General features: G+C 36.2%; 3 protein-coding genes and 1 long non-coding RNA gene across 6 annotated transcripts; 3 read left to right on the top strand and 1 right to left on the bottom strand.

Moving 5' to 3' along the window:
- Positions 1 to 5360: 5360 nt before the first annotated feature.
- LOC139125057 (ras-related protein Rab-13-like) lies at positions 5361 to 55937 on the top strand. Its single transcript, XM_070691169.1, has 7 exons — positions 5361 to 5601; positions 13184 to 13244; positions 13507 to 13567; positions 14922 to 14999; positions 46890 to 46979; positions 47676 to 47789; positions 52749 to 55937. The coding sequence occupies exons 1-7, from the start codon at positions 5439 to 5441 to the stop codon at positions 52842 to 52844; spliced, it is 663 nt and encodes a 220-aa protein (XP_070547270.1). The 5' UTR covers positions 5361 to 5438; the 3' UTR covers positions 52845 to 55937.
- On the top strand, positions 18474 to 22019 carry LOC139125056 (uncharacterized). Of its 2 annotated transcripts, none has more exons than XM_070691168.1 (2): positions 18474 to 19208; positions 21883 to 22019. In XM_070691168.1, the coding sequence occupies exons 1-2, from the start codon at positions 18481 to 18483 to the stop codon at positions 21887 to 21889; spliced, it is 735 nt and encodes a 244-aa protein (XP_070547269.1). In that variant the 5' UTR covers positions 18474 to 18480; the 3' UTR covers positions 21890 to 22019. The 2 variants fall into 2 exon arrangements, 1 of the variants encoding a protein (XP_070547269.1); XR_011550137.1 differs by lacking the exon at positions 18474 to 19208 and adding an exon at positions 21189 to 21754 and having other exon boundaries at positions 21883 to 22018.
- Positions 27317 to 34703, top strand: LOC139124940 (uncharacterized). The gene is made up of 4 exons (XR_011550100.1): positions 27317 to 27745; positions 29143 to 29383; positions 29817 to 29979; positions 33157 to 34703. It is a non-coding gene; the product is annotated as an uncharacterized lncRNA (long non-coding RNA).
- LOC139124939 (uncharacterized) lies at positions 36277 to 41161 on the bottom strand. 2 transcript variants are annotated; one of them, XR_011550099.1, is made up of 3 exons: positions 40286 to 41161; positions 38361 to 38915; positions 36277 to 36792 (listed from the first exon to the last, which is right to left on the bottom strand). XR_011550099.1 is itself a non-coding variant. In XM_070691056.1 (3 exons), the coding sequence occupies exons 2-3, from the start codon at positions 38418 to 38420 to the stop codon at positions 36571 to 36573; spliced, it is 282 nt and encodes a 93-aa protein (XP_070547157.1). In that variant the 5' UTR covers positions 38421 to 38915; positions 40286 to 41144; the 3' UTR covers positions 36277 to 36570. The 2 variants fall into 2 exon arrangements, 1 of the variants encoding a protein (XP_070547157.1); XM_070691056.1 differs by having other exon boundaries at positions 40286 to 41144.
- Positions 55938 to 61769: the final 5832 nt, after the last annotated feature.

The following is a 61769-nucleotide window of genomic DNA, read 5'->3' as shown; positions in this document are numbered from 1 at the left end:
TATTTCTTGAATATTTTGCTTTGTAATCACATTTTTTATCGAGAGTAAAGTGATTTATTAATCATCATTTCAACCATGTGTCTGTCATATAATGTGACACTATATTTCAAGTTTGCTAACACATCCGTGGTCCATTTTTTATAGGCAACACTGTATGGTCAGTCATTTACAATCAGTAGCATCAATGTCAAAGTACTGGATTCAGCTGATACCAACGCTGCAGAAAAAGCTAGGTAATGACAGATAACTTTATGTCATAAAAACAAACTTCCAGTCTTATAACCTTTCTTTGTCAATGAATTTCTGGAAGTTTCTTTGCGTCTGCCATATGCCAATACATGTACACAATTTGAAAATTTCCTTGAGAGAAGAGAAAAACATTTGATTCAGTGGTTCCAGCATTGCAACTTTCTAATGTAACAATCATGAAAAGCTAAATTTTGTGTTGTTTGAACATGTATTCATAAATGGAGACTGCAATTAACCATACAATTTTTTGCTATCATTTTGACAGGCTTGAAATGCTGCGAAGACAAGACGAGAAGAAAGTGGCGAGTGCTGAACACAAGGCACTGATTGAGTCTGCATATCAAACATCGCAACAAAGACATGAATATGCAAAAGCTCATCCAGCATATGCTGATGGAAGAGTTTGGTAAAACCATGGCTTATCCAGAATATACTGCTGGAGGAAAGGTCAATGCAAGGAACTGATTGAAGGCATTCAATTGACAAATGGAGATAGTGCCATAGAAGCCGTAGATTATCGTCCTGTTTGCAGTTACAGTGGTGTTTGAATGATTGAATTGGAATGCAAGCTCCTTCAGAAAAATTGTTGGTAATCTTGATAGGAATGCGTTGCCATTCCACTGTAGTTTGTTGACTTCCAAGTTCCATAGCCACCCTTAATATTGCCATTGGTGGGTACAGATTTCTGCCAAGTAAACACTGAGGGCGCTGTTACCCTACCAAACCAAAATTTGCATGGATGCCATACACACTAAGCAAGGATCTTTCTAACACTTTGGGACCAAAACACCAGGAAGACCCTAGAGTAAACACAGCAGATAAAAACAACAAAGCCTGAAGTAAATTCTGAAATTGTAAGTCTATTTTACTCAATGCTTACCTACCATTGAACACCCAAAATTAATTGATTCTCTTGGTCATGGTTCCCCTAACATTGGTGCTAGCCACAGTCCTAGACTGTAAAATCTTTCTTTTGAAGGCACTCTCAACACTCCCCACCTGGTAAGGGGGGAGTGGGTATAGTTTAGAGAGTGCCCTAGAACGACGGATTTTTAAGTGTACCACAGTCCCTGCCCTTTGTGAGAAGACCATGACCTTACACAGACACTCTACCTGTGTGTCTGTTAATGCATAAAATGAATTACTTGTCATGTGACTGTAATTGAAAATTTACCAACATAACATCACTATTGTTAAAGATAATCAGATGTCTGCATTTTTGCATAGCATTCGGCTCATTAGTAAAAGGCTTGCAAACTGTGATGACATCACCACTGTCCCAAAGTTGATTGTTTTGTTGTACTTAAAGACCATGATGGACTGAAACACAATCATGGCAAACAAAATTCAATATGTTTGACTTCAAACCCCCCTATCTCCTAAAAGTTGTATGCGTGAAATCTATTTATGTCATTTTTCTGTCATTAATATGCAAAAATGAATGGTTGTCCTGCGTTTTTAGATGACGCTTTTGAAAATTATGCATGCAAGAATGACAGAAATTGAACACATATTAGTAAGCAACTGCTAGTGTTACAATATACTACCATTATAAACATATTCATGACTCAGAGTACAAGCTGCAAAAACCACCATTCATGCAACATTGATAAATTTGTCTCTATTTCAAGCAGCAGTGTCCTAGCTACCGGTATATTTATTAACCAAACCTGTAACTGTGAACAGTGCTATTTGGTAGTGAACTTTGCGGTTAGACTTAGGAAGGCAAAATGCAAACCTTTTACTTACAGTTATAACTTGATGTCTTTTGTCAAGATGTTGAATGTTGAATTGTGTCATTTGTTCATGTACCGGTATATGTTTTAATTGTCTGCAACCCCTCAGAATAACAAGTGGGACAAATAAAGAACCCTGGTAATGTAGTGCAGATTTTCTGCAAAATAACAGGTAGATCAAATATCTGGTAGAACGTCAATTTTCCAAACGAAATACCTCCCATGAATGATGATAAAAAAGTAGTCTTTGCCATTTACATGTACAATACTGTACCATTGGAAGTGAAGTTATTGAGACAGTGCCAGCATACCTGTCAATAGGTTAAACCTGGAATTGGAATGGACCCGCACAATACAAACAAAAGCTCCTGCACAAACATGCAAAAAAAAAATGTTTATTTCCACATGCGTTTGTACACATGGTTTGTTTGTACTGCTATCACACGATCTCTTTGGCATAGTGAGTCTGTAGAAGGCATGGCATCGTCTTTGTTCTAGAGTAGAACCGTCACTTTGAATTTCAGCATTAACATTATTTACAATATTAATACTTCGTAGAGAATGTTGCTATTTTAATTACATGAAATTGTAAAGCTTTTATTTTGTACAGATAGATGGAAGAGATAAAATGCATTTTTTGTAAATAAAGCTCTTCTTTTTTAAGTTTGGACCAAAGATACTAGATCATAGCTGAGCATTTATTCGACATTTACACTGGTAGACAAAGAAATGATCTGTACATTAACAATTAGAAATTTCCATTACATTAGAGATTTTCAGAGCAAAACGAGAATAGTGTTCATTTCTGTATTCTGTTTATAAATGTAACTAATGAACACCGTCCATGTGTGTGCTCTTATAGCAACAGTAAAACATTACTAAGATATTTTAATGTTTACTCTATGTGATAAAAAGACTTCTTTGCAACATTTATATATTTATGTTACCAGAGACATTTCTTTATATTTTTTTAGTAAAAAAGCAATGTTAGTCTTGCAAGTAAACACAAGTGCCTATATTTTCAGTTTACCTCAGTGATAGAATTGCTTTATTATGTGCTTTGATAATAAGCTTTTTTCCAAATATTCTTCAACAAGATGAGAAAAATTACTGATCACTTGTGAATTAGTGGTGAAAGTGTTGAATATATTTATCCTCAAAATCTAGATTGATGCGTGTTTGAAATGTTGAATGCAGTTCACAGTACTGTACCATACATTAGATGTGTAAGTTTGTGTCAGTTAAAGTTCCACTAGCATTTGATGAATTCTGCTGTTATTGTTCTGTCTATAATAAAATAAAACAGTAGAAATTTCCTTGTGACTTTGGCAGTACATGTCAGTCAAGAAAGTCCCCAAATCACAATGAAATGTCTACTGTACAGCTTGTAAACACAGCCTGTATTTGTGATGTCCAGTGTTGTTGATAACTGAATGTTGGCCTGGACTACTGAGAATTTATTATATGCTGTGTTTTCAGGCTTTTAAAATACTTTGTTTCGCAAAATGAAAATTTACTTATTTACAGAACTAAAATAAAAAATATAAAATTCTATCGAAAGTACCAGCTTTATTACCCTTTAAAGTACATATTAAGTCCCAGACTTTGAAAAAACATTCCACCCTTTCACTCCTCCCACCCCCATATCCATGTACACAACCATTGAATACAATAGGTTTGGACCAAACCATGAAGAGTAAAGGGTGAAACTATAGTACTGTACATTTTTTTCAGTATATTTTGTCTGTAAGCTACTTTTTTCTAGTCTAAACCTTGCTGAAATAACCTGTATTTTGCTTGTCAACAGCCATATTGATGGTAATGTATATTCTTTATTAATTTGTCGACAATGATAACAATTATACATGCTTGTTCATGCTGACCAAGAAGTATGGAAACAGAAAATTAATGTGATCAAAACTTTACATTACTTTGAGCTTTAGTCTCTACCTAAAACATGCAGACATTCTATTGGTCAAGTTGCCATTAAAACACTTTCATTACTCCCCGAAACCATGTCCACTGACCATTGTATCAGAAACATCTTAATATTCAGCCTAACTTGGTTTCACTTTGTCCCAGTACGTTAAACTTTTAAATGAAAAAAACAGAAACATGCGTATATTAAAGTTTGAATCTGTAAAGCTATCAATAATTGTGACCACTCAGTGTGGATATATTAATGGTATTTAAAATTTGAATGTGTTTTTCAATCCAAATGTGCTTTATGTAAAAACATTGACATTAATTTTTGTGTTTTGTGGTAAGTTTACGTGTAAATACAAGAAAATAACCCAGACCCTTGAAGTATACACATCAGCTTTATTCATACAAGTTATAACAATGTTGTCAAACAAGATATGAACACAGACCTAGTGACTGAGTGAGATTTGTATTTCTTGATACAAATGTTGAATATTCTATAAGATATTGTTTTGAGTCGATGCAAAAGTCAAAACATCTTTATTTCACTAGATTTTAACATAATATTTTTTATTGTAAAAACAACCACTTTTCCATTATGACACTATAAGTGTATGTTCAAAACATGACCACTCGGCCATTATTGTCATTCTTGGCAATGATATTATTGCTGTATATCTATTTTAATTTCAGTTCTGACATATCTCACATTCCTAGGCTAGAATTTTACGTGTCCAAGTTGTACTGCGTGTATTTACAATAAAGAACCAATTGACTTTCTGAGTTGTCGAAGTGTGTTTTTGTTTTGAATGGGAAACGAAGTCCCTTAAAAACGTTAAAAATATAGAGTCACCTTGGCACAGTTCTAAATTGCTGAGTACATAAAAGGCAGTGATCTTAAAAATACATCATTTTATCTTGGCTACCGAAACATGGTTCCCACTGTGTTTATCAAATGTAATCATAACAGGAAATGTTGTCACAGTTTCAACAATCACCTCTGATAACCTTTGTGAAATTACTGTTATCTTGCACAGCAGTCATGACCTTTGACCCTTATATCTTAGATTATTTGCTTCCATAGCCCCAAATTTTGCATGTAGATAGGGACCCCAGATTTTCGGTTCTACATAAAAGGGATCAATTTTATATAAAGTTTAATTGAATGTATGTGAAAAAAAAAATGAATCTTATTTCAAGGTGACTCCAATATTAACAAAGTGATAGTTCATGGAGTCAACTTGATAGCAAAAATGAGTTTCTTGAACCAATTATTCTTAATTTTTACTTTTTACTTTATATAAAAATATATTTTTTTACAACTATAAACAGTAGAAATTCCACTGTATACGGTTAAAAACAGCTTGCTGGCTTGTGCGATAAGACTCGTGCTGAAAGGATGGAGGGTCTTTTTCATGAATAATTAACACTAAGCTGGGGGATCCGGTCAGCATAACCTCACGCAATGTCTGACGTCATCGTAAACAGTGACGGTGTGGGTTTCAAATTTTAATCGGTCGCCTCACCGTCATGACCGAAATTTCAGAGGCTGGTCCGCTCGGTGCAGATTCGCGTAGTTTTCGCGATTTAACATTTAAAGTGCTTGTTTTGGGAGATAGCGATGTTGGAAAGACCTGTTTGGTGAATCAGTTCTGTGAGAGTAAATTTTATGAAAGTTATGTCGCTACCATAGGTAAGTACTGTATTTTCATCTGACTTGTCTTTTGCGTCTGCACCAGGCGATCGGCTGGCTGTGATTGTACAGAATGTAAACAACAATCGCAGAAGTGCAGTTCTGGGGCGAAGTTCATACATTTGTTTGGTAGTTTTAGTGAGCAGTTATTTGAACTTCCGGGTTTGACTACGTCCAACACAGTACATGTATCTGGCGCGACGATTCACCGTCTCTCGGTGGGGGACGGTGATTGATTCACTGGGACCGGCGACCCAGCTTAGGGCTTGAACTGTTGAACCCAATCCCACTTGTGGTGTATCGCTGTTTTCGCCTAACTAACTTTTCTGTACAGCAAGCTGTTTATATTTCGATGGAGTAGCCTATAATAACGGTATATCATCAGTACAGTACTCGCTGGTTCTGGTGTTTGAAGTACAGGGAAAGACACTTATTTTTTTATCCACTTGCCCTTCGGGCAAGTGGGGGGTTCAGTTCACTTGCCCGAATTGGAAAACCACTTGCCCAGTATAATTTACGTGTTTGAAAAAAGCTAAAACATTGGTTTTTCATTTCACACACTTTATTTTGAAAATTATCATGTTATCATGAGAAAATGTCAGACATTCTCATAGGGTTCTCCTCACACTTCTAAGAGTGCTGGATGGCTCATTTATATTAAATTAATCATCAAAGCCCCACTAGCTGTATCATTTAGCATTCTTTATGTGATTTTACTTCTGAACTAAAACAAGTTTTTGGGAATGTGCTCTTTGATGGGTTGGAATACTTAGTATTGTTAACTGCCCAGTGAGACTGCATGTGCAATTTTGAACAAGAAAAATAATGTGTGCCCAAACGTAAAATGGTACCCAATGCAAATATAGCAAAAACAGTGTACAACGTGCATATATGCATTTGAATATTCACGGAAACAACAGAGTAGTCCAATGTAATGCATAGTGTTGAATGTTTTCAACTGGGACAAAAATTTTTTGTTTTCTTTGTAGTATGGTGGGAAATCAAAATAGTGTTAACATGTACATTTACTTGTCCAATTTTTCACTAAAGAATGTTTTGTAAAGCTGCAAAAGACTATATCCTGTTAATGGGTAGAATTTAAAGAAAACCAGAAAAAATAGGAAGCCTTTTCATGTCAACAAATTTCAAGATTTACAGCCAGTGGGGCTTTCATATTCATAGAAAAATTCTAACAGTTCATATGTTTGTATGTTACTTTCTTGGGTCTAATGTACAAATAATAACAGCCATTTTAATTGTACCTTCAAAGTATTTTTGCAGTTAAAAGTTTTAACTTATATATACAGAAAGAAAAAAATCTGAAGCTATAAAGGAATGTTTTGAAGCTTCTGAAAAATAATGTACTTCTTTGTCATATTTTTACTGCGCTGACATCATACACAAGCCCTATGAAGTTTGGATTACCATTGCACTATACCAGTATCCTATGTTTTTCTAATAACCTAGGTGGTCTTTTTAATGCTCATGCGCAGACTAAATAGAATTTAAACCAACAACCTAAGGCGTCGGTTTTGTCTATGTGTTTGAAAACTGAATTTCCCGATGTCAAACTCGCTCCAATTGCTTCTTGACAGTCATTTTAGAATGGGAAAATTCACAAACAGAGAGGTTGGTCGCCACGGACAAGTAACTTTTAGCTTATTCACCTGAAAATTAAGTCAGTGTTCATTGAAAATTCAAAGACTGGACCCGTTGACACCAAAGCTTGCTCTTGACTTCGATGCTGTCTTGCCACGATGCCACTCACTACTGTCACTCAACAAGTTTAACATTGAAGAGTACGTTTTAGTAAAACTCCCTTTTTTGTGGTGATTTTTCGCCACTGGACTTTATTTTTACATCATTATAAACGTTCATACAAAGCACAAAAACCACTGTGTGTTTCTTTTTTTACCGTATCGACATATTGTGAGACACACAGTAACCTCACAGTCAATGCAATGAAGCTCAACCAGCTGAACAGCTTTTTCATATGCAAAATCAGCGTACGGTATTTAACCGGTGGTATTGTTTGAACTGCATTTTATTGAAAGCGATTACATGATTCTTTTCATCAACTCTTCATGCAATTTTATGAAAAATCTTATGGAAATGTTCACAATGACATAATATGAAATTTTTTTGTTGTTTAAGTCCGTGTCCCCTCACCAGAAAATCGCTCTCGTGTATTCGATTTCTAGGTATTATTTTTTTTCACTTGTCCCGTCGGGCAAGTGGCATCGGAGGTTCACTTGCCCGAACGCGACTTTCACTTGCCCCGGGCAATCGGACAACCCTTAGTGTCTTTCCCTGAAGTAACTGGACACATGACGAGAGTGTGATTTAGATTTCACTTACTCAGTTGTAAGGACTGCGTAGTAACTACTAGGCTGTAAAACTTTCCGGAAAAATGTTTAGGTACTTCACACCATCGAGGAGGTAAACACACCTCTCTGTAACACAACATTGGCTTCCATATAAAGAATGGAGCAGAGTACACGAATGACCGGTCTCCCGTATGACTTGAGCTTTGTCCTTGAGATTTTCAGTGTTTGGCTAGGGATTGTTTGAAGAGATGAGTTGGTTGGCTTGTATTGTTCAATCAGTTGTGTAAAATATATGGCAGAGCTAAAAGATGGATATAGTTGTTGACAGTTGAGTCCTTTATTTTTTCCATGAATAGAATAAGGTTCATATTTGCAGTTTGACTTTTTAACATATTTATCTTCTCACAATAAACTATATGTTCTCCCACTTTTTTGGGGGGTCAGCGGGACAATATTATATATGTCCCACAATATTTTTTTCCTGGTGAGAACACTGACTATTTACGGTATAACCCAGTAATGGCTTTATGATACAAAAGCAATATTTTGAACTGTATGCAGCAGGGAAAGTTGTTTTAGGATATATGTCAGTGGTGTGAATTAAATTTACTAGAGTGGATGACCAGAATTTTTGTTTGTAAAAGTCTGACTTTGGCATTTGGTGAGTGAAACGGAAGACTATTACATTAGTCCAACTTTCCTTTGTGATTTGGCAAAAAAAATTGCGCCATGGTTGTCAAAAATCGGGTTGGTAGGTCGGCAGGGATTTTTTTTCCAAAGTATTTTTATTTTTAAGTAGATGCATTTTTCAGGGGTTCAGTGCGATCAAACACTGGCCACATTTCCAGAAATGCGTATCATACATATAGATTCAGGAATAAAAACATAAAAGACATTCTCGTTCAAGCAAAAATCAAATGCCAGGTAATGAATGCCTGATTTTATGGTTTTTTTTCTTTCCTTTTTTTTTTACTTCTGTGTTTTTGCTTCTGCCTGCATGGAGACACAGCATGGAGTTTGCACACATTGTGCAATCTCAATGGATTGTTTAAAAGAACATCTCCGCAGTTGTGGAATGATAACTCACAACTATTCTTACATGTAAAAAACCATCAACACAATAACACTGTAGTGTACATACACAGCAAATCAGTATTGTAATTTGCCTCTGCATTGCTATTTTGACAAAATGGGTGCCAATACGTGTAAGTGTGATATTTGACAAGTGGTCAGGTAGTTCACAGAAAAATTTGGACAGTAAACAGAGACATACAATTTAACATACTATAAAATTTTGGCTCCCCCAACATATCGTGTCAGTAAATAAGAGTTGGGTTATTTCACAAAAAGCAGAAATTTATTGTGGAAAGGAACTTTTTAAATTTAATCGCTGTGGTATTTTTCCATTGGGTTAAACCTTGAATTCAAACGCAGGGCAGTACAAACAAAAACCACAGGCACAATGAGCTTAGAAATACATATTCCCAAAGGCGTTTATGGTCCATGCAGGTCTGCTTACTGTACTTTCATCACGTGACCTATATGCAAGCTTTGTTTGTACTTCATGGTGTGACCTCCTGCCATCAGGGCATACCAACCACATGCACTCAAAGAACACTACGCATATTCTTTATATTCTGGAGTATGCCCATGGTACATCATATATGTGTTAGTGCACTTTCAACACTGTGAATGAATACTTTCTGTGGATTTTCCAGACAAGCAGAAGAATGACCTATGACCTTACAACTTGAATGTTGTGTGCACATACCGGTAGAGTGGTAAATTCGCTGGGTTCCAAAATCTTGTAGCAAAATTGGCTAGAAGCCCTAAAAAATTATTCGCCAAACCAGATATTCAATTAGCCAAGCCGATACCACTGATCACAAATGACGTCATTTCTTTCTCATTAATATGCAAAAATAAATATTTTGTCTGCATGTTCCGTAAGAATGACGGAAATAAACCCTGTTAGTGCTACTATGGAAACTAAAAGTAACACCAATTAATGGTTTATTACAAGGTGCCAACATCATCCACCGCATACAACATAAAATTTGTCCGAATTTCGAGCGACACTTGCCCAAAGTTAGGCATATGCAACTACATTCAGTAACAAACCTGAAATCGCTATCGTGCGATACAGTACATATCGCTACAGATAACGGCACGAACCTGGTTCAGCATACTAGTTTTTTCAAACAATGAGATATCCATTCTCGTAGCAGTTCGAAGTAAAATACTCTCAGACATGAGAAATATGTGCATTTTTTAGACTTCCAATACATTTGCTTTACGCTTGAAGTTTCAAGCTCGGACAGCGCACAGCGTATCAATGGCGCTTGGGTCAGAGGTCATCATCAAAGACGTAAATGTGTATTCACAGCCAGCTTGAATCATGCCATGGATCGCGGAAATCACTGATCATAAATCCAAATGTACATGTCTATTATGTAAACAGAACCGTAAAATATCAAATATATACCCTTTTGATATGGAGAAACATCTTTTTGTTTCACTGACGATCAAGTTAAATGCTCAAATATCGCGACAAGACTTAGCGTACATTTGCACGTTGTGAATGCGGAACTAGGCCGACTCGGCGGACGAGCGAGTCCCTTCTCTGAAAGTCCGATACGACGTCACGTCACAATACACCACAGTCTGTGATACACTGAAAATTGTCGCGAATTTATATTTAAGGAAGCCAATTCACACAAGTTTCTAACGCCAGTAAGGTATTTTCTTGTTGGCAGCAATACACCACGAACATTTTCGCTATTCAGGTGTGCCTTACTCGCCTACGTTCTAAAAAATGCCATGCGTATGCATGCCACTACCTTCCTTTCCAATTCACGGTCGACTTTCCTACATTGATCATAATCTTTTTTCCATTTCATAGCTTTACTTGCGCTTATAATGTGTGTTTGGGGTGGTTTAACTCCCCCGTATTGGTGGAGCAGCAAAAGTCAGAAAGGAAAGTTTGCCGTTTCTGCTTAGTTTCACCGTCACTACGATCCTTCAGTGTTGACGATGACATGGCTGTCACTGCACGGAGTTATCACACATTGCGCGTAGTCAAACCCAAAACTTCGCAACATTTTAGTCAACTGGTCATGATATACATGCGGTACTATTGATTTGTGAGTTATTTTGGTACAATTTATTCATACTGTATGTGTTACAAATAGGATCTCCTGACGCATGGGGATGTAGAGAGATAAAGCATTACGTCTCAAGTTGAATGCAGGACATGTGCGCGCGGACAAAGTGATGACGTCATCATAGTGCAATTTTCGATTCGCAAGTTTGGCTAACTTTTGCCAAAATCTTCTCGCCAAACGCTACTTTTTTTCTCGCATTTGCGATTTGGCGAGCGGGCAGCGGAAACACTGGCACTGTGCATGTAGTTTAGGGACTGGTCAGTTTCTTCAGCCTGGGGGGGGGGGCGGTGGATTCAGGGGGGGGTCACCCTGTTTTTGACTTTGGTGATAGGGGGGGTCACCATGTTTTTGAAATGCCCAATAGGGGGGGTCATTGTGTTTTTGAATTTTGAAACAGGCTCATCATTGCCTAAATGCTAGTGTCAGCCACAAATTTCATCATTCAGTTGTATTTTTCGGCGCGCCCTTCGGGCGCGTAACTTTAATAATCAGTCATATTTTTCAGCACGCCCAACTTTAACATATCAAGCATACATACATCAGAGATATCTGTATGTTCAATATTTTTCAGCGTGCTCTTCAAGCTCATTACTTTAATATATCAGACATTTTTCAGCATGCCCTTCAGGTGCATAACTTTAATATACAAGGCATATATATCAGAGATATCAGGATGTTTCATATTTTTCGGCGCGCCCTTCGGGCGCAATACTTTAAAAAATCAGAGATATCTTGATGTTTGCTAAGTGAAAGTGTACCATTATGAAATCTGCATTTCATATGAAAAGGATGACAAATTCGATACTTTTCTGTTCTCTCTATGAGAATTCAGTATGAGAAAGCAACATGCACAAATATTTCACAATATATATTTGATACAGTGACTTATTTTAGAGATAGAAAAATGACAAGATATCTTTCCTTCTCATTGATGCAATTATTTTCCTTTGTGTCACAGGTTTTCTGTAGAAAGATGCTTTTTTATGAACAAAATAACAGTTAAAAAAGGCAGTTTTTGTCATTATTAGCTGTGCTTTTATGGTTTCAATGTTACAAGAGAAGGTCCTCTCAGACACTGTACACATCAGATTTGGCTAAAAAAGCTCTCTATGGCTCCTCAGGAGATTTAATTGGATGGTTGGCAAGTCTTAACACCCATCAAAGTTTTTGATTCACTGCTTTTTCCTCTTTGATATTAATGATTGTCATCCATTTCTGTACAACAGTTCAGGACATCTGGTTAAGCATAGAAAGTGTGAAATACATTCACAGCTCATTCAAATACAGCTCATTCAAAATGTACTGTATTCAAACTTTAAGATTGACACTTTGAAATTCCTATCTTACAACTGACATGTCAACAATTTCATTAAAACATAGAATGACTATTTAAAATATGAATATATGTAAAATGTAAAATATAATATATATACGTATATATATATATATATATATATATATATATATATATATATATATATATATATATATATAATTTATGTCCACCTTTTGTTTTACCTATGTCGCGCGCCGGGGGGGGGGGTCACCCTGTTTTTGAAATTTGGAATAGGGGGGGCACCCTGTTTTCAAAATTTGGAATAGGGGGGGTCAGCCACTTTTTGACGTCGGCAAAAAATAATCCACCGGCCCCCCCCCAGGCCGAAGAAACTGACCAGTCCCTTATGTCATATTTCTATGAGTTTTGTCAATCTGCCCTTTAAACATCTACAACTGTCAAATAATACATGTACATGTACAAAGGTCGACAATTGTGTACTTAAACACATAAACTTTTCAAAGAAACACGACATCATGATCAAGGTCCAATGTCAAGTTGTCAACCCTCCCTATAACAATCCTGCTGTTTACAATGGTTTCAGTACAACTCCATTACCGTATGTAGATGACTTTTGTCCAGGTGCACTTTCTATTTCACATTCAAGGGGATGAGGAAAGGTCAGCTTGACCTTGTGTACGTACATGTGCACTGTCAATTCAACATTGTTGTAGAGCAGACAGGGTCACTGTGAGGTCACTGACTCACATTGGTTCCACTAACATTCTAATTCTTTTCAAATACATTTCTTGCAGGTCTAGATTTTAAGTACAGAACAGTCATTTTAGAAAATACAAATATTCGACTTCAAGTCTGGTAAGTTCATGATTTTGTTTCCATGGCAACTAATGGGATGCGTTGGAGGGGAGGCATTTAGTTATAATTGTTGTCTTGAAAAAATGAACACTGATAATTAACTCTTTTCTGTTGAATTTGAAGTTCAAGTTTCAAATGGTGATTTGGTTCATCAAATAAACTTTCTCTTTCTTGTAACAAGTTGAAGAGAAGAACTTTGACACCTTTGGAAAGCTAAAATATTACAAGAATTTAAACTTTTAACGGTGTTTTTATGAAACAGGGACACAGCTGGCCAGGAGAGGTTCCGTACACTAACCACTGCCTACTACAGAGGAGCCACAGTGAGTTTTTTGCTGAATCTTAAACTTCCACTACTTTTTAAATGCACTCTTACTGATATACATGTATTGATCCACCTATCATTGCAGTATGTTTGGAGAAGCCACCCTTATTCTGCCAAGTAAATTTTTCACCAACAGTTCAAGTTAGTTAAAACTACCGTAGTGAAGCAAAACATATATACTGCATTTCAACAAAAAATTGAACATTTGAAGGCCATGAAAAAAAGATAAATGATTTTCACAGTAAGGCTACTTTACCAGACAAAGCCATGTGAGTGAAAATACTTTAGATTTTGGCTCAATACTGCTTTTTGCTGATTTGGTAGATATAAAAGTAATACTGTCTGGCAGGTTAAAGGTTCAAATGTCATTTAACCACCTGAGTATCAAAATAGATCTGAGTAGTAACTTGTAGCATGTCAATGCTATTGTGTTCAAAATGACATCATTGTAACATGTTTGCCATTGTGGGGGAATTCTATACTTCAGATAAATATAGAGATATACTTAATGTATACTTATGCTGTGCTTTGTTTTGACACGTTATCTGAAAGGACATCTAATCACTATGAAGTACATGTTTACTGTATCATTGTAAATTCTTCAAGGACAATTTGCCAAAAGTTGACTTTGATAAATCCTAAGGTTTTTACAACATTTCAAATCATCAAAACATAGAAAAATAAAATGAAAGTGATCTGTTTGCCATTCAGTTATAATGGAGGAATGTTACTATCATGTAAATGCAGACAGGTTTGAAATATTCTTTTACAGCATGATTTTTACTTATTATCAAAAAGACACAAAACATTATGAGGTACTATTGCAAATTCACTAGGGAGAATTTGCCAAAATATAGTAAATCAAAGTTTTTACAACTCATTAAAAAGAACATGAAAACGTGTTTTGAGCCTCAAGGTAGCACACATCTTTAAACTGACAGACTTAGAATCTCACTTAAACTGGCCATTAGGAAAAACTTAAGTTATTCTTTCTCAAAATAAAGAATAAAGGTCAAGGGGTCACCACGCAAAATTTCATACTGGGTAAAAAATTTACTGGGTATACTTGAAATTCAAAATGACCACTATCTCTTTGTTCACTCCATGGGCAAAAAATAAATTATTTTTTGCACAAAAATAAGCCAGTGAAAAAAAATTAATTTACTCCATGAGGTCAAAACAAGCTCCCACAAGTGGTCGACCAAAAATGTACTGTTAAAGTTTTTGGATTCTGAATATCCATCCTGACGGACAAAAAGAATGTAAAATGAAAAATGGAAAGTCACAACATTAAGATAAATCAACAGCCCCTTCAAGTAAATTAATGTCTGGCAATTGGTTTTATATTGCAGGGAATTCTACTTGTCTATGATATCACAAATTCAGAAACATTTCTCCATCTCACTGGATGGCTAGAAAACATCAAACAGGTAAGTAGTTTAGGAATATCTAGAACAAAGGAATCGAGGATATCTAGAAACTTCAGGATGTACCATGTGTGAGAAGTATGGGGGTTTTGGCAATGAATACAGGTCCTGTAGTGAATTTTTGTGAGTTGAACTTAATAACCTTTCACCTTATCTCTCAGTTCAAAGGTCATAGGTTCACCCACTTCACTTAAGCATTCACCAGACACTGACTCAAAAAATCTTAAAACCATTCTCTTTCAAAATCAAGAATAAAGATCAGTGGTATCCATGTAAATTTTAGTGCAAGAGAAACCAAATTACCTAAAATCTACTAACATTTAAAATTCAAAATGGCTGCTGTCCCAGTTTTCACTATAAACGAGAAAATAAAATATTCAGTTTTCACAAAAATTAAACATTGAAAACGTCCTTTATTCTACAGGCTTCAAAAAGAGTCAACACAATCTGTAAAGCACACAGGCAAATAATTTCAATTTGAATATTCACTCCTGCCTTAACTCAAACAACGAACGAACCTTAAGCTTTTTAAGTCTCTTTCTTAAAATTTTTGTTCTGTCCTTCATGTTTCCTCATACTTGGATCCTTACGCAAAATAGAAGTGATGGGGTTGTTGCAAAATTCAATGGTGAATGTGTTAAAGCCGTTGTATCACCAGACTTAGATATACCCATTGTTTTCAATGGGATATGAATTTATGTACCGGGTACATGTATATACAGGTAACAGTTGGAAGTTACACCCATGCAAATGTACAATAGAATGGTGTTTGGTTGACAATAGTATGGCCATGGTTTTGAGGCACATGACAGAGCAGTCTTGTGTGCAATGTTCTATTAGACACTCTGTTCAATTCACATTTGCAACAATAGAATTATGGTCTCATTTCAAAGTAAAACAATGGTATTCGGTAAATAAACCTCAGCACCTCATTGATAGAGGGACAGTGATTCGTGAATAAACATAGGGTAGTGACAATACCTGTATCATCTATGGGGTGAGAACACCGCCAAAATTATCTTTAAAACTTTATTTAAAATTATCTCATTATTATTCCATTGTTTGGTGATTATTATTATTCCATTGTTTGGCGATTTAATGATAATAATGTCAGTATTTGGCCATTATTTTGCAATTATTTGATCATTATATGGATATTATTTTGACATGATTATGAACTTATTTGGTAATTCGGTTGTTTTGACATTATTCAGCATTGATGTCATCATTATTATGCCATTATTTGGTGATTTGGTCATTTTTATGTCATTATTTGGTCTTTCTTATGCGATTATTTGGTCATGATTACAATATTATCTTGATATTATCTTTATATTATCTTGACATTATTATGTTAATTGGGTTCTTTTGCCATTATTCGGCATTGATGTCTCGATTTAGAACTTATTTCATCATTATTATGCCATTATTTGGTGATTTGGTCATTTTAATGTCATTATTTGGTCTTTCTTATGCGATTATTTGGTCATGATTATGACATTGTCTTGATATTATCTTGATATTATCTTGACATTATTATGTTAATTCTGTTCTTTTGCCATTATTCGGCATTGATGTCTTGATTTAGAACTTATCTTATCATTATTATTCCATTATTTGGTGATTTGGTCATTTTTATGTCATTATTTGGTCTTTCTTATGCGATTATTTGGTCATGATTATGACATTGTCTTGATATTATCTTGATATTATCTTGACATTATTGTGTTAACCTGTTCTTTTGCCATTATTCGGCATTGATGTCTTGATTTAGAACTTATCTTATCATTATTATTCCATTATTTGGTGATTGGTCATTTTTATGTCATTATTTGGTCTTTCTTATGCAATATTTGGTCATAATTATGACATTGTCTTGACATTCTCTTGATATTTTCTTGACATTATTATGTTAATTCGGTTCTTTTGCCATTTTCTTGACATTCTTTTGCCATTATTCGGCATTGATGTCTCGATTTAGAACTTATTTCATCATTATTATGCCATTATTGGTGATTTGGTCATTTTTATGTCATTATTTGGTCTTTCTTATGTGATTATTTGGTCATGATTATGACATTGTCTTGATATTATCTTGATATTATCTTGACATTATTATGTTAATTCGGTTCTTTTGCCATTATTCGGCATTGATGTCTCGATTTAGAACTTATTTCATCATATTATGCCATTATTTGGTGATTTGGTCATTTTTATGTCATTATTTGGTCTTTCTTATGCGATTATTTGGTCATGATTATGACATTATCTTGATATTATCTTGATATTATCTTGACATTATTATGTTAATTCGGTTCTTTTGCCATTATTCGGCATTGATGTCTTGATTTAGAACTTATCTTATCATTATTTATTCCATTATTTGGTGATTTGGTCACTTTTATGTCATTATTTGGTCTTTCTTATGCGATTATTGGTCATGATTACGACATTGTCTTGATATTATCTTGACATTATTATGTTTATTCGGTTCTTTTGCCATTATTCGGCATTGATGTCTTGATTTAGAACTTATCTTATCATTATTATTCCATTATTTGGTGATTTGGTCATTTTTATGTCATTATTTGGTCTTTCTTATGCAATTATTTGGTCATGATTATGACATTGTCTTGACATTCTCTTGATATTATCTTGACATTATTGTGTTAATTCTGTTCTTTTTGCCATTATTCGGCATTGATGTCTTGATTTAGAACTTATCTTATCATTATTATTCCATTATTGGTGATTTGGTCATTTTTATGTCATTATTTGGTCTTTCTTATGCGATTATTTGGTCATGATTATGACATTGTCTTGACATTCTCTTGATATTATCTTGACATTATTGTGTTAACCTGTTCTTTTGCCATTATTCGGCATTGATGTCTTGATTTAGAACTTATCTTATCATTATTATTCCATTATTTGGTGATTTGGTCATTTTTATGTCATTATTTGGTCTTTCTTATGCAATTATTTGGTCATAATTATGACATTGTCTTGACATTCTCTTGATATTTTCTTGACATTATTATGTTAATTCGGTTCTTTTGCCATTTTCTTGACATTCGGCATTGATGTCTTGATTTGGAACTTATTTCATCATTATTATTCCATTATTTGGTCATTTGGTCATTTTTATGTCATTATTTGGTCTTTATTATGCGATTATCTGGTCATTACGAAATTATTACATTATTATGAAATTATTTGGTTAATTCTATTGTTTTGCCATAATTCAGCATTGATGTCTTGATACGAAACTAGTCTCATCATTATTAAGCCATTATTAAGGTGATTTGGTCACGTTTATGTCACAGTCATGATTACTACATTTCCTCGACATTATTTGACTATATTCTATGAACTCAGTTTTTACCCTGCTTCTGCATGATTTGAACCGTACCCATAAATCATTGCACAATTGGCGACTGCATGCGAAAGATCTAAGAGCGGGCAAAGAGCGAGGCGGTAAATCATGTCTGGCAATCGTGCAGCTTCTGTTGAAGACAGTGATACTGATAGACTCACAGAAGCAGTGCGAGCATGCAAGGATGCTATAAACAATGCTGCGTCGCTACTCCAGAATATAACGCATCGTGATCATAGCAACGATGTGCACGCCGCTGATCGACCCTCACAATCGAGGGGGCCGGGACACGGCAGAATGTCAAGTACAGACATAGTCCGTGAATTTAGGGACAACTTTGCTAGGGGTGCTACCACGTGCACTGGTCGTCGACGAAGCCAGCGGGTGAGATGGGCGAGGTCCCGAGAGCAGAGGGCAGACAATGTTACTGGTCGAAGCACAGGGATGACACCAACTTGGACACGTGCATTTGTCTGCCTCGATAGCATAGACTTTGAGTGGTGTCCCAGCCCGACGCAACGCGCAGACCTGGCCAAACTTGGTCTCGTTGAGAGAAGAGTGAAAATTCCAGTAGTTAGTACAGCTAGCGAGGTTCATGAGCAGCTGTTAGACGAATATCCAAAACTCAGTGAGGGAGGTGGGTACGAAATATGTCGCGCATACCCTGGAAGCAGGCGTTTGAATGCAATCAGCTGCCCAAACGAGGGATATTCTCAGAGATATTTAAGCATTGAGGCTGGACAGGCTAAGCTGTATATCAGGCCATTACAAAATAACCTGGAGCGAACACCAGATGTAACAGTTACAGCCCCTCAGATATGGCTGGCACAATCACGGTGAGTATTTTATGTATCGACCTTGAAATTGTCTAATGGATGCCGACCAAGATGCATGATGCCCCACACTGTGTTATCTCCATGTGGTGGTTACAAGCACAGGCTCTTGACTCAATGCAGGCGAACCGCTAGCCGTCACTGATACAATAAAAATCAATGTATCAGTGACGGCTAGCGGTTCGCCTGCATTGAGTCAAGAACCTGTGGTTACAAGCTCCAGTGCTGTAGGTCGGGGTTTTGCCTGGGTACGGGGGTTGAAATGCAAAACCAGAGCCGTCCGACAATGGAGGTACCAGAAGATGTCCGACCCGCATACTCGGGCAAAACCTTGAGCAACAGTAGTGTAGCTAGGTGATGAGCTAGGTGGTATTCATTCAGTACCCAAGAAACATACCACCATGGTCGTTTGTTGCTGCGAATCCGTAGCCTCTGCCACTCGGGTAGGTTGGTCATTGGAGTGGCCCCACTCCCAGCAGAACACGTCAAGGAGTGGCAGGGCTCGTGTTCGCAGCAAGGTCGTTTGTTGAACAGTGTTTTCTCTGCATGTTCATTGAAAGGAGCACTTTGTGCCCCATTTATTAAAATTAGGGAGCAGTCTTGACATTTTAGGGGGTAGCCACTTTTCATGTTGATTTTGCCTTCCAAAGAAGCGCTTCCTGATATCATTACCATTGTCACCCAATGCCAGTTCAGTGTCGTCTATGCCCGGGCGTCTATGCCGCATGTAGACCCGTACTAACATCGACATCTGAGCCGAGCACCTCAAAGCTTGGCTCAAGGCTGCTCTCCATCTTCCATCGATTTCGTCACCCACAAATTTTCCTGACTCAGAATTTGACATATTTGTTCCCTTGGACACGATTGGTCTGAATTAGGGGGTTTAAACCCATAAATATATACGCCTTTCCCTGAGCGCCGATCATGATTGCGATCCCAGATCGATTGTCAGTGCAGAGCACAGGTGCCTGGAGTTGCCAGTGTACATAGAGAGAAGGTATACTACACTGGCAAGTCCAGGCACCTGTGCTGCAGAGTACACGTGCCTGCACAAGTAAAGCTGGGATTTCCCAAAATTCCATCAGTGATACTAGTGCAGTGTTTCAAGTTCCGCTTTCAAACTTTACCGCTATCAAACATCAACATAAAAATTCCACTTGTACCCATGGAGACTGAACTGCAACTATGTCGTTTGCTGTTCTTTTCGAAGGGTATTGAGCACCACGTGATGAACGTCACCAAAGCTGAATGACAGGCGATATTTTGTCTTTTCCGAGGGAGTATTATGACTAGAAACAACATCAAATTCACAGTTATCTACACTATGCGTTTGGGTCACCCTCATATATCAGTATATGTGGACATCTTTGCTTGATGTGCGCGATTTCCGCACAGTCAGTAACTTTTTCAGGGCAGAGAGTGGCTGGAATGCGCAATTTGCGTAATTGTGCAGTTGAGAGAAAACCCTGGTTGAGTGGCACTACTGTTTGCAAACTTTAATTTCACCACATTGTGAATAACCATAACAATGTCACATGTCTTCTGCTCCACAACTCCTTGTTACTGAGAAGTAAGTACATGTACCACCGTCACTGCTATTGCCATATTTTTTGTAACAGATGCTGAACACTTACATTTCAGAACTGAATACCTCTTCTTGAAAACCAAATTCTAGACTGCTTCATGTTTTTAATCATTGCTAAAATGTGTGCCTTTATTTCATGTAATTTGTCATTCTTACTCATTGAATAATGAAGCCAAACTGCAGAAATTATCTACATTGTCAGTTACCACTTTCTGTTCACTTTGCTTTCGCCTTGGAGTGACAGTTTTTTTTGAAAATATGTATATTTGTGGCAATACAATGTTGTCAGTTTTTTCAAAAACATTTATTCTAAACCAAAAGAAAAGTCCTGAAAATTCAGTCTGCATGCTTCTGTCGTTTTTTACTATGAATTTCATGTATAAAAATATTGGTAAAAATATTGGTGAAAATATCAGTATTGGATATAGGAAGCAATTTTTGACATATTTGGCAACCAGTTTTTATTCTCAGAAATGAATTATCCAACATCATTGACACAGTTTTCAGGGTCTCCCTAGTATTCTCAACTTGACCATTATGACCTGTTAAACTGTGATGAAAATATAAATATTATAGACTAGTTAGGGCAACTTTTCTCATCTTTGCTTCAACAGTATATTTTCTGAAACAGATCAATATTATTTTTTCGTTAAAGTTTTAGACAATTTTAATGAAGTAAACTATTTTGCATATTGAATTGCATTGAAGTGTCTGTGCATGTTGTAAGAAATGTCTGTCAGGAGATTTTATTTATATTCGCATAATGATTGAATCTGTCAATAGAGACTTAGCCTACTGCCAATAAATAACAATTATACATAGGTTTCAAAGTGTTTGAAAGGGATTGTCCCATGGCTTTGCTAATATGCTACATGTATGTATACTACAAATCTTTGACATGTTAGTGGGAGCTCTAATGGACTTTTTTGCTGTAATTTTTACTGCTTCATGTGAAAGTTTGCTGGTAAGTTATTGAACAAGCTGTCCTAGTATTGCAGATACCACTTGAAAGTTTCATTTTGGATATCATATAAATTTAAACATTGTTATCGGTGTATACTTAACTGATATGTAATTACTTATATTTTATAGGCTATAAATAATGCTCCTAAGGAAGTTTGTGGGAAGTGTAAGGTTGAGATTCCATTTTCATTGCTAAGGAATCATATTGAAACATGTACAGGACTTGAGATTGAAGATATTGAAGACGATGATGAGGACACTGACAGGTGGGCATTTTTATTTTGACATTTCAAGATGTAGAAACGAAGATGTACATCTTCAAGTGTCAATACAAATTTGATGCATCTCTCATGACTTTAGACTTTCTATTATGACTTATATAAATCATTTGTTTCAAACATGACTTTGTATTTGTGAAGCACTATATATATAGCCTCTTGGAGGTGTTTAGGGGCTGGGGGAATTGCCTGTCAAAATGTTTGTCTTTATCCATTCAGTCGGTAAAACACTCACCCATGGTAGCTATCTACACCTGTTTGATGTTCAATGTCAGATATAATTTAAACTTAGGCCCAATCTATCATAAGTATGGCTCAACAGCCACAACCAATGTAAGTTTTACATTAACAGTGTGATGAATTACAACCATTGACATTTCAGAAACACAATTCCAGTTCAGATAAGTAGTCCTGAAAGAAGTACCGGTACAGCCAGAACGATGCAGACATCAAGTGTAGAGAGAGGTTTAGTTTATTATTATTATTATTATTATTATTATTATTATTATTGAAAATTGTGTAAAATGCACTACATGTACGTCTCAGTGCATTGTACATAGCTGGATAAAATAATTTAAAAAGTACAACCACACAAGAAAATTAAAACAGTAAATTACACATAAAACTGAGTAAAAAGATGTGTTTTCAAATTGCGCTTAAAACTATCTACACTTCTGGCAGTCTTAGTTTATTACTTTGCTTTTGGAGATAACTATTTGCTTGAAAAGATAACTCAAATACAATAAGAAAAAGAAGTAAATTCTTGTCACAGTTGCTTACAGCACTTCTTGCATTTTGCAAATACTTCAGTTTTCATGTTTACATGTGTATTATTTCTTATATTGAAGTTACTTGTGTTATCCATGGACTTAACAAAGCATTGTGTTGTCTCGTACATTGTAGCTTACATTCTCAATGTGCAGGAAGTCTCAATGTCAAGAAGTCGTATTACATGAATCACAACTTGAGAAATGTGATGGTTTATTGGAAGTACTGTGGCTTACAGTATATCTTAAACATGTGCACATGACTCTCCTCCAGTCACTCACTTAGAATGAGGAGTAAATCTACTTTTTGGCACATACTTGTATCAGAAATTATTTGAAAAGCTGATGGTCAAAAATGGACATATGAGTTTGAGATGGTGTCACTGTCTCTAATCATGAAATGCAGACAGTGGAAATTCTTTTATGCTCACCTTTTTCCCAACATCATGTAATCTAAAATATTATCTTTAAGTATGGTAAAAGTATTCAGATCACCTTAAAGCATGTTACCCTGTCTTATCCAAAATGACAAAAATGGTTTTTACAGTGCAAACTGACTATAAATGTGGTCTTCTTTGCCGTGAGGGAAAGTAAACAAAAGGTGTACATAAATAGTAATGACCCTTTCAATTAACCCTTTTCCTGCCAGACAGTATCACTTCCCATCAGCCAAGTCAGTAAAAAGCGGTATTGAACCAAAACATGATGGATTTTCACCCACTTGGCTTGGTCTGTTATAGCATTTGTAGTCCATAAAAATCAATTTTACAGTATTTATGCTTTCAACAGCTTTCAAATGTTCAATATTATGTTAAAATACACCATATGGAATATGTTGTGTTTCATTAATTTTAACCGTGATGAGCTGCAACTCTGCAAAATTTGTCCAAACTCAAGGTACCACCAATTTCCTCAGATATTCATTGCAATCTGAAAATTGAATGATATAGTCATTAACTACGCCTCAACGTTTGCTTGTGGCAAGATAGGCAAAACAAAAACAGATTTTTGATTATTTTAAATTTCATGCCATTTTCAAAAGTTTGCCTGAATTTTTTTGCCAAAGTGGAATGAATCCATTTCCTGTCTTTCAGTGGGTTGCACCATGTTGTATTTGCATTCAAATGTGTACATGCACCATTTATGCTGGTTATCATGTAGTTGTATGGAGGCAACTATATTTGGGTGCAGCACCCATTTATTATTTTTCTATCTCAAACCTCCCCATGCATTCCCACTCAGTGGATAATTATACTTAAGTAAACATCTCTGGGTACGAACATTTCCTTGAACTACTTTTAATCTAAATAAAAATTATGAAAAATAATGTTGAAAGTTGCAGCTCACGTGCCTTTAATAATCCTTTATAGAAAGATATGTATCTATGATAATTCAACTCTTTATTTTCATGCTTTTTTAAAAATTCCAGAAATCAATCTGATCAAAGCCAAGACTTGATTTCTGCATGAAATTGCAACTCTGACAATAGAAGTACTAATACACTGTCAATGGCTCTTGACAGGTCAGTATTTTTTGTATCACCGATATATGTTATATAAATCAAAGTCAACTTTATCATTTCACCTGTTTGACCCCCTCGACAAAGTTGCATAATAAACTCTATGCATCCAGACCATTGCAAGATGGTGTCTGTACAATTCTGGCAAGCACCTGCAATGACCATAGGATGTACCTACCTAATCAAACAAGCCAGTGACAAGAGGGGCTGTTTCATCTACTGTTACATGTTTGAATTGTCTCTTCATCTCCAGGACAACTCCATCTTAGTACAGCTATCATATCACTGTTTGTTTATTGTTACTGTTTAACAGCCAAAGGGTGTTGCATTTAATTTTGTAATGATAACTTCAATAGATATAATTTTTTTTTTGGGGGGGCAGTTTCATACATTCTCTATACAAATGTGTCAGGAGTATGTCTTTCCTTGATGGGTTTGGTTGTGGCAACCATGCTCGTATATGTGTGTCTGTCTGTCTGTGTGTGTCTGTGTGTGTGAATGGTGTAGAATATGGCATTGCCACACTTATTACATATGATAGCAATGTATTTGATAGTGCAACTGTCCAGAAGTACTCGTAAATCAAAATTAAGATTTTGGTACCTTCACTCATTGAACAGATTCATTACATGACATGTTTATAGACCCACACCTGTCATTATGTATGTGCATTGACTATTAATGTAGCAAATGCATTAATCATATGCCGTTGTACTCCACTCTATGATGTGACTTTGATATACTTCCAATATGATAGGAGTTACCCAAAGCTGTTGGATAGTCCTGGTAGTGTTGATACTCAAGAAGAAAATGAAGAAGAAACACATTGACTGACAATGGTCCACTCTACCCAAGGTATTATAGTTGCACTCATGCTGCATACTTCTGTTGTGTTTTTGTTGCTCATTTTTGGACACCATGGCACAAAGAGCCAAAGGTATCCTAATCTATGTATATGTGTCCCTCGGTCTGCCTGTTGGTCGACAGATTTTTTTCCACTCATACCCTAAAGGGGAAGTTCACCAAGGATGATTATTACATGTTTGCTGGCTTTGTGGTCACTTACCCCGGAAAAGCTATTTTTGCCATATATAACTCACACGATTTTTTACAAAACCCATAAAAATACTACAGGAAGTTGCCATGTAATTTGAATCATGGGAAAAAGCGCCAGGCTTGGCGCTTGCATCATGTGATGTGGAAGGGACCATGTTCCCATGGGTATGGCATTGTCAACTCACCCATGCTCAAACCAGGCTGTGTGTAGTTACATAACTTTTGTTTATACTGAGTATCCTTGCATAAATAATGAATCACTTGTAAAATAAACTGTTCACTGTCAGATTTTGTGTTGCTGTTTACTAGTAAACCACCGAATCCACCGCAAGCTTCGGGAATACATGGTTATAGGAATATAGTCAGAACTATCAGTCCACTTCATTGTTACATGGCTGAGAAAGCTTGTGATAGATTCAGTGTTTAGTAGTAAACAGCAACATAAAATCTAACTGTGGACAGTTTATTATAATAAGTGATTCATTGTTTATGCAAAGTTACTGAGTATAAACAATAGTTATGTAACTACACACAGCCTGGTTTGAGCATGGGTGAGGTAACAATGTCATGACCATCAGAAGATGGTACCTTCCACATCACATGATGTAAGTACCAAGGTTGTTGCTTTTTTTCCCATGATTCAAATAACATGGCAACTTCCTGTACTATTTTTATCACCTTTGGAAAATATCATGTGAGTTATAAATGGTGAAAATAGCTTTTCCGGGGTAAATGACCACAAAGCTAGCACATATGTAAAAATTATCTTTGGTGAACTTCCCCCTTTGAGAACCATTACGTCCATGTCATGTAATTTGGTATTTAGCATTATTGTGATAAGGTATAGACCTCATTGTACCTTATTGGGGTAGCTTGTTAATTAATTGCTCATTTGCATACATAGTTAATTTCAATAATTAGGCTATTTTCATATGGCACAATATGTAGCTTTTCACTTGCACTATGAAGACCTTGTAAACTATGTGCGTACCTAAATCTATGCTACCTTATAATGCCACAGGAATGGTTTTTGGACCAAAAATGTTTACCATAATTTCGGTTGACCTCTGACCTACTTTTGCCTATCTCTTTGTGGATAACATGGTCATGTAGAGACATGGTATTTGGTGACATGTGACACCGTATGGGGCTTTCAACTTTAGGCCTACTTTGTTGATTGTTTGGGCTCCACCAATGGCTGCCTACAGCTTTAATTTTCTTATTGTTTTCTGCCATATATTTCTTTACAAATTTACACGGTTTCCCAATATTCCATTCAGTGTCAATTCCAATAAGTCTTCTGTTGTTAATTTACATAAACATAAAGATCTCATTTTCTTGGCTGCTGCAATGTCTTCCTAAGTCATGCCCCTCGGCTATGGTGTCCATATGTCTCACTTTGATTATTTATGCAAATCAATCTATTGTCTTTAAATTATTTAAATATTGCTTGATATCATTTTTTATAAACATATTTGAAACTTAGTCATTTTACAATATTTAAAATTGTTTTCTTTTGCCTTTTTTTGTAATTGTTGTAACAGCATTTTTATCATTTGTTGACATTTTATATGCAATTATTCGCTGTCAGTGAAAAGCCAACCAAGGCCTGTCAGTGTGTTGTTCATTAAGTCATCTCAATGATAGCATTTAGAATTCTTAAAGCATATCATATTCTTCATATTTTGCTCAACTGAATATCAAAGTGAAGGAACATAACATTCATATCAGTAATTTAGAAAACAAATGGTGAAAAGTACAGCTTACTGCTCTGTACATTTTAAAACAGAAGAAAAATAGACCACTATAAATTATCACATTGACATCATACTGTTATGCATTTGTATTTATGTAGATGTAGTCTGGAATATGCTGTCCAAGTACTAAATTACCATGTGGAACAAATGCATTCGGAGTACATCACAAGACGTGTTGACGACGACGATGATGATGACTGCTATCAACACCTGAACATTTTAAGGTCAAATTTTTGGCAAACAGCTGTGAGGACCATAAATCGGTCTGATTTCCATCCAAACAAACTAGTGAAAGTGACATTTATTGGTGAAAGTGCAGTTGATGATGGGGGACCCAGAAGAGAATTTTGCAGTCTATTAATGAATGCTGTAAAAACATGTGGTATTCTTGAAGGAAAGGAGAACAATCTCAGCTTTTCTCATGATCTGCGCTTCCTGGCTGAGAGAAGGTATTTCATCGCAGGCAAGATGGCTGCTATATCTATTTGCCATGGTGGTCCAGGCCTACAATGCTTGAGCCAAGCAACCTTCCAGTATATGGCAAGAAGCTGTGTGGTAGACAAGATAGACATTGATGAAATTCCTGACTATGACATACAGCTTCTAGCCAAACAGGTGAAATTTTAACTTTAATCTGCCATGTGTTTATTTGGTTACAATAAATATCTATTGTCTGTATGTCCATCTGTCTGCCCATCCTGCTGATGCCAAACTTGAGAAATGCTGCACTGATCATCCCCGTGTTTGGTGTGTAGATGTATCAGAGGTTGAAGATAAGCTTTTGTTTCAAAATGATCAGTCTACTTCAAAATTCATGCAAATAATGATCAGATTGCCTTTGTATTTATTTGTTGCTGTTTGTTGTTTGCCCATCTGTCTGTTCGTTTGGTGTCAATGGCCCATTCTGTTTCACCGATAGTTAAAATTTGTTTGTCCAAGCATCATAGAATTTGTTTAAAATTTGTTTGTCCAAGCATCATAGAATTTGACGCATGGCATTGTTATTAGAAAATATAATTTACTGCTCATTGGCATTGAAAATAAATTCAGGAATTTAGTTATATCTAATTTACTTCAATCTATAAGGTCATAGCTGAAGCATAACAGACCTTAATTGAAATTTAATTGATTTGTTCATACACACAAGTTGGTGGACAAAATGTTAATATTAGGGTGACCTTTGACCTCCTGTGCTCAGCGCTGTCTCTATAATACTAGTAAATGTAGTCCTTTGTACTGGTCAGTTAGGGAGCATACTGTGTTCAGCTACCATAGACTATAGTCAATAGATGCTCGTGGGAAGGGTATCCATCCAGCGTCACTATGTATGTATGTATGTATGTATGTTTGTGTGTTTGTTTGTGAGTGAGGATGTCCGTCGACTCAAGTTTTTTTAGAACGACAGTACTTACAGACTTGATATTTGTTGTGTAGATGCAAACTACAACCTATTTGGTTTTCATTTTCTGATATTGTTGATAATATGCATATTAGCTCAATAAACCTTTTTTTGATAAAAAATCTTCTCATAACCGCTGGTCAGACAGCTTTGTTATTTGTTATACAGGTCCCCAGAAAGGACCGAACTTATTTGTTCAAATTGTTATGAAATATGCAAATTTGTATTTTTAAGGCAATTATTGTCATTTTTGGTCAAAAACATTTTTTCCCAAAAGTTACTCATCTGATAACATTTGTTGTCAAACCGCTTGTACAAGTGACCACCTAGTGTCAGAGACTGATGGCAAAGACACTGTAGGCATAGATGGCAGTTTCCAATGCCATGGCAGTTTTCAATGCCTTCTATTTAAGAATGTCTATGTACATAAGGGTCTGTAAGTATGAGCCATACTGAAAAAAATTCTTCTGCTACAATAATGCAATGTATTGCGAAAGGACCTCTGCACTTATTATACATCTAGATATGCTATGTACATCCTCTAAACTGTCCATGTCTATAGTAACTTCAGCGAGGATTACCTTTACTAGATTGCAATATCCTTTCAATACAGATTCAGTCCAGTAATACTGATGAGGAACTCAGAACTGCTGTATCACGTATTGGAGCAGAAAGTGTTGCCAATATCACAGGTTGTACCGACCCCATCAATACGATCACATTAGATGTGAAGGATGCAATTATCCAAAATCTAACCACACATCACTGCGTATATAAAGCAATATCTGGGATAAACCAATTCTTAGATGGGTTGAATGTCTTGAATGTAAAGGATTTGGTGAGGAGAGAGCCTGGTATGTATACAGTCACTGCTAATTTTGCAAACAATTTTTTGAACAGGGACAAAACTAGACTGAAAGATCAGTCGCTAGAGGACACTCCCTACGCTCCTGGGGAGCGTAGAGAGCACTCTTGAGTGATAGATCTTCCAGTCTAGGACAAAACGTGTCGGAAAGAACTAATGCCATGTGTCAAGTGACCACTGTGTGGAAGGTGAAGGTAGCTTTTTGGTGCAATTAATATAATTTTAAGTTTTTAAAATCTTCTTGTACCATAGACTATCTTGATTGGAATGAAACTTGATATGTACATGTGAAATAATGAGCCCTTGACCTAAATAGCTCGTCGTACAAAATAGCGTTGTATTTATTGAAAATCCAAAAATGGCCAACTAATAGTTTTTTATGGCAAGAATTCAGTACTTTGTTGGTATTTTCCTTGTTTTAGGATCCATGGAACACTTTATGTGTTTCAGTAAGAAGTTTATATCCATCAGCTGATTACTTCAAATCTATGTCTGTGGAATATAGTCCAAGTGGGTCAAATAACAGATTGGAAGAAGAAAAAACAATCTACTGCTGGTTCGAATTCATTGATGAATGTGCTAAAGGTCAGTAAAAGAAAAGTTTAAACCAGAAAATGTGGTGCTTTACGTATGTCATGTGATGTTTGGCAGTCGTTTATACTGCTGTCATTGTCATAGGATATTGCATCAATTTCAGCTCCGCAGTCAGCAAAATGAAGCTTATCAAATAGGCTAATTTTCCAGCAGCATCTGGTGGCGTCTGTCAGTCCGTCATCGGTCAACAATTGCCTTCTCAAACTGCACCTCTGATTGCTTGGAAGTTGATATGCAGTTCACTTGGGGTGACCTCAGTTAGGTTTCTTCAAATTGTGGAGAAATGAGGGTATTTGTATTTTTAAGGCAATCTTTGTAATTTTGGTCAAAAAATCTTTAAAAATAATCAAAACTGCAGGTTAGATAGCTTTTACATTTGGGATATATGTGCAAAGGGATGACCCATTTCGTATTTATTCACATTGTGCTAAACTATGCAAATTTTTATTTTAAGGCAATTTTGTCATTTTAGCTACTATAGACTATAGTCTATAGAAGCTATTGGGATGGGTATCCGTCCGGCGTCCGGCGTCAGTCTGTATGTATGTATGTATGTATGTATGTATGTATGTCTGTATGTCTGTATGTCTGTATGTCTGTCTGTCTGTCTGTCTGTCTGTCTGTTTGTTTGTGAGGCGTCCGTCCACTCAAATATCTTGAGAACCTCTGTACTTACTGATTTAATATTGTTGTGTAGATGAAAAATATGATTTTGAGAAACTTAATTTTTTGATATTGTTGAAAATAGGCAAATTAATGCCAAAAAAGGTGTTTTTTGGTAAAAAATCTTCTTCTTCATAACTGCTGGTCAGACAGCTTTGTTATTTGGTATACAGGTCCCTAGGGGTAACCAAACTTAGATTTGTTCAAATTGTGATGAAATATGCAAATGTGTATTTTTAAGGAATTTTTTTGTCATTTTGGTCAAAATTTGACTTACATTGTATGTAATTCTTGTACTGTATAAACCCTATCAATTCACCCAGAAAAAATAATTAATATGATTTTAAATAATGGAATTAATTAGGAAATCATCAAAGCCAAATAATTTTAGTGTAGAATTATCAGAAAGTTCAACTTTTTTTGACAGTTCATAGTGAAATGCTTACCATCTTGGAGGATTAAAACATGTAAAGCCAACTTTCCTGAATCCCAACTTTGACATATTCTGAACAGTCATTATTGTGCCCTGTATGTTATCTAAAAGAAATTACTCAAACTAGTCAATAGAGTTAGAGATAGAGATAGAGAAAGTTCTAATTTCCATTTATGGTTGACTTGGTAAGGATAAAATAAAATTACTTTTTGAGGAAAAAAATAGAGTTGTCAATTAAAAGAGTGGTCAAAGTGATAGGGTTTTTATGGTAAAGCTGGGCTGTAAGATTCCTCATGTGCTATTTATAGCAATTATGCAATCTGTGTAAACAGTGCAATGAAAGTTACATGATTCCTTATAATGCTTTTGATGACCTTGAACTTCTTAAGTTTCAAACATTTGTCTCTTCAGTGTGCTTTCTCTGAGTATGTACAGTCTCAACTTATTCAACAGAACTCACTTACAATGTTAATCAAAGATATCCACCTTCTTCATCAGTACGTGTCACAAAAGGTTATTCTCTACATAACACAGCAGAGCTCTGTCAACTGTTGAGTTGCTTGTTCTTTCAAAACCGCTGGTCAGACAGCTTTAATATTTGGTTTACAAGTCCTAGGATGACCTAAGTGAGATAATTTCCTGCAGTCAGGAAATATTTAATTTTGTATCCATGTCTATAGTAGCTTGAGGGACTTTGGCCATTTTTGTACAAACCTTTTCTTTATCAAAATCACCTGTCTGACTGCTTTGAAATTTGGTATAGAGGTTCATAGGGTTAACCAAATTATGCTGAATTTCACAATTTTAAGGAAATTTTTAGCTCATATTTGGTATTTATATAAATACCAAAAAGAGCTTATATGATGAGTCGGTGGCGTCTGTATGTCTGTCTGTCTGTATGTATGTGTGTGGGTATGTATGTGCGGATGTATGTCCTTCACACACAAAGCCTCCCATACCGCCAAAGCTACCATCTCAGTATTTGGTGTACAGGTAGATGCAGGCGTTGAGATGTTACGTCGTTCAAATGAACATGTCAGTGTCAAAAATATACTGTTCATGATTTTTCCTGCGTGTTTTACGCACAAGTAGGGTAAATATGACCACCACTTGCCCTTTTGATAATCAGAGAGATCTTCACTATTTATTTGATGAGCGTAGGGTATATGTATGACAGTGGTGAAGAAATAACCAGTGCACAGCATTGCGTCTCTTACTTGCACAGTGAATCACATGATGTGGTCTCGCTTGCAGAGCAAAAGTTGGCGGGAAGATAATAGCTCTGAGTACAGGGATGATAAAGACTGGATCAAAGATTTTCGATAAGTGTAAACTTTAGTTTCAGACGCTGTTTGTTTTGTGTGAATAGCGTGACTAGTTCAACTTCGATCCATGGCGGAGGCCACACATGTGAATTTGTGTTAGCCCTGAACCTAACTTCTTGCCGGGCCAAACTACGTCGGCTCTAGGCCGACGCAGCGTGTCCACATTGGTTATTTTACGGGCCTACCACTGGTGTTACACCGACACAAAGTGGTCAATCTGAACGACACAAATATTATAATGATATCTGTCTCTCTCTGTGGCAGTCAGTTGATCAGTACATGTAATTTGTGTATGGGTATTTGTGTGATTGTTTGCTTTGAGCATGAATGTGTCTTATCTTGTTCCACCAATACCTTGAGAACCAATCTCTGTATGCAAACTTAATGACCCCTACTTGACCTGGTATTTTTGTTGTTTTGAATATGCCAGTTTGACATAAAATACAGCAAGTCTGTCATGCTATTCAACTGGCCTACTGCGCTTTGTTAAACACATGAGAAAAATACAAGGACGCAAGGTCATGCAATAGCATGAAAGTGATGAATTGGCATTTAGTTTGGTGGACAGATTGGGATGAGTAATTTGTCATGATTAGTTTAAGGTATGCATATTAAGTACATAATATGAAGAAAACTTAGCAAATTTGTGTATTTCATTAACTGCAGAAAAGGGTCTTGCAAGTCATATACAAAATTTAATTGTAATTTATGTTGACTCTGAAATTTGTGCTTATTTATGTCTTGCAGGGAACCAGACAGCAAAACTGAATAATAGGAATAATGAAACCATTGAAGTGGTCATCACACTGGGTGACATTCTGTCATTCTTCACTGGCACATATACTATCCCCCCACTAGGTTTTAAAGAAAGGCCATCCATAGAATTTACCACACGCTCTACTGTTCCGAATTCCAATACCTGTGCCAATACTCTGCGATTGCCAAGACATTTCAATTGTGTAGAAGAATTCACTGACAGAATGACATTTGCTCTAGCAAATAGTCGTGATTTTGGTAATGTCTAGTTAAAACAGTGTACCAGTGAAACATGAAGGACAGAAAGATTTAGGAAACAGTGTAGTGACATTTAGGTACAATATATGAAATCTTGTCACACGTCAGGCCCATCCATCCAACAGGGACAAGTATTGCTGTGCATTTCAAGCAATACATTACCCGCTCTTCAAGAGGAGAGTTGGTTATGACTTGTATACTACTGCCATACTGGTCTCAGATTGGTGAACGGGGCCAGGCTGTGTGATGAGTGAGATAATAATCTCCGGGGGGAAGGGGTGGCTATGCCCATTTGTGTTATAACACATAATTGACCGAAGGGGTTCATCATCTATCATCTATTATCATGGATGAGTACCAGTTTTCACTACCAAAGTAATAAGTTTTTTCATGAAACTCAACCTCAGTATATTCTCTGTGTTGGTTGAATGTGTTGTATTTGCACTTTAGTTACAATGTAACTGATGTGGACAAAAGATATGTTGAGTGTTTTGCTGTATACAACTATTTTAAACTCTGAATTTCAAAATGGGATTCTCTGATCGTGTAAAGTGTTGAATTGATATAGACGAATTGTACAAAATGGTACAAAATTTCTCTTTTATATTCCACCAAATGTGTTTTCTATTCTATCTGCATTGTAATTTTCTCTTGTATGACCCCCAATAGACATCGTCCAGTACGGTTACTGATGGTTTGGTTCTAATCAGTCATCTGTTTTCAGGCATAATCATTGATAATTTTTTCAAATTTGAAATATGGACAGTGTATAATGTGTTACTCAAAACACATGTGCAATTATTTTGCAATCCCATCCAAAATGGTTTACTGATGGTCAGTTTGTTTGCACTATATCAGGTCCAGAGCTAGACTGAAAGATCTATCACTTAAGGGGGCACTGCACCCCGCTCCACTCCCCCAGCAACCCCCTTAAGTGACGAATCTTTCAGTCTAAATTCAGAGCCATTACTTGCAGATGTCCAAACTGGTATCTTTCTTACTTATTTCCTAGGTTTCATACTTTTACTGAAAGTTTATAGTCTGTAACTGATTTTCAAGAAATGACAGGTTATTGTACATTGAGTGTTGTACTTCATATACTTCAGTTTATTACTTTCTTAAACTTAAACTTTTAGTCAGTCTGGAACTGACTTTGTTGAAGAAAATACAGGTTATTGTAATGAATGTTTTACTTCATCGAACTTCACTCACATTTATATTGTTCGATTTTGTTGCTGTTGGTGTTATTTACATAAATAAAATAGCATTTTGAGCCAAAAGAGTATATGGTGTCAGCTGTAATCTGTTAACAGACATAGCTGCCAGTTTGTCAAAAAATTCCAATTCAAAACTTACATCTCTATATATACCCTGAAAGTGTATGACATATATTAGACAGTGCAACTGTCTCAACCAATAACAAGGGCAAGTCAATGAATCTTTTATGTGCTACATTTTTGCTCACGTGTGTGCATATGTCGCAGCGATGTCTGTCTGTGTGTCTGTCTGTCTGCCACGGTCTGTTTGTCTGATATCTCAAAAGTGGCTGATCAGATCAGAATCAAATCTGGTACATAGATTCAATAAGCAAATGGCAAGAACTGATTAGTTTTTGGTGGGTGTGGCTTGCTTACTTTTTGCTCATTTGCATAATTAATGATTTTAGAAAAAACTGATATACATTAAAAACGACTTCACACAATTTGATGAGATTTGCTACAAATGTTGATCACACCAAGATATATCAGCAGCGGGAACCATTAAGGGGTGACATGAAAGATAGTCGCTAATTTGCATATTTAATGAACTTTCCTAATTAGGGATGTATATCAGATTTGACTCGATCAAAATTTACCAAATTTGGTATGTATATGGAAGATACTATGATTTAACATTATTGAAAGTCATTAAGCATTTTAACTTCACCCGATTCCTAATTTGCATATTTAATGAACTTTGCTAATTAGGGATATATATTTGAATTGACTGGACCAAACTTTATGAAACTTGCTACATGTATTGAAGCTAGTATGATACAACATTCTTAAAAGTCATTAAGCATTTTTACTTCAGCCAATTCCGAATTTGCATATTTAATGAACTTTCTTAATTAGGGATATATATCTGAATTGACTTGACCAAAGTTGACAAAACTTGCTACGTTTATTGAAGACACTATGATACAACATTATTGAAAATCATTAACCATTTTTACTTCAGCCAATTCCTTTAAGTTATATATCTAATGAACTTTGCTAATTAGGGATATACATCTGAATGGACTTGACCAAAGTTGATGAAACATACATTAAAGATACTATGATGCAACATTATTGAAAGTCATTAAGCATTTTTTTCTCCAGGCAATTCGTAATTTGCATTTTCAATGATCTTTTCTAATAACGGATATATACTGGGATTCACTTGATCAAAGTTGGCAAAACATGCTATGTACATTGATGATTATACCAGGTTGAAACAATATCGAAAGTCATTTCACACTTTCATTTCAGGTAACTATTTTCGAAACACCTGACATCACTTCTAGGTCTTCTGGCCAGAGGTCCATATATCTTTCTTTCATGAATATGACTTTGTTTGTGTACCGTCTACTTACTGTCTGTTCTGTGCTGTTTTGTGTCTATGTTTACAACTACTGTCTTACGAATTTTGACCTAATGTCATTGGATTATGGATTGGTATGATTGTGATTATTTTGCATATCTAATGAGCTTTCACAGTTTGGCATATATGACTTGAAGGATTTGGCCCAAGGGAATTACACTTGCTATATAAAGTAGTGATGGAACGACAGCAGTCAAATAACTTTAATATTTTATTTCAGCTATTACATATTTGTACTTCATGAACTTTTAGAATTAATCGGCGGTGAACATTGTTCATTATGTTGATCATAATACTTTCAATGAAGTTGCAAACATGTGGCAAAGGTTCAAATTTACACATAACTGCAATATATAATGAAACACGTGAGCATTTCAGTTCATATCTGGTTTTAAGTGTGCGCGAAATTTACCAAAACACATCAAAATATGTGAGATTGACGCAGTGCATTAACCAATTCTATACTGATACAACCATAGTGGTTTGACATTCTCATTAAAAACCCTGACAAGTGCTTTGTTTTCACTGTCTGTTTTCAAAAACTGTATTGACAAAGTCTATAACATCTTGGTACACTGAAATACCATAGATGTCATCCTCCTGTACTGGGTCAATGGCACTGATCAGATCTTCCAATTCATCATCTTCTAAAGGGCAACGGACTTGGGGAACCTCAACTGTGTCCTCTGTTGTATCCTCAGGAAGAGGTCCATCCCAGTCAACACCAAAGTGAAGAATCTCGTCCTTTGTATACAATAAAGAGTATTCCATAAATGTTTAGAAATACAATGTTCTCATATAGTTCACATATGGTTTAATTTGGTTTGGTACATTTTATTATCTCCCCTGTACAAATCACAGGCAATAATGTAGCAGACGTAACTGTCTATCTGTCTATCTGGTATCTCAAGAATGTCTGACTTGATTATGTTCAAATTTGACAGATTTAGTCTCAAAGTGGTCAAGGCTAATAATTTTTTGTTGCTTAGTGTGAGTAATGTTATAAATATAAATTTTTATATTTAATGTTACACAAAGGACTATGGGTAAGATCATCTGCATGAAATTTGATGCTTTAAGACGATCATATTAGTATTCTGGCAAGAATACATTCATACTAAACTTTATTTTGCAGTGACTTGCACATTAATAGCTAATTTGCATAGTTAATTAATTTACAATTTCAGTAATTACGGTAGTCTGAAGAATTGCAGAATAGAATTTGATGTTTGCAGAAGATAAGAGCCTAACTAGTGTGAGGTTTTACTGAAAGTCATTTTACAATGTCTCCGTTCCATACTACTACTTTGCATATTTAATGAACTCAAGTTGATTAGGATTATGTATGCAGATTTACTTTATGGAAGATATGAGACTTGCAGAAGGAAATTATCTGACAAATGTAACATTTTGCTACTGTGATCGAGCAGTGTCTTGTGCGTTAATATCTATTTTGCATATTTAATGAAAGTTTGCAATTTTACGGTTATGTGTACGGAATGACAACACAGGTTTATTGACAAGTAATGAGATAAATGAGCGAAAGCACATGTTAGCAGTAAAAGTAGTGTAAAACCTGGGACATTTGGTAGATCCGTATAGCTTATTGATACATGACTGAATATTTACACAAGTTGCTACAAATACTAGGACAACAAATATGTAATTTCACCAATAATTAATGTACACTCTCACGTCTATTAATTTATTATTTGCTCACATAAACTTTTTATTTCAAGACACAGGTGAATATTCAGTTTGTATCTGGTTGCTGATAGAAGCATCACGTCAGGCAGATACAGATTCAGTGTGATAATTAGGTTAATTCAAGGTCCACTGTGATTTGCACATTAACCCTTTGAGTGCCGTAATGTTTGCCACCAAATTTTAATGCAACATTTTACCATTATTTATGAATTTTCCTGTAATTTTTCGATAATTTTGAACAAAGTGGACATTACATTTCATTGGCTACAGTTTTTTATCAACATTTTGGCAAAAATCAGAAAAAAAAATTGACTGGGGTATATTTTGTAAAGGTGACAAAAATTGACTTCGGCGCTCAAAGGGTTAAAACATATATCATAGTATCTGGGACTCCAGTGTTGTATATATGTAGATGTTACCATTTAAACAGCAAAATTAGATTTCAAAAAAGTCATATGGCGCAGTCTGACGTATAATCAATTGCAATTTTTTCCATCATTTTTACCTTCAATGTTCAATATTTTCAAATGTCCCTTGGGAGATATTTCATGCAAAAGTTGGTAGAAAAATACAGGTTGAGCAAGAAACTCTGAACAAATACAAACCTCAGTTCTTGGTTCAAACAGTTCCCTCATTGCTCTGTAACTTGAGTTAGCCATTTCCATAGAGCCTTGAATCCACAGCTGTCTTGGCGAACTGCTATTTGCAGTGCTAAGTTTGTGATGATTCCAACCTTCTTGCCAGTGACGTAGGTCTTGATTTATTCTTGGTAAGTATGTAAAGTGCAGACAAAATATATCAATGTCATTGTCTATATCAAGTAGCAATTTCTCTTCAAGAAAGTTAAACAGGTCATAGTACTTCCATAAAATACCACAAAATACATCAGCCACAAACGCTCTATTCTTTGGTTGTGCACACTCTTTCCGGCGATGAAACTACCCCTTCCTGGTCCTCTAGCTGGATGATTGAGCATGAATAGTGAAACATCTACATTTTCACCACCCTTGTCAGCCCTTACTCGAGATGGAACTCCAAACCTTCGAGTGGCATCTTCAAAACTTTCAAGGACTGTGTCAGATCGATTGTTGTCACTGCACACCAAATAGACCACCATTCTTGAAAAACCATCTATTCCACCATGTACTACCATCTTCCATCTATGTAAAATTGAAAGAAATGACATGTCAAGAAACACTGATACAGGTCCAACAATAAACTCTAAATTACATGTAAAGAAATGGACCCACTGCACTCTGTGTTTACCGATTGGAACTAATTTTGGAGAATTAGATCTTCATATTGTTCAAATTTCTCAAAAGTGGTAAGTGCCTACAGCTGAATGTTACAATATTACACATTACACAATAAAACAAGTGTATAACTACAAAATAAAAGTAGATGAGCTTAAATCCAATTATCCCAAATGTATTTACAATTGTGTTAAAAATAAACACAAATTTCTTCAGGCTGGACCTTTGGACTGTCGTTTGTTGACACTTATAATTTTCAACACTTCTGTAGGTCTCCAGTTATAATTTTCAACACTGTGTCATTTCAGGTCATAAATTCAACACTTTACTCTTTCCTTTATCACAATGACTCGCATCATCCTCTGCATAATTCATTCTTCAACAAATTTTTCTTTAGCTGTGGTACCTCCACTCTCTCAAAACAATTTATGGCACCTTCAAGAACCAGAAAACGGTGTAGCAAAGAGTGTTGTTTGTTATGATAAAATTTCAAATACTACATTCGTGAATGAATACAACTGAATGCAGGCAAAAATAAGTAGATGTCAATAATCATTGATACCAGAAATAAACCAGTGTATCCAGAAATACCAAGTGTACAAATATAGTGTGAAATAAGTTTGGCATCTACTTGAATCTTTAGGGGTGCCTAGAGATAAATATTAAAAAAACATTGATCATTTATTGCTTGGTGTGTTTTTCACAATACAGAATGAATGAATGGAAGTAAGATGACATTTTAGTATGATTTAGTGTAGCTGTAGGCCCTAAATACCAGGTTGTGGTTTCAGGCCAGAGTTTGAAATTGATGACCCAGGTGAAAATTGGCAATACTCAGATCTATAAATGACTCGACTTCAAACGTTGTCCTTCAGCTACAACATCATGTATTTACCTTGAGATTCATGATTCTCCTTTATCTAAATCTAAACCTTCTAGTCACGAGTTACCTGAGGGTCAAAGGTCAAGCGGACAAAAACAGGAAAACGTGAACTCTGATGTGAAATTTCAATAGAAATGCCTTGGGGTGGGTGTGCTCTGGAATACCCACTTCTCAATAATTTTGGTAGCACATCAAGCTCAAGCAAACCATAATGGGACTGTTTCATTCAGCAGAGTTCATGACAGCGAAGCATCTTGTATAATACGTTCAATTTTTGTGCAAACTTAAATTGCTTTCAGTCAGTTGTCTTGAATTTCAACAGGCATGTAGAAATGTGTGACATTTACCTCTAGTGCGTAATATATAGACTTTGCTTGGGTTAAAATGCGCTTACCTTATGAGTTTATGATTTCCATCTATGTGCCACAATGCGTTGGGGCATGGAACGTTGTACTGCCTTCTACGTATTGCAGTTCTTCGTCTACTGACAACTCCATCATGATCTACATGCCGAAGGCTTTCCCTTACTCGAAAAATTGGCACACGTTTACCTTCAGCAAGTAACAGTCCGTGTAGTCTTTTCATTCCCGTGTGCGGTAAACGAGTGATTGTGTCAGTCACCAACTCATCAAGTTCTTGATCAGTCAACTTGGCGTATGATTCCGCAATTGAAATGCCATACTCAGACATACGTCTTTGTATTGTTCGTACTGAAACGCCAAGCATTTTTGCTATTGTTGGCACACTAAATCTTTCTGCTACAAAGAACTGCAGCTGCTCCTTGGGAATATCGAAGTATGGTCTACCTGGCTCTCTGGAACGTAATTTGTATGAACGATAAGGCCACGAAATACTCTGCTGAATAGCAGTCGTATGCGTAGCTTGAGGCTGGTTGTCAAGAAAGTTTATCAAAGTTGTTATAGCAATGCCGAGCTGTGAAAACACGAAGTCTGGCACATCGTTATGAATACTTAACTGAACAAGTTCTTCCTCTTGGAAAACTAAATCGTCGTCGAACACAACTTCCAAATCACTTGGTACAGTAACTGAATCAAGTGCGGAAGCAATATCATACAAGTGTCCTGCAATCGTTTGTGCATTCGCCATGTTGTGCAATGACTTCTGGGTTATAAGGGGTTCAATCATGGAACAGGGTCAGAAAACGAGTTGAGATAATAAAGTGGGTCAAATAATGTCAAGACAATGTCAAGATAATGTCATAATCATGATTATTTTGTTAATTCGTTTGTTGTGTCCTTATTCAGCATCAATGTCTTGATTTGGAACTTATCTCACCATTATTATGCCATTGCTTGGTAATTCGGTCATTTTTGTGTCATTATTTGGCCATTCTTATGCGATTATTTGGTCATGATCACGACATGATCTCGACATTCTTTGACCTACTTTATTATCTGAACTCATTGTTTTACCTGTTTCATGAACCCTACCCAGAAATCCTTGCACATGGAGCTTCACAATGCAATGGCGATACAGTTGGTCCTGCAGGCTTTGTGTAAGTTTTGATGCGCGGCTTAGCACATCAAGTAGGCTTATCTAGACAAGTTATGCGTGCTCGAAAACAGACAAAAGTCACGATTTTGGATTAAAAATCTGTTGTTTACGACGGATAAAATGCGCGCCCCAATCGTAGGCCAGCAAGGCAGTGTGGCCGGAGGCCGTGGCCACAGGCGTTCTGTTGAGTGGGTAGGCCTAGTTATGTAGTTTCTGCTACGTTCCGACGTTCGCTTCCGTAGCCTTAAGCTTATCTACGGAAGAGAACGTCGGAACGTAGCAGAAACTACACTTTTAAAAACTACCCACTCAACAGAACGCCTGCAGCCGTGGCCTACAGCCCATAGGACGGGGTAACACACACGGTTCCACCCAATGTTCCTACAGGCTACAGCCCTATTTTCCGAAATCCTGTATTTTCCGACATACCTTTGTTCCGACACTCCTATGTTCCGACATACGGTATATATCAAAAAATATTAAAATGTGTAACATCCTATCGTAAAGTCCATGTTTGGAGGGAGGGTGTTTATCTCTACCCAATTTAAATATTTTCGGTCCTATTTAAAAAAGCAAATGCACAGAAAAATAGGGCTACTTATAAGTCTCAGAGCTGCCCTCTTAAAATGTGCCAAAAGCATAGCGGTGAGAAAACTTTAATATGATTTGGAACAAAATTTTTTCTGAAGAAAACGTCGAAACATAATAATTGAAATAAAAACTTTGATTTATCCGTGTGGAAAATATTATGCCGAATACAATGACATTACCGTAATTAGGCATATTAATTGGTGATATCGCTTGATCACAGAAATCAATTGTGAAAGATGTAAACAAGGTGCAACTTATTTCCGATTTCCACTTTACCCGGTTATCAGAACTTACTTTTAATTTTTGATATACTTCTGAACGATTTGAAAGCAATCAGTTTCACATGACTGGTTTCTCCAAATGTAGGAATCATTGCGGTTTTTCGATGTGATTTGAGTTGGGCTGGTTATCTTTCATTTTTATTTGAGTAGCCTACACTCGTCTATGTGGATAGCCGAAATAATATTTCGATACATGAAATTCAGTGTCTTAACGATAAACGTTATGACTTTTCTGCCTTAAAGAAGTATTTTGATTCGTTGCCGTTTCAGAACAAACAAAGCAATAAAAAGTAGTTAGGTTAGCGACCGTGCCCCTATGAGTTTACAATAAAAAAACCATGCTCGAGAATAGTTTCCGACCAACCAAAAGTATAATGTGGCATACCTGCGATAAAACATCTTCGTAGAACGAATATTTCCTTGATACTTATTAGTACCGGCTTTTCAGTCTGTAGCTTACAGATGCAACTCTAACTGGCCGTAAAATAAGATAAAAGATAAAAGTATTGTTTTCCTCATTTTTTCATAATTCCCATCTGGACTCATCTGGATGAGAAAGCTTCAATAATGGCACGAGTATGTTGAGATGATTTTGATTCTAATAATACAATCAAATGCAGTGTGGTCTAGGCTATATTTGGCAAATAAATACGACAATGTAATCGCTTTGTCAAGGTCAAACATATTTACGAAAGAGTATTAGGCCTATAATAAACTATAGATCATTAGGAATGAATCAAAAATTGATTTCGGCGTGAACTCCGGTTGAAGTCTTGCATCTACAGTGACATGTAAAAATGTTTTATATTTATTACATTGTAAATAAGACATAACAACCAGAAAACTAGCTCCTGCAGAAGCCTTAAGCTTAGAATATATAGGGGTGTCGGAAACAGGGATGTTGCAACATGGAGCACGGTGTTGGAGCTTTAGGGCGCGGACGGTCACCATCCACTGCGTCCACATTGGCAATTTTACGCGAGAGACTTCAGAAACTTCGCATCTAATAAACATAAACACATATTAAATCTTGGTCGCGCTTCGCTCCATTGAACTGGGGTATAGTAACATAAGCTTATGGACATTTTTAACACAGCACGGAGCTTTTAACACAGCTCGGCGATTTTTTTTTAACACAGCGCGGCGATTGTCGTTTTCGTCCACGGTATCGATACCTTTACTGATCTCTGTGTGGTAGGCTGGGTGTAACCTATAGCCGTGCGTACGTACAGGTCTTGTGTGTTATACGGCCTCCACCATATAACACAGCAGGCCCACGGAACGTTTCGTAGATCGTCGTCGGATGAGAAGTGACTGACACTGTGAGGCCGAAGGCCGAACCTCGGTCTTAGTCACTTCCCATCCGACGACGATCTACGAAACGTTCCGTGGGCCTGTACCATAATAACGCGAGAACACACGCTACACAGACCTGCACGCTGGGCTAGGTGTAATATTATGATAGCTAATACTACAGGCCACCGTCGGCTACCCACCACACAGCCCAGTTCCGCCGCCGAAAAACAATCGTTTTTAATCCAAAATTGTGGTCGATCTCAGTTTTCGAGCACGCCCAACTATTCTAGATACGCGATATGCTGAGCTGCGCTTTAAACCTTACGCAAAGCCAGCTTTTCTTTCTCTATGCGAGGGAACAGACCGTATCAACTACGCCATTGTGAATTTCCATGTGCAATGATTTCTGGGTAGGGTTCAAATGCAGGTCAAATAATGAGTTCAGATAATAAAGGAGGTCAGACAATTGAAAGCCAAGAGAATGTCGAGATAATATTGTAATCATGACCAAATAATCGCATAATAATGGCTAAATAATGACACAAAAATGACCAAATCACCAAATAATGAAATAATAATGATAGGAGAAGTTCTAAATCAAGACATCAATGCCGAATAATGGCAAAAGAACCGAATTAACATAATAATGTCAAGACAATATCAAGAGAATGTCAAGACAATGTCATAATCATGACCAAATAATCGCATAAGAAAGACCAAATAATGACATAAAAATGACCAAATCACCAAATAATGGAATAATAATGATAGGAGAAGTTCTAAATCAAGACATCAATGCCGAATAATGGCAAAAGAACCGAATTAACATAATAATGTCAAGACAATATCAAGAGAATGTCAAGACAATGTTGTAATCATGACCAAATAATCGCATAAGAAAGACCAAATAATGACATAAAAATGACCAAATCACCAAATAATGGAATAATAATGTTAGATAAGTTCTAAATCAAGACATCAATGCCGAATAATGGCAAAAGAACCGAATTAACATAATAATGTCAAGACAATATCAAGAGAATGTCAAGACAATGTCGTAATCATGACCAAATAATCGCATAAGAAAGACCAAATAATGACATAAAAATGACCAAATCACCAAATAATGGAATAATAATGATAAGATAAGTTCTAAATCAAGACATCAATGCCGAATAATGGCAAAAGAACCGAATTAACATAATAATGTCAAGACAATATCAAGAGAATGTCAAGACAATGTCGTAATCATGACCAAATAATCGCATAAGAAAGACCAAATAATGAAATAAAAATGACCAAATCACCAAATAATGGAATAATAATGATAAGATAAGTTCTAAATCAAGACATCAATGCCGAATAATGGCAAAAGAACCGAATTAACATAATAATGTCAAGACATATCAAGAGAATGTCAAGACAATGTCGTAATCATGACCAAATAATCGCATAAGAAAGACCAAATAATGACATAAAAATGACCAAATCAAATAATGGAATAATAATGATAAGATGAGTTCTAAATCAAGACATCAATGCCGAATAATGGCAAAAGAACCGAATTAACATAATAATGTCAAGACAATATCAAGAGAATGTCAAGACAATGTCGTAATCATGACCAAATAATCGCATAAGAAAGACCAAATAATGACATAAAAATGACCAAATCACCAAATAATGGAATAATAATGATAAGATAAGTTCTAAATCAAGACATCAATGCCGAATAATGGCAAAAGAACCGAATTAACATAATAATGTCAAGACAATATCAAGATAATATCAAGACAATGTCATAATCATGACCAAATAATCGCATAATAAAGACCAAATAATGACATAAAAATGACCAAATCACCAAATAATGGCATAATAATGATGAAATAACTTCCAAATAAAGCCATCAATGCTGAATAATGTCAAAACAACCGAATTACCAAATAAGTTCATAATCATGTCAAAATAATATCCATATAATGATCAAATAATTGCAAAATAATGGCCAAATACTGATGTAATTATCATTAAATCACCAAACAATGGAATAATAATAATGAGATAATTTTAAATAAAGTTTCAAGATAATTTGGCGGTGTTCTCACCCCATAATCATCTATATGACCTTGGTCACGATCATCCAGTCTGCTGCTATCATGTATGCTATTTCAGAGACAACTGTGTGTACCAGACAGATTGTTCAATGTCTTCAATATATATCAAGATAAATGTCTGTTCCTATTTTCATTTTTCATTGTTTTTTAGCAACTCTTTCACTTTCTTCCGAGTGTAGAGGTCCAACCTTACCATAAAAAAACGTAGGACTGTACCATAAATGTATGTTGAAAAAGAGAATCCACAAAATACATGTCTCTGTGGGATTTGTAACCTGATTCTCTGTAAATGTGACATACAGGGACACCAATGTTATTGAATAGAATAAAGTTCTTACAATACTTTTTACATATGTATTACATTCATAACAATTTTAAACTTTACAAGAAAAAGGGACAATTTGGTTACTGTTTTTGACCTTTCCAGGGAAGAAAACATAGGATACTTGGACAAAGTCCTCAGTGTACAAAATGATGATGGTATATAACTGCCAAAGTGTCAAAAATTACTTTTTTGCTGAATGCAAATAGATGATTTCGTTAGTGACCTCTAGACAAAATGAATTTTTCCTTCTTAAACTTGCTTTCCTATGAGAAATGAACATTTTCACAAGGGTAAGCTGATATCACTATCTATATGAAAGGCACTGCCAATTGAGATTTCATTACAAAAGCTTTCATGAGGTCGAAATGTAAGTCTATAAATTCAGCCATGCATGGTGAGCTGTACACTTGAATGTTGAATTTGATTTTTTGGTACACATTGTAAAATGTTTCACTGAATGTGTAATCTGATCTGGCTGCGAGCATTGACATTGTGCACAGTTGACCAGCATTTCAGCATGTTTCACAAAGTCGAACGACACAAACTCCTTTTTTTATCAAACTAAAAACTCATTGAAAAATGCTCAAAAATGAGCACTTTGTCCCTTTAACCTCCCATGTGGTCACTCATAAAACTTCGACCTTACCTTTACATCCTCCTCTTCTTCTGATACTTTAGTAGAAAGGTTGCCAATGGCGCCCCCAGTAATGCAATATTTAAATAATTTTCTTTTGTTTACTCCATTGTGTTGTGCTTGCAATGCAGATTAATGTGATTTCCAAACATATTTTACCTTTGAAAGCAAATCAATAACTTCAGCAATATTGAAACATTTACTGAAATTCCTTAACTTTTTCCTGTTTTCTGTAACAGAATGCGTCAAGCGAAGTTTGTATCGTAATAGTTGGCAATAAATCAGACAGACATGTCAACAGAGAAGTTGGAACAGAGAGAGCGACGCAGGTCAGTTTCAAATCAATTCTTGAAATCGGTCATGAAAAGTTTGAAAAGCCTTCAACATTGGGAACAACATATATTTCAAAATGAGTCTGACATTTAACACAAAAGACAATTGCCCTAGCATATGCACATAGTCTGTGAATCTTTGCTTGATTTTCAAAATAGAGCAAGTGTTCCTACCCTATACAACACAAGGAGTTTCGTTTTTCACATGCTTTAATTATCCACAGTCCCTAGGGTCAGTTTTAGTGTACATCACTGGAGACCCCTCCGAGGAAAACCCTTTCAGTCGTGGTTGGTGTCTGTCCAGTACCGTAGTCTTCACATGTCGAAATAAATTTTAATGGAGCCTAGTTGTTGAAGTCAGAATATTGTCTGTGTGTCTCAGACAAGATATGTCTTTGATCCATCGATGAATGTCACATGCACCAGACAGTGATTTTCATAACATAATTCTGCTGAAAGTGTACAGGTATTTACAAGCATGCTTCAGAGTCTGGATTTTTTACAAAATCTTTGTATGGTTCAGTTTTAGAGCGTTTAACATAGATAAATAAATAAATGAAGAAATACAAATCAATGAAAAATAAATTAAAATTTTACTATGCCCACATTGTCCTCAACATTATTGTGGTTTAAATCTGTTGATTTAAAAGTTACTTCTAATTCCTTTCATTGTGTTTCATTTAATTCCCACAGCTTGCCCAAAGTTATGAACTTGAACTTCTAGAAACCAGTGCCAAAACCAATCACAATGTGGAACATGGATTCAGAGTACTAGCCAATCAGATGTTGATGAAAAATAAACAACGGGTGAGTGATGTAAATGACACCTTATGGGAAATCTTAGTATAGGATAAAGCCCGAGTACGAGGGCTCTTCTGGTATATAAAGTCCAATCCAACGATAAAATGTCGAGGCCGCAGGCAGAGACATTTTATCGTAGGGTTGGACTTTATATACCAGAAGAGCCCGAGTACGAGGGTTTTATCCGACTTAAAAACTATCGCCCCTAACTGATATATTTTTGTTTTCAATGTGTTTACGTCAACCGTCCCCTTTGTCAATGTAACATGTTTAGGATATGAATTAAAACTTTTATTTGTGAAATAGCCTTCCAATGTAATGGAACATCCTATAAATGCCCTAGGACACATTATATAAATGCCCTAGGGCACAGCAGATTTTGTGTTGCAGCTGGTTTCCACTGTGTTACCAAATTTGAATATTAAAACGTACCAGATGTCTACAGAATATGACATGTTCACTTTTGATTGGACCGTACTTTACTATGGTGCTGTCATTCGTTTCTGGAAATTGGTGACCAAGGCTTTATGAGTAGATAAAACACCCTGAATTGAGCACTCTGATTGGTCAATCAACAGTAGATAGTTTTAAGAGTGTGTTAAAGTCATGTTGTATCTAAACATCTTGAAGGGGATAGGTTGATAAGGTTCGTAACCATACAGCATTGCGAACTGTTTGATTAGGCCAACCACAAAAACCTGGTAGCTTCACTTTGATTTTGAATAATAAACTGATTCAAGCAGAATGAGAGAACAATGCATATCACGCCCCTGAATTTAGACACATAGTACTCTTACCAGTTCCAAGATGCAATTTGTACCAAATTTGCACATTATATTCTTAACTACAATGAATAAAATGACACTTTTGTTTGGCAATTAAGTTCTTACATTTTGAAAATTAGTCAATTCCCTTTTCCTTGTCATATTTTGGATTGTCAGTCTTTCAACCATTGACATAATTAAGAATGAGAATAGATTATACAAAACAAATTTATTTTCTTTCTGTATAAAGTCCAGTTTCAAACGAGGTACAGTATCAAGTTTTCAACTTAATTTTTTTCATTAAAACCAAAGTTTTGGTGTTCAACCCCAAGTATGTATCCCCTTTCCTTTGAATGAACCATATTGCTACTAAACTTTAGACTCTGCTTTTTGATAACACATAGTGTGAGGGGATTTCCTGTCATCTTCGATGAGAAATCTTGCTTTGAAAACACATAAGTCCAATGCCACCTTAAAGACAAGTCATTGACAATGACATAGTCCCCACTTGTAATAGGAGTATTAGTCTTGATAGGGCAGGGAAATGTGGTCATTAAGAAGTATCACTGGAGTGTATATGTTCAGATCTATGGACACATAGGTCTATGTCATTGTTCCCAATTTGAAACAAGAGGCATGTCTAAGTTATTGTTCTAAATCGGGAAAAAAGATCAGACCTCTAGCTGTATTGGCCAGCCAAGAAATCCATATGCGCATGATAAATGGGGTACAAGATGTGACACCTTAAGGTCTATTATCCTATCAAAATTGAAGCGTAAAGAACTTGTGGTTACTGAGTTATGCATATATATGCATAATCAGGGTCAAAGGTCATCAAGGTCACGTGACATTTTGAAAAAAAATTGTATCGCTAATTAATCCATATATGCCGAAATTCAGACCTCTAGCTTTATTGGCTTGCCCACAATTATATATGTACATAATTAATGAGGTAAAGCATGTGTTGTCATAAGGTCTCCCATCCTACTAAATATAAAGGACATAGCACTTGTGGTTACTTATTTATTGACATAATCGTGTATTTTAGGTAAAAGGTTATCGAGGTCACATGACATTTTGTCAAAAAATTTACATCCTATAGTCTAACCCTATATACAAAAAATCATACATTTAGCTCTTTTGCAGTGTTCTCCCTAGGTCAAGGGCAAGCATGTCGGAAATTTGCATAAAATTTACATAATGAATTTGCATACATTAACATATATTTAAATACATACACACATAAAACAGTCACTGCAAATTGTAGTCATTTAACATGCGTTTTATTTACTTACACACACTTGTGCATGAACATACATATCAGGGGAATAAACAATTAAGTTTACAGGTAGCACCACGAACTGCAATAAATTCATACATGAAAACTGAACGGTCACATCTTGGTTTCTTCAGCAATCCAACTTCAGTTGTAAAAATTCAACTCGTACGCTCATTGCATGGAGAAACGTTTGCGATGAAACATTGCGTCACTTGTTTACGAAATTATACAGAGCAACGAAGCCACACAATCAGGGCTGTGTCACCAGCGAGTTTTTGAGCACATGATTACGGTCACGGTCCCAATGAATAGAGGGACTGTTACGGTTTACCATAACAGAAAATTCAGACGTATTTACACGAATGATAGTCACCAAAATTTATGAAACCCCTGTCGTTTTAGTAACTTGCCTCCTTAGCGAACCTGAAACGAGACCTGCACTTGAAAACAGCGCGAAACGCTCAAAGCCCACACATCGACCGCCATCTTGGAAATCGCCTGACCTGTTTACGTCACATGGCACTGTAGACATCATTTCGCGACCAAAATGTTAATCCAAACTCATATTTTTAAAAACTTTGCGCGAAATAAAAAAAAGATTACAAGAATGCAAAAGAACGATTGTACGGTTAGCCAAAAAACTTGTAAAATTACAGTGACCCCAACATCGAGAAACTAGGTCAAGTCAGCGTAGCGTAATATGACGCACACGTAACGTGTGCAGCCCACGGACTCTACCGTTCTCCTGCTCTGATACTTTCACCGTTTGTCTCAACAACAAGAACAGAAAATAATTAAAATACAAATGCACATTCGTAATACTGCCATGGAGATTTCATGTAGACTAACCGTCATCAGGTATAGACGCCTTATAAACCTTTCTTGAGGGTCGCAATTTTGACCGATAGCTTTGACCACCAGCATTTTCATGGCGTCGACGTCACTGTTATGCCCCCCACGTAACTTGATAAACGGCCATTGACACGACGCTCGATCAACACGATCAAAGTCGCGGTCACACCGATGTGCCGCTCGGCCGGTGTTTTTCAACACCTTTGTACGTGTCAATTGATTAATGTAAACTCGTCAATCAACACGAAAAAGTCTATTCAGGACTAAAAACGATGTTGATAAGGCTAGTTTTGGCAGATGTCCCATGCCAATGAATACACTGAGCCGTCAAGTGGGGCTGTCAATCAAGGGTGTCGGAAAAAAATCTGAAGCGTCACGGCATTGTAGCAAGCGTCACGGCGATCAAGGCAAGCGTCACGGAGACGTGATGCTTGAAGGGCCTAGGGAGAACACTGTTTTGGCTGGCTCAAAATTAGATATGTACATAATTAATGAGGTACAATATGTGGCGTCATAAGGTGTCCCATCATACCAAATATGAAGGGTGTAGCACTTGTGGTTCCTGAGTAATGGACAAATATGTATATTTGAGGTCAAACGTCACCAAGGTCACATTATATTTTGTCAAGAAAATTGTATTGATAAGTTATCCCTATATACCAAAAATCAGACCTCTAGCTCTATTGGCTCGCTCAAAATTAGATATGCGCATAATTAATGAGGTACAATATGTGGCGTCATAAGGTGTCCCATCATACCATATATGAAGGGTGTAGCACTTGTGGTTACTGAGTTATGCACAAATATGTATATTTGAGGTCAAAGGTCACCAAGGTCACGTGACATTTTGTCAAAGTGTCTGAGATATTTGCGTGAACGGATGGACTCATGGATGGACTCATGGACGGACATGACCCAATTTAAAAGCCCCCTGGACTTTATCTGTGGGGACTAAAAACTGTGTCACTGTATCCTTTTTGCAATATGAATACGATGAGAAACTAAATTTTTATTTTTCTTGGCCTTATACATGGGAGTCTATGGACTGCCTTATACATGGGAGTCTATGGACTGCCTTATACATGGGAGTCTATGGACTTCCTTATACATGGGAGTCTATGGACTGCCTTATATATGGGAGTCTATGGACTGCCTTATACATGGGAGTCTATGGACTGCCTTATACATGGGAGTCTATGGAGTCTATGGAGGTGAAAACTAAAAAGTCCTCTAACACGGCCAAATTTGATCGCATTGTGAAACAAATCGACGTGCATCTGTATGAGGTAGGGTATTATCCTTGTACCAAGTTTGAACGAAATCACTCCAGGCGTCTTTGAGATATCTGCGTGAACGGACGGACGGACGGACGGACGGACAGACGGACGGACGCACGGACATGACCAAACCTATAAGTCCCCCCGGACGGTGTCCGTGGGGACTAAAAACATAGTGGAGGGACTGTGATCTGTAATTTTGGGTACCAATAGGATGAGTTGTGACCATTTTCACACAATGTCAGCAGTTTTTCTCCTGAACTATAGTGTAGGTATTGAACACTATCCTGTACACACTTCTGACAGTGAAACATATGAGCCAGAGACATTCCGGCAATTGTCCAGTGGGTCCCTAGAAAAGATCCAAACTGGATGTGCAGAGGCCTTGTATATATAATGCTTTGGTGTTTGGAAATGGTCAGTGTTACAGAATGCCATTCAGTAAGGTTTTTTAGCATACATAAATCACTTTTTCTCGATGGTAATCTCTCTTGAGGGACCATGGTAGAAGTTACTAATTATGGTACCTAAGTCCATGCTAGTGTATCATAACTACATGTGTAAGAAAAGTATAAAGAAAGATATACTAAAGATTCAAAGTTAAATCATAGCTGTTAAATTAGATGGGATAAATTTAGGGCTGAATTTTTTACATCTTTGAAATTCAATTGTATGCTCTACTTCACCTGAAACATTCATGTTCTGTTTTTGTATTTTGCAAGACTGCCATCTTTTATAATAAGGGAATTTCAAGTTGTTCTCAATATTGTATTTTTTATTTTCCAATTTTCAGATAAATCGAAAGGACAATGTACACCAAACAATACATGGCAGTGAACTCTACAACTCAGGGGACCAATCATCATTCACCAGTGGTTGCAGATGCTGAGAGTAGAGAAAGCACAAACCAATAAACAAATATGGCTGAAATAGTACTTTTTAAAATACTATTTATTTTTATCAAGAAAGCAGTGACCAGAAACAAATTTATTGAAACAGTCTTCCATAATACCCAGATGATTGTATCAGATTCAATGAGTCATGGATGCAAATTTCTGCCTTCAGTCTTGATACAACATTGTATTTTTCTTTCAAATCATGTACAAGAGATGATTGATCACTGTAAAACCACACCCAAAGCAAATGAACCCCATTGCATTTACTTTAAACAGCTTTATGAATGAAAGTTTGGAAGTGCAAAATTCATAACAGTATTATCATTTTAACCCCACCAAAACATACACTGAACTGCTAAGATAAGCTATTAGAATTGTGAACTGATGATACTTTTATGAAAAACAAATACATTTCAAAACAACTGCCTCCCCCCCCCCCCCCCCCCCCCCTACACACACAATTAACTGCTAAAATAAGCTATTGGAATTTCGACCTTATGATACGTTTTTGAAAAATAAACATCTCAAAATAAAATCTAAATGTGAGTGATGCAGATGATCCATAGGATTGTACATATAATTTATGCGAATTCATACTCGGTCAGGGACCAAGCCCCCTTGATGCAAGGAGTTCATATGTTATGCATGTGTCATCAATGTCAGAACAAAGTTCTGTACTCTTACTGATCATATCCAATCTGTCCAGTTCCTTTCACCCAGAAAATTGTCTTCTGGTTTTCATATCAAAGTAGCTAGTTTCTTTTCAGATCTGCTTCAAGAAAAACCGCATACATAACCATCAGATATTAAGCATCATATCTCAGGTGTGACAAACAAGCTAAGGCTAATTTTCTGACAAAAAGACAATCTTGAAGTGATCATGAAGCCAAATTTGAATAATCTTTGGGTTCACAGCTGTTTAGTATGTAAATGTACAAAAAAACATTAAAATACCAGTAATCCAAGGAACAGTCTATGAGTAAAGTTATGTGAAGTTCAAAAAATGAAGTTGTCATGGTGATAATGAACTATGTCAGGATGACATTAATGATACTCTCTCACCCCTATTTATTAATGTATAGTTCCAAGCATCGATTGAAAATTATTTGTACTGGTCTTGTTGTGAAAGAGTTATTTTCATAAGCATTTGCTGTTATACTAACCAAGCTGATGCATTTACATTCCTCTACATAACTTTACCGGTATTCATATGTAAACACAAAGATTTATACTGAACTATTGGACATAAGATTTTATTCAGAATATATTTACTAAGTATATTCATTACTTTTTTATTTTACATTTTAGAGTTCAATATCTCAATCTTTGACCTGGTCACACCCTGTTGTTTCCAGTGAACAGGTCCACATGCTATATTGAAAACCATAGATCAGGGCAACCATGGTGATTTAGACATCATAATGATAGGCATCTTTGAAATATGTAGCTTTCTATTTTCAGATAAAATTATCTGAGTTTCCCTGGTAAATCTATCACAATATCATAATGTTAGTGGCAATAGATAATTTATGATAACCAAATGGCACCAAACCACCTTTTTTTTAATAAAATTTGCAAAAATTGCATGAGTGTAGACTGAGATTGTAGCAAAAAATTGTCGGGGTGATTGGATTTATTTGCATATTTAATGCAAGTACAGTGCAGGTATTATCACATATATAGAAAGTTGATGTGCCAACTATCACATTTCCATAAGAGTTCTTACCTACCATGTGTAACTTTCTCACCAACTTCCACACAGATTCACACAAGTTGATCAAACCTTTGTCATTTATGTGGAAATTTTTTTGCTTATCTGCTTTACTATTTACTAATTCTTTGCGAAAATGTTGTTTTAAATGGTAATAATAATAATAATATTTATTCTTCTATAGCGCATTACATCATAGTATAAAATCTCAATGCGCTTTACAACACTTATAGATAAAAAGAAAGTACATTAAAGTTGTCATAAAAAAAAATTAAGTAACATTACAAACAAGCATCCATAAACAAACACGTACACACACGCACACACACACACTCGAGCTAATGTAAAACTAAGCAATCTGGTAAAATATCAAAATTGTACACGCTAAAAGGTTCAACTTTAAAAACACAATTGGAAAACACTAATGGAGTATGTAAAAAGGTATCAAAAGACATTGCAGGTGCACTACTAACTCACAATATATGTCTTCATGACAAGAACTATAAGAAAAGTGTTGATGACAAGAACTTTAAGGAACACACAAAAAAGGTTATTTAAGAACAGTAAACCAGTTTACAGTTCAGAAAAAGTGTTAACTAGGAAAGTTTGAAAGTGCGGTATATATGCATATTGACATTCCAGAACATAAAAAAGAAGATGACAATGTTTCCTGCGACTGAGACGAGAGATGACAGCTGAGAAACTTCTCCCCTTTTTTTCTGTGGAATATTGGATGTGATGTGTTACAAAACACATTTTGACCGACCATATTGAGGTGACAGGATATGTTTTGTTTCCTTCGGGCCATCTAAACCAGTCTTGTTTTTTCGGCCTAGGGCCTCAAGCAACAACTGTATGCTGTTATATTGTTGCCTTATAAAATATTGTGAAGTATCTACTTCTAAAGGGACAGTAGCTGTAGATTTTCATGATTTTATTCACCATTTTTTGGCAACAACTACTGTTTCTTGTTCTCACCCCTCCAAAGCATGTTGATATACACTGTAGTTAGCTTGTCAATGTGTAGACTGCATTGTTATTGAATTCTACGGTAGTCTGGACTAGAATTTGAATGTAAACAATAACCATGCATTTTACACATATAGCTGTGGCGTTGACATACTGAATTTGGAGTTTTAACGTGCTTTTGGTAGTAAAGCAAGAACTAACAAATGATATATAAAGAAATAATAGTGAAAAGTAATAAAAGTTACAGTCACAGGCCCTTTGAAGAATCTATCAGAAAATGATGAGTTAATTTTAAAAAATATTTTAACAGACAATGTATTCAACTATCTGTATGATATGAAGATTACATTAATGTGTATAATACATCATTAAAGAAGCTCTATGCTGAATAAATTTACAAAATCAATGACAATGTGGAAATAGCCGTTTTTGACGTTATCTCAATTGTTTTAATTTCTTTTGAAAAATTGTATAGTACTGGACTTTGCAGTTATATATATATATGTGTGTGTGTGTGTGTGTAATGTTATGATATATGTCTCCAAGTAACTGAGTTTCTAGTATTTGAAAGAATATTAATTTTAAAGAGGCACTCCCACTTGGTAACATTTTTAAAACACATTTTTTTAATTCCAACGGTCGATATTTGACGTGTCAACTTTGCGCGGATCGCGAGATATCGATAAAAACGTCAATTCCTGAGCGTATCTTTCACATCCCGAAGTTTTACGATCATTTCTGATTATGACCCGAAATCCACCGAAAGTTTGTTGTTGTGCTGATTGACGATATTCTAGGGAGTCTACAATAAGTTCGAATGACGCAATTTTCTCCTCCCACTGCGAAGACTTTACATACAGCATTATGTCTTCACTTCAGGTAAGTTTTTTTTAAACTTCTTAGTTTTTGTCGTTTTCATTATTCTCAGTCAGTTCTATTATATTTTTAACCAATGCCACATAGATACCAGTCTTTACGTGTAAAATATTAGCCACCTCTGATGACCACATTTTGTCATCTGCCACACAGTTACGCGTGGTTCGATACATAGCGGCCGCCGTGCGCGCATGGTATGCATGCATACCACATGGCGGCTGCTATGTATCAATCGCATGTATCTGTGTTTGTCACCTATGCGAATTCTGGTGGAATCAGCAAACTGTGTTTTCCGTTTTTTTCTCCGAGTCAGTAGACTCAACTTTCCCCCACGGGGCATGACCGATCATCGACGCGAGTGGTACTGTGGCGTACAGAAGCGTTTAGCGTAGACTAGTACTCCATAGCTTAGTTGACAATGGCTCCAGTGCCGAACGTTCGATGTTCGGAAGCTGAATTTAGGTGGGCCACAGGAATTCAAACTTTTACTTTTTTGACGACATGTTTTTATTGATATCTCGTCATCTGCGCAGTTGCCACATCAAATATTGACCGTTGGCATTAAAAAAATGTATTTTAAAAATGTTACTAAGTGGGAGTGCCACTTTAAGGTAAGGGTCAACTGATGAAGCCAGAATGTCTTATAATGGTCTAAAACTACCGACATATGCTAAGACTGTACTAAATCAATAATAACATGATAGCCTTTTTAATAAGTTTTAATTCAGAGACGATGTGACTTTTAATTTCCAGAGGAAGTTGGTCACTAGATTGTTTTTTAAAATCTTGGTAATCCAGTGACCTTAAAAGTCACTTTTAAACATTGGTGACTCTATTGTATGGCTTGGTGCCATAACTTTTGCCTCTATTCTTGTTGACTCCCTAGAACAGTATTAATCAAAAATTTAACAAAACAGCTATAATGACGAGTATGAAGGCATAGAATTCATTTGTCAATAGGAACACAACAATACACACAAAAGGTGCTGGTAAGGCTATAAATACTATATACGTGAAAATACTTTCAGAAAGAATTAAGAAATGATCTCGTCATCGTGTACAACAGTCATGAAAATACCAAAACTTTTGCCATAAAATGAAAAGGGAACTGACATACATAATTAAGCAATAACCCCCGCCGCAGGAGGGTATACACGAGATTTTGGTACAATGCGCGACATATAGCACGAGCCGATAGGCGAGTGCTATATGGAGCGAATTGTACCAAAATCGAGTGTATACCCGACTTCGAAGGGGGTTATTGCTATTATATTATATCAACTTGTGTGTCTTTGTCGTCTTGGTCCGGCATTTTCGTCAGTTTCAGCCCAAAATGCAGAAAAACTGACGTCTGAGAGATGGAACGTCGGAAAATCATCGCCCGAGACCGAGCATTTTTATAAGTTTGGATTACGTTGACAACACACGAACACAATATCCTACGATAACATACGCATTACGTTCATCAAAATTATTAATATTTACATGCAACACGAACTGCTTCAGACACAGAAATGGGTCAAGAGTTCAAAGCAAAAGAAAAAGTAACAATTTTTTTCGTAAATTTACATAAAAACAATAGCGCTGGCTTTTTTTTTTTTGCGTAGTACACTAAAAATAGATTTGTCTCATTCACTGTCAGTCGGGTGTGCGCCAACCGTCGTAACATTCAGACAGAGGAGGTGGTGCAGTGGGGTTACAGGTTCTATTTTTTATGGATATTTTGGGTGGATAATTTGTGCTAGAAAACGTGCAGTTTTGAAATAATCCAGACATGGATTACGGCGACTGTATGAACAGTTGTAATATGCGAGCAGAGTGTGTTGCCCGATTCAGCGAGAGCTGGACGCTGACACAGCGATTTTCGTCGCAGTCGCCAGGAATGATCGCATTGTTATTTTGAACTTCTTCAAGTTCTTGGGCTACATCGTTAGAACACCCTGGTCTGTTACAGCCCAAACTCTAGGAAGGAATATCTGACGTACCGTTACAGTGAGGAAGTTTCAATTTATTTGTGTATGAACGAATACTAGTAGTACTTCGTTTTAAAGAGCGGTATCAGCGTCTCGACTCCTGCTGAATCGATCAAGCAACTACACAGTGCGCTGTTACCTATACAATTTTGTACATCATCATACCAAAATAAATGTGTTGCTTCGGAGATTTCTTTCACCATAGACCGCTTATTTTCACCAAGAGCTGAGTTACAGAACCATACTTTATCTCTGTATCGAAATTCGAACTCGGTCTTTGAAACAAAGCGGACTGTTTCGGATTAAGTTCAGAGCCACATCGTTCAAATGCACCGACCGGGCAATTTTCAAAAATGCTTGTTTAGGGGCCCGTTTTACCACCGCTATCAGTGCTAAAACAATATTTTAGCATCGCTCTCGTCCAATCAGAATGGCGCATGGTAGCATGATATAATATAATAGATTTTTTAAGACAAACATATGTTATTTCAGAAAATGACCATAATCTATTGTACAAATAATGTTGTAACAAACAATGTGTTCATGTGGCTGTAAATTATTTTACAGTTCATTTTACATTTTACAGTACATTTGTTTATCACACCATCATACAAGTTGTATGCATAATACTTTTATCAAAATCAATGCTAGGTCAAAATAAACCATTTTTGACATCATTTTAGTCGTTTTCATTTCACTTAAAAATTATTTTATTATTTTTGTCTGACCCACGGAAAAGATATAGTATACACCACAGACCTTTGATCTTTGGTATTTGCCTTAAAGAGGCACTCCCACTTGGTAACATTTTTAAAACACATGTTTTTAATGCCTTTAATGCCCACGGTCGATATTTGACGTGGCGACTCCGCGCGGATCGCGAGATATCGATAAAAACATGTCATTTCCCGAGCGTATTTTTTTATATCCCGAAGTTTTACGATCGTTTCTGGTTATGACCCGAAATCCCCCGAAAGTGTGTTGTTGTGCTGATTGACGATATTCTAAGGAGTCCAAAAACGTTCGAATGACGCAATTAAATTACCTCCTACTGCGATGACTTTATATACATCATTATCAATGCCTTTACCTCTAGTAATTCTTTTTTAAAACTTCTCCATAGTTTTTGTCGTTTTCATTATTCTCAATCAGTTGTATTAAATTTTTAAATAATACCACATAGATATCAGTTTTTACGTGTAAAACATTAGTTGCCTCTGATGACTACATTTTGTCGTCTGCCACACAGTTACGCGTGGTTCGATACATAGCGGCCGCCGCGTGTGGTATGCGCGCATACCACGCGTCGGCCACTATGCATACTATGTATCAACCGCTACCTTGGTGGATAGCAAACTTTGTTTTTCGTTTTTTTTGCCGAGTCAGTAGGACTCGGCTTTCTCCCATGGGACATGACCGCTCACCGACGCGAGTGGTACTGCTGTGGATTAGGCCCTACAGCAGCGTCGGCGTGGACTCGTACTCCATAGCTTAGTTGACAATGGCACCAGTGCCGAACGTTCGATGTTCGGAAGCTGAATTTAGGTGGGCCACCGGAATTCAAACTTTAACTTTTTTGAGGACATGTTTTTTATCGATATCTCGCGATCCGCGCGCAGTCGCCACGTCGAATCTCGACCATTGGCATTAAGAAAATGTGTTTCAAAAATGTTAACAAGTGGGAGTGCCTCTTTAAACTAGCTAATTGCTTGCAGTTCCTGTGTAACAATTAGTGTAATGTTATTATGGTCTCCATGCACAAATGACTGTGAGTTCCTACAGTTAAGTTTGAAAGAATATTCATTTTAGAGTTAGTGTCATTCGGTTAAAAGCAGATTGTTTCAAAATTCTCTAAGACTACCAGCATTTTGATGTGCAGTCACTTGAACTTGGTGAAGTGAATGTCGCCATTCACTCAACTTTCTATGTAATGGTATCTTATGATATTGGTGAGCATAAATATGACTGAACATCATTAAAACCAACATCAGTCCCAATAAGTGAACAAAGAAAAACAAAACACAAAAGCAGATAAAAGTTGAAAACTATGATAGTTTAAAAATCAATGTCAGCCATAAGTATGTCGCCAAAAAGATTACAAGCGAGATAGTTTGAATTTACTATTAATTATTAATTAAAAAGTGGTAACTACAAGGTCATCATTTTTGTCAGAGTGTACATTATGTTAGCAATATGTTAGTGGAAGGAGTCTGTTTAGGTACTTTATGATACTCCGACAATAAAATGCCATAAAGACTCTAAATGTATAGGTTTTTAGCTTCGGTGCCAGTGATGTTAAGTTTATCTCATAATTTTGGATGTGTGACGGCGTCCAGTCTCTATCAACTTTTTACTCCAATACTTCTTCAAAATGGTTCTTAGGGGGGTTTTTTTGATATTTTTAGTATGTGTCCCCAGGGATGACCTTTCTCAGATTCTTCAATTAGTGATGAAAAAGGGAAATTTGTATTTTTGAGGCTACTGCTATTTTGGGCTAAAATATTCTCCTTAAAGGCTGGTCTGACGGATTTAATATTTGGTATGGAGGTCCAAAGAGATTACCTTACTCAGATTTGTTCGATTTATGATGAAATCTGCAAATTCATATTTTTAAGGCAATTTTTGTCACCCTTTGTCAAAAAAGCTTTAAAAATCTCTTCAAAACTACCAATTAGAGACCTTATACAGTGATCGAAATAATCGGTGGCAATGGTGGCATTTGCCACCAAAAACTGTCAATCTGCCACCAAATTTTTTTTCTGGTGGTATTTTTCTGCCACTAAATTTTGGGTCATCATGTCATCGATCCTACAGCTTGAATTAAGGAACACTAGTCTGAAGGAACACGCGTTGTCTGACGGCGGAAAAACTCATTAGCCAAAAACAAACTCAAACTAATTGCGACATTTTGGCATGAATGAAAACACAGCATGAATCCAAACTTGTGATTGGCTAATCTCCATATCGATGACAGCAGCTTTTGTACACTGGACATGTTGTTGCCCTCTGTGATAGCCGCATATGCAGTCATACGGCACAAGATAAAAGCATGTTGTGACATTTTGAAAACAAAGCCAAACTGCAGCCTGCATGAATTAAATAACAATAAATACTTGCAATTCATTAGCCAGTACAGGGCTCAAAAATTCCTATCGCCCGACGCCCGTGGCTAGTGAATTTTGCGTTCGGGCAAGTAAAATCAATATACTTCCCGTCCGCCGACGGGAAAGTGCACCAGCGGTTGAATTAACTAATTACTAAGCTCTGGACAATTCAAGCTTGAAAACGTATTTCATTAGGTCTGTACACGCCTACAATCATTGTAAGTCCTTCAACTCTCAGAAGTTTTTCTGAAAACCCTTGAAAATCCGCCGACATCACAAAATAAT

Source organism: Ptychodera flava (assembly GCF_041260155.1).
Source record: "Ptychodera flava strain L36383 chromosome 23 unlocalized genomic scaffold, AS_Pfla_20210202 Scaffold_24__1_contigs__length_23054250_pilon, whole genome shotgun sequence".
Taxonomy (NCBI): Eukaryota; Metazoa; Hemichordata; class Enteropneusta; family Ptychoderidae; genus Ptychodera; species Ptychodera flava.
The sequence above is the reverse complement of the archived record's forward strand: the minus strand, read 5'-3'. Positions and strand labels throughout refer to the sequence as shown.

Excerpts from the sequence above, each read along its gene's own strand:
- LOC139124939 (XM_070691056.1), bottom strand. The coding sequence starts at position 38,420 with ATGGAAATGGCTAACTCAAGTTACAGAGCAATGAGGGAACTGTTTGAA. Across the intron at positions 36,793-38,360 it reads TGTTTGAACCAAGAACTGAG|GACGAGATTCTTCACTTTGG; the intron begins GTTTGTATTTGT and ends TTGTATACAAAG.
- LOC139125057 (XM_070691169.1), top strand. The coding sequence starts at position 5,439 with ATGACCGAAATTTCAGAGGCTGGTCCGCTCGGTGCAGATTCGCGTAGT. Across the intron at positions 5,602-13,183 it reads AAGTTATGTCGCTACCATAG|GTCTAGATTTTAAGTACAGA; the intron begins GTAAGTACTGTA and ends CATTTCTTGCAG. Across the intron at positions 15,000-46,889 it reads GGCTAGAAAACATCAAACAG|AATGCGTCAAGCGAAGTTTG; the intron begins GTAAGTAGTTTA and ends TTTCTGTAACAG.
- LOC139125056 (XM_070691168.1), top strand. The coding sequence starts at position 18,481 with ATGTCTGGCAATCGTGCAGCTTCTGTTGAAGACAGTGATACTGATAGA.